Here is a 72,089-nt window from a genome sequence, read left to right as displayed (position 1 = left end):
TGTGAGTGATCAGGTGATCAGCAGTGTGATGCGCCGGGAGCCGGGCGGGCGCACAGTGAAGAAACAGCGGCGGCCGGGCACCTCTCTCACACTTTTCTCCGCTGACTAGATTTTCAAATCTAGTCAGCGGGAGCGGCGCCCTGCAGGTCCCGGCACCCTAGGCACCTGCCTAAGGTTGCCTAATGGGAGCGCCGGGCCTGTAACCAACAGATTCTCCACCTCATCCAGAACTCCTCCTCCTGTTGTGGATCGGGATCAAGTCGAATACGAGATTAAAACTATCCTAGATTCTCGTAAAGTTCAAGGTGCCATACAGTTCTTGGTGGATTGGAAGGGTTACGGCCCTGAGGAGCGCTCATGGGTAAGAGCCATTGATCTGCATGCTCCCCGTCTGCTTAAATTCTTCCATAAAAAAATTTCCTTTGAAACCCTATTAGGTGTTCGGAGTCCACCTTTATGGCAGGGGGTACTGTAACGGACTTACCTGATCCCCCGCCTCTCCGTCCGGAAGCCGCACTTCCGCATTCAGGACCAGGTGACCGCACCCGGAGGCGGTCACATGACCACATCTCAGAGGCGGGGATTTTGAATCTCGTTCAGCATAAAAACCTCACTCTGGCACTCGCTGAGTGTCAGAGCAACACTTACCTGTTCCTGGCTCCTGTTCTTCGTGGATTGCAGTGTCTTTCAGTTTCCATTGTCTACCTGTGTGCTGATCTCTGCCTGTTTGACTTCCCTGGTTCTCCTATCCCTGTGTACCGACCCAGCTTGCTGACCATTCTCCTATTCTTGTGACCCGTGTACCGAACCTGGCTTGTTGACTCCGTATTGCCTTCTGATTCTGCCTGACTCCATTCCTGTGTATCGAACTGGCTTGTTTGACTCCGCTACCTCCGCTTCACTCCGCTGTACTACATCTTGGGGCAAACCTGGGGAACGCGACCTGCGACTCCTGGCAGCGAAGCCCACCCCGCCTTGCGGCGGTTCTTGGTGAACACCGGGGAGATCGTTAGACTCCGCACCTCAGGTAAGCCAGCGCTAATCAAGATTAGTAATATCGTATCCAGAATCTGTTACACATAGGTCCCACCATCCGTGCTATCAAAGGCATTTACCGAGGCCCAGTTACCATCCTCCTCCTTCATCCTCCTGCTCTCTCCTCTATTTTTCCTCCACGTTGTTGTTCTTCCTTCTCCTTCATCCTCCTCCTCTCTCTACCCTTCCTCCTCCTCATTCTTCATTCTCTAGATGGGCTGGCTGACACTTCTTGGATTCCTGCACCTCTGCTGTGCGACGGACGAGGGCTCCTCTGCTCCCTCCCCCTTATCTTTTGCACCGTGCTCTGAAATGTGGACACAGTTTTTATTTTTTTTTCTGACTAGGGAGGGGATCGCGGGAGGGGGGTGTGCAAATTTTCGCACGGGAGTCGCAGGGGTGCCGTGACTTTCACAGGGGGTATGTGGATTTTTGCACGTGGTGTGGGGGGGGGCAGGGTTTTCACCAGTGTGGGAGAGCCAGGGGGGGAGATGGTGCTGGAAGAGGGTGAGAACCATGAAGGAAGTGGGTGCTGGAAGAGGGTGAGAGCAAGGGGGGAAGGAAGAGGGTGAGAACCATGGAGGAAGGGGTGCTGGAAGAGGGTGAGAGCAAGGGGGGGAAGGAAGAGGGTGAGAACCATGGAGGAAGAGGGTGCTGGAAGAGGGTGAGAGCTAGGGGGGAAGGTAGAGGGTGAGAACCATGGAGGAAGGGGTGCTGGAAGAGGATGAGAGCAAGGGGGGAAGGAAGAGGGTGAGAACCATGGAGGAAGGGGTGCTGGAAGAGGGTGAGAGCAAGGGGGGAAGGAAGAGGGTGAGAACCATGGAGGAAGGGGGTGCTGGAAGAGGGTGAGAGCAAGGGGGGAAGGAAGAGGGTGAGAACCATGGAGGAAGGGGGTGCTGGAAGAGGGTGAGAGCAAGGGGGGAAGGAAGAGGGTGAGAACCATGGAGGAAGGGGGTGCTGGAAGAGGGTGAGAGCCAGGGAGGAAGGTAGAGGGTGAGAACCATGGAGGAAGGGGTGCTGGAAGAGGGTGAGAGCAAGGGGGGAAGGAAGAGGGTGAGAACAATGGAGGAAGGGGGTGCTGGAAGAGGGTGAGAGCAAGGGGGAAGGAAGAGGGTGAGAACCATGGAGGAAGGGGGTGCTGGAAGACTGGAAGAGGGTGAGAGCAAGGGGGGAAGGAAGAGGGTGAGAACCATGGAGGAAGGGGGTGCTGGAAGAGGGTGAGAGCCAGGGAGGAAGGTAGAGGGTGAAAACCATGGAGGAAGGGGATGCTGGAAGAGGGTGAGAGCAAGGGGGGAAGGAAGAGGGTGAGAACCATGTTGGAAGGGGGTGCTGGAAGAGGTTGAGAGAGCAAGTGGGGGAAGGAAGAGGGTGAGAACCATGGAGGAAGGGGATGTTGGAAGAGGGTGAGAGCCAGGGGGGGAGCGGGTGCTGTAAGAGGGTGAGAACCATGGAGGAAGGGGATGCTGGAAGAGGGTGAGAGCCAGGGGGGAAGGAAGAGGGTGAGAACCATGGAGGAAGGGGTGCTGGAAGAGGGTGAGAGCAAGGGGGGAAGGAAGAGGGTGAGAACCATGGAGGAAGGGGGTGCTGGAAGAAGGTGAGAACCGGGGGGAAGGAAGAGGGTGAGTACCATGGAGGAAGGGGGTGCTGGAAGAGGGTGAGAGCCAGGGGGGAAGGAAGAGGGTGAGAACCATGGAGGAAGGGGGTGCTGGAAGAGAGTGAGAGCCAGGGGGGAAGGGAGTGTTGGAAGAGGGATGAGAGCTAGAAGGGAAGGGGGTGCTGGAAGAGGGGTGAGAGAGCCAGGGGGGAAGGGGTTGCTGGAAGAGGGGTGAGAGAGCCAGGGGGGATGGGGGTGCTGGAATAGGGGTGAGAGAGCCAGAGGTAAAGGGGGTGCTGGAAGAGGGGTGAGAGAGCCAGGAGGGAAGGGGGTACTGGAATAGGGGTTAGAGAGCCAGGGGGGAAGGGGGTGCAGTAAGAGGGGTGATAGCCAGGGGGGAAGGGGGTGCAGGGAGTAAAGTGAGAGGGACAAAGAAGAAGATGGTGCAGGGGCATAGGTAAAAGAAAGTGTAAAGGGAGAGACATCTTAAGAATGGGAATGTCAGGCAAGCAGCCATCATAAAACACAAGTAGTAATGAAGAATGGGAATGCACAGAGGGGACAAGTGTTAAAAGAAAATAAAAAATCAAGCCTTCATACTACATTCACTTATATTTTCCATACCCCCACTTCTAAATTTCCACTTTGACCACTGCCCTCGGTCCCTGCTCCCGACTGGCTGTGTGAGCTGACAGCTGCAGATCCCTCATTGTCCAGCGTGCCCAGTAGGAATACAGAACACAGGATGCCATAATCAGGTAAGTTCATATATTTTCTCATGTGCAATGTGTTTTTAATCATCCTTTGTTGAACTGGGGGCACTACTGTGTATCCAATGATGTTTAAAACACTATGCATTGCTCACTATTGCGCTGTAATTTTCTTGCATATTTATCTGTACAGAGACTTTTAATTAAGAGGAAAAAACACTGCTTGTCATAAATTTTATCTGTGATTGTGTCAATATATCTATTTTTGCTTGCATTGTAAATGGTGTATTAAGCTGCTCCTGGGATTCACACTCTAGTATCTGATATGCTGTACCAATTTTTATTTGTGAATGAGTTTTTTGTCTGGGCAATACTGTATGGCATAATGTTATTTGGGGGCACTACTGTATGGCATAATGTTATTTGGGGGCACTATTGTGGCATAATACTGTATGGTATATGATTTGTGGGCACTACTGCATGGCTAAATATGAATTGAGGGTAATATTATGTGGCATAATATGACCTAGGGGCACTACGGTGTGGCATAATATGAACTTCTGCCAAAGGCAAGTCTCTCATTGTTGAATATGATGGGGGCCCAAAGAAGTTGCTGTACTGGGTCCCAAAATTCCTCTTTTCAGCCCTGCCTGTGAGTCAAGGGGGTAGATGTCTCCAGGTAAATAATCTAAATGTTTCCTATCTAATCAAACTGATGGATCACATCCAATTATCTCTTACCCACCTCCTCTATCCCCCTTAATTAATATACTGTGTTATTTAAAATGAATAGAAATGACGCATAACCAGTTACAGTAGTATAAAAAAATATTTTTCTCTGACTTTTTTCTCTAGTTGGAAATACATTTAATGCGGCCGCGTGGGTTCAAATGATCATTCAATAGTTATGTTTTTTCTGATATATTTGTTAGAGATTTATTTCATGTGGAATGATTCATGAAAATTCTGCCATTACTATTTAATTGAGGGAAAAGGATACCTGTTACCTATATGTGTGTAAGTACTCTGTTGTTGCTATTTTGTGGGAGATTTGAAAAAAGCAAAACATTGTTTTCCTACAGTGGCGCCTGTATAATTGGTGGTATTGCTGTAGTATGGGGTGGCGTGGTGGTGGCAATGTTGTAGTGTGTTTGGGGCTTAGTATTGCTAATAAGTATGATAGGGTATTGCTGTAATGTGAGGATGATGTCAGTTGCTGTAATGTGGTGGGTGATGCTGGTTGCTGGAATGTGGGGGTGATGCTGGTTGCTGTAATGTGTGTGTGTGTGGGGGGGAAGGGGGTGATGCCGGTTGCTGTAATGTGGGGGGTGATGCTGGTTGCTGGAATGGGGGTGATGCTGGATACTGTAATGTGGGGGATGATGCTGATTGCTGTAATGTGGGGGTGATGCTGGTTGCTGTAATGTGGGGAAGGGGGAGTAATGCTGGTTGCTGTGATGTGGGTGGGTATTGATGTAGTAGGAGTGTGTGTTGGGGGTTATTTATTACTGTAATTTGGGTACTAATAATGTAATGTTATGGTATTTATTGATGTAATATGGGTGCTAACAATGTAATGTTGAGGGTCATTAGGAGAAATAAATACCCCCCCCACACACACACTCATACTACATCATGTTGTACTGCACCAGCAACGCACACTGCGCCAGCATCAGTGTGCAACAATATAGTGCATGGAGCCCACAAGAGGTGGGCCTGTGTGCTTTAAATGCCAGGGCTGATTTTTAGTCCCAGTCCGGCCCTGGTCTTCACACAGTTGTGTGTCCCTTGAAGACATACAATATCTAGCTTTCAATTAACGTCTAGGACTAGTGACCTTTCAACCCAATTGTTTAATCCCTTAGCATTTCAGCTAGATGATGTAAGCATTTTATCAGCCACAGTCAGTATTTAATTTAACTAGGTATAGGAAGGATATTTTGGATGTGGTAAATATAGGAAGTAGTTGCATAAGAAACATCAAATACAGTTTGACATGTACATTGAACTATAAACAGATAACACCCCATACTCCAAGGGCTAGATTTTCTAAGCTGCGGGTTTGAAAAAGTGGGGATGTTGCCTATAGCAACCAATTCTAGCTGTCATTTTTTAAAAGGTGCTAAATAAATGAAAGCTAGAATTTGATTGGTTGCTATAGGCAACATCTCCACTTTTTCAAACCCGCAGCTTAGTAAATCTAGCCCCTAAACTCTCATGTGAAAAAGAATACATAGGTCATTTATGAAAAGTAATATGGCGTCTCTACAGAGAAAAAGCCCCTTTGGACCCACTGTGTGTCTCGATTTGTGCAAGTCACTTAGATTTCAGCTGAGGAGTATAGGTTCCCAGAACAAAATGGCCGCATTTGCAGAAGAGGTGCAGTTTGCACCAGTTCAAGGGTGGGTTTGGGCAGACTGAAGCCCCTCTTGCAGATGTTTGTGTATGGCGAAAGTTTTATTATTGCTATCAACTTGTTACAGGAAGTGTTGTGTTACACAGGAAGTGGTTTGTTATACAAGAAATGCCCCTGCAGCCATGTTTCTTCAGCATGACTGCAGCTTGTAATGATACACTTCTGCAGCTCTCCAGAGTTTTGTGGTGATTTGCACACAGGCCACTTTACATGGTGTCAGAAGTCTGGCTGTGATGGCACAAGGTCTCCAACACATAGATCCACTGGTTTTCAATGACTCCATCGCAAACATATGGCTCAAATTCCAAATTCAAGAAGAAATGGTGTGTATACTGCTGTGCTGGGCTCTCAGACAAACCAAAAAAGTACAGGCATATACCCTACTCAAACTAGCTGGTGCAGAAGCAGTTGATAAACACACACATTTGCCTATTTGGAGGGAGAGGATCAGGAAGATCAAGACACACAAATAAAAAAAAAGTTTGATGACATACGCTTACCAGTGAAAATTGTTTTCATGGACAGACATGCTTTTAACATTGCTATGCAGAGCCCCTCTTACAGTATCTAGTCATATGCTGCCATATTGAAACTACTAACAAAGAAATGCTGCTTGTGCACATCTACTATATGGTAAGGCATTAACACTGGACACTGCTGTACACCAATGCATGCTAAATGAGCAGTCCCACAAAAGTGCAATGGAGTTAAAAAACGAGTCTGATATATGCGACATCTGGCAACACGTACAGCAACAAACACGCTATGTGAATTGTGGCAGTCGCCATTCCCATGAATGCCACAAATGTCCTGCTTTCAATAAACGCTGCAATGTTTGTGACAAACAAAATAATTTTGCTGGTGCAGGTCCAAGCATAAAGCTAATGACTGACAACCATACACTGCACGTTCCAGCAGCTCACCGCACCAAATTCACACTGGATACACCACCATAAAAAATCCCAGACACCGGTCTCCGCTACGAGACTATTGACCTCATAACCAAAAAGGGTGAACAAGTACCACTGTAATAGACAAGGAGAAAAATAATGGTATCAAAATAAAAATTTAAACTGGCGCCAAATGTAACATCATTTCATGTGAACTCCGCCACCGCACTAACCCCAAAACACCTATTGACTGTTCTTACACTGTGAATCTAATTGATTACATTGATTACAGTGGCTGAACTATCATTGGTGCTGCAGGTGCCGTGCATTGGGGCCCATGGAGATAATGGGCCCTGGTGAATGGTAGATGCAGGGGATCGGGGCCCTGGTTCCGTCCTCCAAGCCTCCCTGCAATGGGGCCCACAGCTCATTAGTACCATCTCTGGGTGGACAGGTAATCAAGGCCATGGGTGTAGCCACGCTGCACTCTGCAAATGTCCAGCTGCAGTTTCAAATAGTGGACAGCAATGTCAAACCGCTCCACGTTTGCTGGACAGCATAAATCACATGCGTTTAGACAAGACTTTCTCCCAAAATATGAGCTCCCAGACAGGTGCCTTTGTCCATGAAGGATAAAGTGATAGTGGAATTAAATCGTATGACAGCATTGGGCGTCATTGCTTCAGTTGTAAAAGCCACACCATTGGTTTTCGGCTATGGTTGCTGCAGTAACAAATGGTGGTCTGCAATGACCCTATACATCTGAAAGCTATGATGAAGCCACATCACCCCCTTCGGACTGTGGAGCAAATCATAGCTGACATGCCAAATGCAAAGATATTTACCACTCTGGATGCCAAATGTAGATTCTGGCAGATCACACTGGACAAGAATTTATCCATGCTCACTGCGTTCATGACACCTGTGGGCAGTTATGCCTTAGTCTAAATGCACTATGGCATATTCACTGGCAGTGAAGTTTTTCAACACTGTATTGATATCCTTGTTTGGGCTTGCACAATGGAAGAACACGATATGCACCTCCGCAAAGTCCTCCAAAGTATCTGTGAAGTCAGCATACAGTTAAACCATGACAAGTGTCATTTCAGAGTCAGTGAGAGGTCCCGTTTGATGACTATCTCCTAACTTCAGGGGTATTAAGCTGGATCCTGCCAAGACACAGATTATCCAACACATACCGGCGCCCACAGATAGCTGAATTTACAGTATTTTTTGGGTACGACCAACTACCTTTCAAAATGTCTGCCTCACTGTTGATCCTGTTGTGATGTCTGCCCGATGCCTCTCAGTACGATCTTGGCCAAATCATCAGTTTTAGTTCCAGGGCCCTTACTGAAACTGAGTCACATTATGCTCCGATTGAAAAGGAACTGTTGGCTCTAGTATTTGCTTGTCAAAAGTGTCACAGGTTTATTTATGGGCTTCCAGTGTTGAAAGAGACAGACCACCAACCCCTGTTTACTATTCTTCTCAAACCCATGTATATTGCCTCAGCACAAATTCAATGTTTCATGCTTAAGCTCCAAAGGTACTATCTGGATATGGTGTAGTATTTTGAAATGACCTCCATGTAGCTAACACCTTATAACATGTTCACTTCCTGGACTCAAATATTCCTGATGCTGATGGTGACATGGATGTCATGGACTTTAATGTCCTCTCTTTCCGTTGCATGAAGGAGCTACATGAAGCGACACTCAGAGCTGATCTCTGCCAACGGTTGTCTCGTGTTGTCCTGAGTGGCTGGCCTTCCTCCTCCAGGGAACTATCTTGTGACCTCAAGTTTTTCTTGAATTAAACCTTTCAGATGGCATCCTCTTGCATGTTCAGTGTTTTGTGATACCCTATGCCCTTCAAGGATTTTATGCTCAACAGGCTCACCAGGGGAATCCTGGGCCTAAAGCCACCATATGACGGCTAAGTATGCCCTAACTTGGCCCTCTATTGCTGCTGATATTGAGCGGGTTGTCTTGCTAAAAAAACATTTCAGCCATGTATCTATAGCATCAGACATGTGTGCTTGTATTGCCCTTTGGTGTCACACTTGGTCCCTACACAGAAGGTACAGCAATGGAAATAAACTGTCCAATGATTTGAACACAGGTATGAAAAGCTAAGAAAGGAAGCCAGGTAGTGAAAGTATCATATTTAGCAAAATCTGCCGGAGGGCGCATATCGCCAATAAAAGGTTTAAATAAATGGCTTGCATTCATACTGAAAATCAAGATCAAGCGAGCTTTTGCCCTTCTGGTCCACGGCAGGTTTCTGTCCTCCCTGCGCTCACTTTAGGACACCTGCGTTACGGTTTGACATGTATACCGCCCCAGTCAAACTCCCCACCAGCCATTTTGTGTCCCCTGCAATGCTTTACAGGTCCATCATGCCAAGGAGCCACTGACTCTCCATGATGTTCCTGACCTCCAGTGGTCCATCGTTGCTACACACAGCTTTGAATGGAGGGGTAAAAAGGACCTGGTGTTAGTGAATTCCTATTCCAGTTGGTTCAAGATTATCTTCCCAAACTGACAAGTTCCACAGTCAAGACATGCAGTTCCAGAGTGATGAGTTTCAGACTTTCACAAATGAATGAGACATCTCACATGTCACCAGCAGTCCTTCTTACCCACAGTCCAATGGATTATTAGAACGGACATGATATAGCGATGGTTCTGACATGTTTATGGAGCGCCTCAATTTGAGAAATACTCAGAGAGATGAACTTCCCCCTCCTGCTCAATTCCTTGTCCAGACACAGCCGCACCATCATTCCCAACACCAAGTTCAAAATTAGATCAAAAGTTGAGAACAATGTGCTCTGCAGTATTCCAGTTTGCACTTCAAAATCCATTCGTAATAAAAATATCCCAACATTTTAGTCTGCTGTTCCCTTGGAATACCGTCCACATCCAGACCCCTGTTGGGTTTGACAGTTAGGACTGTGCAGGGATTTTCCAACAGGCTCAAGAGCAATGCGCTGCAATCTTTGTATGAGTGCATCAGTATTCACCTCCTAGGGGCGTGTGAGGCAACACCACCTCACCCGACACCGACTGAGGGTGTCAGGACACCCCTCATAATGGACAATGGGTCCCCTGAAGTAACATCTACTGAAGAGTTCCATGCCCCTGCCCAATAGTGAGTCTGTTCAGTACCTGACACCCCACTAGCCCCTTTCTTTGTCACCAGGTCTGGGAGAAATTCCAGACCTAATCCAAAATTCCAGAACTAATTCCAGCACTATGTTACTTTTTCCCATTTTCTCAGTTCCTATTTGTTACTTGTTGCACATTGTTCCCACTTTCAACACCTGTCCCAGTCTCTTACACCCAAACACTTCTTTATAGTTCTTTATTTTGAAAAAATAACCAGTGTAGATGTTTGTGTATGGTGAAAATATTATTGTTGCTATCCACTTGTTACAGGAAGTGCTGTGCTACACAGGAAGTTGTTTGTTATACAGGAAATGTCCCTGCAGCCAAGTTCTTGTCTGCATGACTGCAGCTAGTAATGACACTTCTACTGCTCTCCAGAGTTTTGTGGTGATTTGCACACAGAACTTCTGTAATGGATGCTTCAAAATCTCTATTCAGCTATTACTCTTAGGAATGGATCCCAATGGCTGGTGTCAATGCAGGAGTCACAAACAGGAGTGGACCAACAGAGAGATTACTACATTAGCTGAACCTAAGGCCTGTGTATCCAGAGTATTGAATGTCCATAATATAAATATTGTCAGCAACTTGGCAGCAGAAATCAGGATAACACTCTACAGCAAGCAGTGTGCTATGAGTTATGAAGAGGTGTTGGATATTAATGTTTGAAAGTAAATTGTACTCATAGTCAATTCACAAGCCAAGGGTCTGGGGAACTGGGTTGTCAGGATAGCAGATAGAGCTGGATATAGTGTTAGTAAATGCTGGAAGTGATGTCTCTAGATTTAGCATACACAGTTAATGACATAGGTGCAATAATAGTGAGTGATCATAGTTCTTGTCCCTTTGATAAACCTTGTGGGAAGTAGTAGTTACACAGTAAGTGGTACCATTAGGTATCCAAAAGGTAAAATTACTATTGTATTAAAGTAATTCTATCATTTTCAAATAAGCATTGCATAGGTGATTGTATTTTGTTTCCAACGCACAAAGTGATTTATTTTTTTTCAGATGTCGGTTTCGCAACACAGAGTGAACCACAGGTCTTGAACACATTGCGTTCTTTCCCGTATGAGACGCCCTTTGTTGAGGAACCGAAAACCGTAAGCGTTGCATACCTGCCGATAACGTAACCTCCAAACTCAGAGCCCCCAAATTATTAAAGTAATTATATCGTTTTCAAATAAGCATTGCATAGGCGATTGTATTGTGTTTCCAATGCACAAAGTGATTTATTTTAGCAGATGTAAAAAGTTAACAGTTCAATACAAGATTATAATATAATACATTACAGTACAGCCAATACCAAAAGATACATACATACTGCTGCGCTTGCATGCACTTCGCTGCGCCCCCATGGGTACCTGTGAACAGTAATTCACCCTTGAATACTGTGGTCAGAGTAGACTAAAGACTGGGAGCACAGCTATGATTTTATATACATTCAGTGTTACAGAGAGAACAATGCAGATGACGTGGCCAGGGTAAACAGGTCATAGGCTAGTTCAAACAACCCCCTCAAAGGCTGAGGTCAACATTCCAGATGAATCTCCCGCCCAGAAACCAGTTACAACTAGTACATTAATATTTTACAGTCTGATATCAATCTGACAAGATATTGCCTAACATCAATAACTAGAGTATGCAATATGCGATCTCTTCGGTGATGGAACAGCTGCTGATGAATAGGGGATTAGAATGATATCAGACATGACACATTTCCTATAACCTGAACCTTAAATAACACTGAAGTGTACATATAATCACAATATATAAACTAATAGTAAACTAAATACTATCTGCTCATAAATTACTGTGTAACGGAACCAATATGAATATGAATTATATAAATAACTAAATGTTGTAATGCGAGTGTGTACGTGCGTATTTTACCGTGCGATCGCCGTATGTCACGTGTAGCAATATTAACCAATATACTTTCGTTCATCCAATTATATGACTTTGACAATTGTCCTTAAAAGGAGAAGTTGAAGAAAGTGTCATGGAGTACTCATGGTGTCACGATTTCCCCCCGGCTGCACTGCACCATCTTCCATGAGGATGCTGCTCACCTCCTACAGCTCCTGTCTGCTTAAAACTATGCTTGAATTTTGCCTTTATGCAAATCTGGCTTGCAGTACCTTCCTACCATCAGAGGTGCTGCTGTGCTACCATTGTACATTCCACCTTACTAGCAGGAGCTAACCTCCCTCCAATCAGCACCCACACCTGTTCACTGCCTTTATAAGACTGCCTCTCCCAGTAATCTGTGGCAGTTCATTGTTGTCTTGCCTGCTGATGGTGATTCTCCCGTGTTCTGTTCCAGTCTGATTTCCTGGTATTGAGCTCTGCTTGTTCCTCGGTTTCACTGTTTATCTTCTGACCCAGGCCAAGGCTCTGTTCTTGACTATGTTCCAGCCCATCCCCTGGTATCTTCGTGGCTCTCCTGCCTTTAGACCCTTTGGCCTGTTTGATTCTCCTCTATCCTGACACCCATTGATCGATCCAGTGCTTCATGCCTCCTGGCAAGACCTCAAGTCCTGTCTATCATGGTTCATCCGGTGTCTCCTGAGTAAACCATGTGCCTCATGGGTCTACCAGGTATCCGGACACCGTCATACATCCTGTGTCTTCAGTCTTCTCTGATTCTTCAGCCTCTGAGCTAGGTCTGCTATCCAGTAACTCAGTACTGCCTCTATGAACTGTTTTACCAATTGGGACTTCCTGACTTATTCAGCTAAATTGCCAGTCCTGCTATTGTATCTGCTGCCTTGAACTGTGTTTCCATTATCATTTACTGTTCATGCTAGGAATCCTGACACATTGCTCCAGAATCAATGTAACCCTCATTTGTATATTGTGAAGCACTGAGATTCCTTGAGCAATTGTTCCAATGCAGAATGAGAAATATTCTTCCTAAGACTTGGTAGAAGCCCACATAACAAAGGGGGCAATAATGACAGTAATTACTTGCCTTATGTAGGCAAGTCATCACCATTTGATAGTAAAAGTTTAGCAATCTTACGATGTTCTTCATAGAGACCCACAAGGAGATGGTTTGGGGGAGACCCTAAATGCCCTTTATGCCACAAAGGTAGAAATATACTTCCCTCACACTGTAAGATCAGTCTTTGCTCCGGAAAATTATATAGCCTTTGTCCCTCTGTTTGTTCTGAACAAATAGTGCTTCTCCTGATCATGAGAGACCTGGTTTTACAGCTGGTCATTGTGTCCTCCATTAGACCTATGCACATTTCTGCCTCTGTAGCACACCCTTGCATGTTTTAGTGCGACAGTGAGACATAACCTAACTACATTTTAGCTGTTGGATGGGCAGATGAGGCCTCAAGTTTACTGGTAAGTTCACATAGATACCAGTGGGGTCGTATTCTCGCTTTCCATAGTTGTAACCATCTCAGGTGACTGGTGCAAACTACCATCTTAGCCCACCCACCAGAACTTTAGCTTCTCAAGTTTGCCAGTAAGCCTCATCGATGGTATCATTATTTCAAGGTAACTTGTTAGTGGCACAGCAGTGGTGAATGGTTGCCTTGTAATGGTACACACGGAAATGGAAGTGTTTGGAGCGAGGGGAGTGCCGGCCAGGCTAGCACTTTAAAAGTGCTAGGCACGCCCCGCGAATACATGGCCACAGCCCCATTGTGGTGTGTCTATGCCCCCTGTCTTGATGCCAGAAACCCAAATGGGATTATGGGAGGCATGGCAGTCCCAGGCTGTAAAACTTTGTCACTGCAATTCATTTTTGTCAATATTAACATTGTATATCTCTGGGCACTGTAAAGTAAAATTTAGATATCATGTGGCTGCAATTCTCCATGTTAACTTTATGAAACGGGATTAAATACACATAACCATTAGCAAAATATTGAGGGAAAATACGTTAAAATGTTATCATGGTAGAACAGTGGTGAACAGGTGCGCACCACAATCGACGTGTTTGGAGGGGAGGGGAGAAGAGTACATCGCAGCCTAGCACTTCAAAAGCACTAGGTCTTGACGACGGATATGTTGGGCGATATGCCATACGTTGTCAGGTTGTGTGCAGGGTCCTCTGTCATTTTGTTAGTACCCAGGTTGTGTGCAGGGTCCTCTGTCATTTTGTTAGTACCCAGGTTTGTCTTATTGTCATGTTTATTCCCATTTGTAAAGTTCTGGTATTATAGAAATAAATAATAATAATATGCTGTACAATTATGTCTGCTGTGCACACTGTTTACTTATTTGCCACACTACACACTTTCTTTTCAGTGCTTTTCATGGCAAAAAGTTACAACTGTTATTGCTTTATTATGCTAGCTTTGATTAATGAAATGCAGTGTGAAATAAAATCAAATTTACAGATCTGTATGGTACAGATAGCTCTGCCATAAGCTGAAACTGCTGCATAACTAGTGACATGTTTTATGAACCAATGCTCACACCACCACCTAGTGGTAAAAGTGAAGAATACAATCACAACTGCATTAAATAAATTAATTGGGCTAAGATTACTTCTTCAACATATACTTAATGATACCACAATTTTGGAGGGGCTCAGTTGTGAAATAATTCAGATACTCAGCATCCAGGTCTCATACACAAAGCACTGCTTAGGAGACAAAGTAATTACTTCATGTTTCTTTTTTTGCTTATTCTTTTCTTCCTGCTTTCTTGTTTTGTAAATTGAACCTTTTTGAGCAAATGTTTGTCCAGTCAAACCACTGAACAGGGTGCAATGTGAGGTGCACAGTTGCTTAGTTATTATATCATCTACAGTAGTCTATGGCATTGGGGCACATACATTCCAAATGCCCCAATTTCAGGTCGACAGTGCCAATCCTAGGGGACTGACATGCTATACTGACAGGCTGTTTTCCTGATTGCCGAGACTATTGGGAGACATGGACTTGAATAAACAGGGTGCTACGTGGGTGGTGGTGCTAAGGGCAAACGGTTACCTGAGTCTGATTTTTGGGTCCGTTGATTGTCATATTTGCAATATATTGTAATGGGTCCCAAAATAATGGCATATTGACAACTGGGGTCTGAGAAGAATAGCACAGTAAAACTTTAAATCTCTAATGGAAAAGTTTAAGCCCCTCTGGCTCAGTTTGCCAAATATGATCCTGGCCTTTAAGACTAAGGGCCTGTTTCCACATGATTAAGGCAAATATTAGCAACAGGGCTATTTATCAATAGGCTAAAACAAGAGATATTGAATATATTTGTCATTTTAACCAAACTAATGCTCAATACCACAGTCACTATAATTTCACATGGGGACTGAGAACTGGAGTTAATTTGCAAAGCTCCAAAAAGCATAGCTGAAGATGATGTTAGCAGCTGAAATTTATGGGCATTTTAATGAAAATGCAATGGGTAGAGTATCTTTCCAGATCTCTTCCCAGTCAAATTATTGGTGCATGCACAGTTACGTGAGCCAGGGGGCAGACTGAGAAAGCTTACAGTTTCTCAATGAAATTGTCTCCACTAGGACAGCCTTTTTTTTGTGAGGCTGTCCCAGCATTATTAGGATCATAAATTGATCCAAAAATCCATCTCTTATTGCTGCAAACAGCAATGCTACTTTATAAAAATTGGCTCCCACATGTTATGAATCCCAGTGCATTCACGAAGAGCAACGGAAGTATAAAGCAATGTGTCTTTATTCAGGTAAATACACAAACAAAGATAACTCAGATCCATTGATTAGAACAGGTTCCTACGGAGACTGTATAGTAAAAATGGCAGGAACAGGCATTATACGTTTTACCCCAGTCCAGAAGGCACAAGGCTGCCTAGGAAAGCAGACAGAGTCCACGGGTCAAGCAGAGATCAGACAAATAAATCCAAATAGCCAGGCAGAGATCAAGCTAATAAGCGAGGTCCAGAAGTCAGGCCAAAAGGTCAGGGCAACAGGCAAAACAGTGTGGTCCAAGGTACAGGCAAATGAATCAGGGTCTCAGGCAAGCAGGCAAGGTCCAAGGTACAGGCAAATGAATCAGGGTCTCAGGCAAGCAGGCAAGGTCCAAGGTACAGGCAGGGGTCATACACAGAAGTTCAATCCAGAAGGTATATACCAAACAGGAACAGGTTAGCAGCAGCCAGGAACAAACGGATGAACTGCACAGAGCACAGCTAGAGGCAGGTGTTTAAAGCAGTGTGACAGGTGCAGTTCTAATTAGGCATAATGCAAGATTAACTCCTTCAGGCATGTAGAAGAGTTGAGGAACAGAACAGCAGCACCTCTGGTGGATTTGAGGTACTGGTGCCACATACAAATAGCAGGTATTGTTGTAACATAGCCCCCCCTTTAAGGAGCGGATTCCAGATGCTCCATACAAGCACCCTTCATGTCTTCCTACTCTTCTTTTTCTTTTTATGGGATCTTCCTGAAGACCCAATTGGCCTCTTCTCCAAAGGAGTACAGAGAGACCCAATTCCTCAAAAGCAAAAGAAGAATTGGCAAGTTCGTACACTAAGTCCTTGTATCTTCAACGAATTCACTTTCAGAGTCTGAGTCCCAGCCAAGGATCGGGATAGGACCTTTTATTCTATTAGAAGATGGCTGTATGCCCAAAAACCCAGTCACCAAGGTTGATGCTTGTTGAGACTGAGGTGGCATAGAGAGACCCCGATCAGGTAACTTGACTGGAGGTGGAAGATATTTCTGACAGACTGCATTTACAAAGTCCATGGTGTTGTGGGTAATGGGATCATCAGCTTTAAGAAGGGAAAAAGCCCAAGTCTGCGGCTCCCCTCTGAAATTCATGATAATCATACCAACTTGGTTAAATTGGTCAGGGAAATATACTGGAAATTCTTCAAATTGCTTTATATAAACTTGAAGGACTAAAGAAAATTGTTTCAGGTCTCCGTCAAAGAAGGCTGGAGGAGGGTCTGAAGATTCTGAAGAAGCTTCTGAGCGTTCAGGCTCAATAGCAGACTCTGGAGAGTCCCCGGCTGGGGTGGCAGAGCAGGAGTTCCCGGCTGGGACGGCAAGTTGGGCACCCTTGACGGGAAGCCCGGACTGGGCACAGCACTCCGACTGGATAGCACTGTGAGATGCCTCAGAGCAGACAGCACTGTGAGATGCCTCAGAGCAGACAGCACCAAGTGGTAACTCGGGCTGAACCGCATAGAGTGGCAACTCGGGCTGAACTGCATAGAGTGGTAACTCGGGCTGAACCGCATAGAGTGGCAACTCGGGCTGAACTGCATAGAGTGGCAACTCGGGCTGAACCGCATGGACAGGCAACTCGGGCTGAACCGCATGGACAGGCAACTCTGGAGTGGACTGGAGGGACAGGGCCCTCTCTGGAGCAGACTATAAGGGCAGTATCCCCTCTGGAGCAGACTGTAAGGGCAGCGCCCCCTCTGGAGCAGACTGTAAGGGCAGCGCCCCCTCTGGAGCAGACTGTAAGGGCAGCGCCCCCTCTGGAGCTAAAGACTCAGGAGTAGAGGCAGCGGACTCAGGACCGGACACAGCGGCAGGAGACTTAGGACTGGACACAGCGGCAGGAGACTCAGGACTGAAGGCAGAAGCTGGCACCTCGGAACTGGAGGCAATGGCAGGAGACTCAGTTCTGGCGGCATCTAGAACTGGCACAGCAGGACAGACGACAACTGGAACTGGCACCGCAGGACAGGCGGCAACTGGAACTGGCACTGCAGGACAGGCGGCAACTGGAACTGGTACTGCAGGACAGGCGGTAGCTGGAACTGGAACCGCAGGACAGGCGGCAACTGGAACTGGCAGATTAGGCCCCATCCCAGGGAACGGATTAGGTTGAAGTAAAGCAACAGGAAGTGACGTGAAGAACAATCCAGGGTCTGGAGAGGAGCACACTGAAGGCTGCTCCATAGGATGTTGTGGTCTGCGGAGCGGACAGCTTTGTAAGAAATGTTCGCCACTGGCGCAGTAGAGGCATAGTTTACCAATCCTTCTGCGCCATCGTTCCTCCTCAGTGAGAGGGGGACGCAGCTTGGTCGTTTAGAATCCCTAATGGAAGGGACCGCTGACATTACCATAGATGCAGCACCAATGTCAGAAAAAGTTCTGGGAGGATTCTCTATGGCCTGCATGCTTTCATTAGAGGAGTTTGTTGCTGTAAAATCAGAATTAGTGTTGAAACTACTTAACACAGCAGCAGGAAGGGTTTTAAGCAGTTCTTGGAGTAAAGTGGATACTTGTATGATTTGGTAACGGAGCTGAACAATGTCCTTTTGCAGCATTTGTAATTGTGGATTTACTGACATGTCTAATAGCCAAACACAGAGTTCAATGCAAAAACACTAGGAATTCCAGGACTAAGGCAGAGGGCGTGCAATCAGCAGGCTCAGATTGTAAGGGAGTTCATTATGTTATGAATCCCAGTGCATTCACGAAGAGCAACGGAAGTGTAAAGCAATGTGTCTTTATTCAGGTAAATACACAAACAAAGATAACTCAGATCAACAAAGACTTTTGCATTTTTATCTACAGTAGAAATGGCAGATCTGTTGCTGGCTATAGCAGTGTGCTGGGGGAAAAAATGTTGTGTGTATGTTCCTTGCAGGATAACCCCACCCTTTCAGCACCTGATATGGCCTATAAATTGATTTGAGCAACTTCCACTTTTGTATTTGTCTGAGAGGCATGTTGGTGTCAGTAGCTGAGGGGGAGTGCTGACATTGGATTGCTATTTGGAGGCTTCTGGGGTACCTCTTTGGTAAGTTAGCTCTCAATTTAAAAACACATATGTATGGCCCAAATATAGGGACTCTCATTGTTTAGAGTAGGACCATCCTATTAGCAAAAGCGCCTTGGCGTGGCAGGATGGCTTAAACATACATTTGCAAATGTGTGCAACAAAGACTTTTGCATTTTTATCTACAGTAGAAATGGCAGATCTGTTGCTGGCTATAGCAGTGTGCTGGGGGAAAAAATGTTGTGTGTATGTTCCTTGCAGGATAACCCCACCCTTTCAGCACCTGATATGGCCTATAAATTGATTTGAGCAACTTCCACTTTTGTATTTGTCTGAGAGGCATGTTGGTGTCAGTAGCTGAGGGGGAGTGCTGACATTGGATTGCTATTTGGAGGCTTCTGGGGTACCTCTTTGGTAAGTTAGCTCTCAATTTAAAAACACATATGTATGGCCCAAATATAGGGACTCTCATTGTTTAGAGTAGGACCATCCTATTAGCAAAAGCGCCTTGGCGTGGCAGGATGGCTTAAACATACATTTGCAAATGTGTGCAACAAAGACTTTTGCATTTTTATCTACAGTAGAAATGGCAGATCTGTTGCTGGCTATAGCAGTGTGCTGGGGGAAAAAATGTTGTGTGTATGTTCCTTGCAGGATAACCCCACCCTTTCAGCACCTGATATGGCCTATAAATTGATTTGAGCAACTTCCACTTTTGTATTTACTTGTATGATTTGGTAACGGAGCTGAACAATGTCCTTTTGCAGCATTTGTAATTGTGGATTTACTGACATGTCTAATAGCCAAACACAGAGTTCAATGCAAAAACACTAGGAATTCCAGGACTAAGGCAGAGGGCGTGCAATCAGCAGGCTCAGATTGTAAGGGAGTTCATTATGTTATGAATCCCAGTGCATTCACGAAGAGCAACGGAAGTGTAAAGCAATGTGTCTTTATTCAGGTAAATACACAAACAAAGATAACTCAGATCCACTGATTAGAACAGGTTGCTAAGGAGACTGTATAGTAAAAAAGGCAGGAACAGGCATTATAAGTTTTACCCCAGTCCAGAAGGCACAAGGCTGTCCAGGAAAGCAGACAGAATCCACGGATCAAGCAGAGATCAGACAGACAAATCCAAATAGCCAGGCAGAGATCAAGCGAATAAGCGAGGTCCAGAAGCCAGGCCAAAAGGTCAGGGCAACAGGCAAAACAGCGTGGTCCAAGGTACAGGCAAACAAATCAGGGTCTCAGGCAAGCAGGCAAGGTCCAAGGTACAGGCAGGGGTCATACACAGAAGTTCAATCCAGAAGGTATATACCAAACAGAACAGGAGCAGGTTAGTAACAGCCAGGAACAAACGGATGAACTGCACAGAGCACAGCTAGAGGCAGGTGTTTAAAGCAGTGCGACAGGTGCAGTTCTAATTAGGCATAATGCAAGATTAACTCCTTCAGGCATGTAGAAGAGTTGAAGAACAGAACAGCAGCACCTCTGGTGTATTTGAGGTACTGGTGCCACATACAAATAACAGGCATTGTTGTAACACCACATAAATTGGCCCCTGAATGAAATGATTTACTAACATTACATACTGTAAGTACAAAAGTATTTGTGCAATGACTCATAGCAATAAAACTACAATTAGCTCTTAATTATATTGGTCTAGGGCAAGTTACTAATGAAATAAATGTCTGATTGGTTTCTATGGGTTACTGAATATCTGTTCTCTTGTACCTCTGTCATACCTCCCCGATTTAAGCCTGGCAGTTCAGATTTGAGGACGCTGTCCCGCCATCCCGATTGGAACAGCTTTATCCTGATCAGTTTTGAAGGGTGGGGGAGATTCTGTACACTGCTGTTCTGCATGCGTCTATGAAGGGGCTTCAAAAGCGCTAGGCATGCCCCAGAGCGTGTCCAGGACCACATCGGACGTGACCACTACCCCATCCCACTGCTGGAGAAATCAATATTGGATGGTATGCTCTGTTATTAAATTGTTGGCAGTAGTGATAAGACAGTACTCTGAGAATATTTATAAAAATCATAGGTGTAATGAGAAAAGTTGCAGAACTAGATGTAGAGTATTCACTGGTGCTGGATAGAAATGTGACAGTATCATAACCATTGTCTTTTCATTTGTGTTTTTCAGAGATGAGCCTATAGTTGGCACCTTTGTCCTGACTGCCGGGAAGTGCCGGGAAGTTGGGAGGTATGAGTATGCGCACCTGTCACTGTTGTTCATGGGAAATTAAAGTTTCAACTTTTTAGGGGAGGGGATAAGGGTGGCCTGACTTGGCTGGGGTCAATGTTCGGAAGTATGCATTTCTATGGCTTACATATGTTCTATTCTTTTGAAATTGAAAATGTTTAGCTTCCAATGCCTATTTTCCCAGAACTGACTACTGGTAGTGCAATTGAGCTAAAAGGATGAAGGGAAGGCCACAAAGGGGAGAATATATAGTGACTGACCATCTTTAAGGTAAGTGAGGAGTTGATTCCAATTGCGGTGTTGTTAGCGATTATGTCTAATGACTATGCTGATGGGGGTAATTATGCTGAAGGGGGTTAATGATTATGCTGCATAATCATTAACTCACCCATCACCATAATCAACAACCCTCTCCAACCCTCTTGCACTCTGATGAAGAGTACATAAATAATCTATTATTTATGTTTCATTTTATAATATACGAACAGTTTCAGCCACAATGAAATTAGATAAGTGACTGTGCACATGGAAATCCTCCCCCATTGCAAACATTTGGGTTGTAAATACTTGAACAGGTTTTGAACAGTTGGTCAAATTAACATATGAAAGACAGTAGCCAGGTTCTAGTCTCCGCCCACAAAAAAGGGTTTTTACTGTACGCAGAGGAATAAGCCTTCTCTCCATGCTTGATCCCCAGACTGAGAGGACATGCTGCTTTTTGCTCCTAGGTGAACAGGCCTTAGGCCCTGACTTGTGTGAAGTATGGAGTTTGAATGGAATGAAATGTGAGTGAGTGAGTAAGTGAGTCTGAATACATGAGAATGAATGATTATTTGTTGTAAGTTATATGAAAGTTTGAATACAGATGTAAATGTATTTGGAAAGATTTTGGTTTGGTATGGACAGTTTTACATAAATGCATGTCTTGTTGGGATAGATTGTTGGTTTAAATTAAAGCATCTATGTTATACATAGTTCTGTGGTTCAGTATTGGTTCCATGACTTGTAATAATGTTGCAGTGCTGTGACTCCTGTTGTGTTTGGGATAAATTGTTGATATAAATGGAGACGTTTGTGTTATACATGGTTCTGTATTGGTTAAGTTTGGTCATGGAAGCATTGGTGTTATACAAAGTCCTGTGTGGTTTTGTATTGGTTTATTGCTGTAATGGAGTTTTTGAAAGGAAATAGTTTGCTTTATGCAGTTTAATGTAAATGCATAGAAAGTGATGAATTATTCTGGAAGTGATCAGATTGTTAAATAAAATGTTTTGTTGGATTGTTGGTTTAAGGGAAAAGTAGAGCAGATAGATCTGGTTGAAATACCATGTGTTTAAAAATGGCCGTTGGACTTGAGTGAGATGTGTGCATGCTGTATGGATTCATCCCCTCCCCCTTCACTACACAATGCATTCCCATACACATAGCTTAAAACATACACACACACACACACTACACCTTTTGACAAGAGTTAGTCAAAACACACACACACACACAATTACATATATATGTATATAACAGGCAATAAGTGTGATATATGACACTAAAAACTATATTTTGTGTAAAATATTGTTACGCTGTTTATTGTTCTATAATATTATACAATACACTTTAAATGAAGTTATATCTTGCTGTGGTTATTCTTGAAGTCTGTCGATTTAAGGGCATATAAGCATGATGTTTCTTGGGTTAATTTAGAAATACCTTTGCGAGGAGTTGGTTGACGGTAATAGTCATATATATAACGGTATTAAATGGTCATTCATACATACATTTGCCAGAATATTAGGGAGATTGAAACCCATAAGGAGGTAAAAATCCTTTAACACACTCTAACCCCCTCTTGATATCAGCAACTGTGAAGGTGCAGATTACATTTATAAAACTTTCATGCATTCAAAAATGCCTTATTCAGAGAAACAAACATCTGTTTAATGATAGTAATCTGTTCCTGTCATTCTACACTGTCGGTAACAGAACAGGTATTGCGGCATTACCAATAATAATACTATTGCAATACTTGTTAAACAGGCTTCTACATGCAAGCATTTGGAAACACCCCTATAGAAATTCTACATTTGCCCCTGACAGGGGTGGCCCAAGTTTCTTTGCAAAATGTTTTACTTAGTTTGTTTACTACAGTATTATGCTTATAGTCATATGTTTAGTGACTGTAGAGCTAACTACTCCTCCTGATATCTCCTCAGAAATGGGCAACAAAGGACCAGATACATCCATTGTTAGTAAAGAGTTGCTGAAATGATGCATCCAGGCAAATATATTTTAAAACTGGTATTTTCACCATAAACATTTATTTATCTTCAACATTCATTTATATAATGCCATCATATTCCGTAGCCCTTTACAATTGGGAACAAACGCAGTAGTTACTATACTGGGTAATACAGACAGAGGTAAGAAGGCCCTGCTCACAAGCTTACAATCTATAGGAATCTTCAACTTGGGGTAAATTTATCAAGCTGCAGGTTTGAAAAAGTGGAGATGTTGCCTATAGCAACCAATCAGATTATAGTTATCATTTATTTAGTACATTCTACAAAATGACAGTTAGGGCTAGATTTACTAAGCTGCGGGTTGGAAAAAGTGGGGATGTTGCCTATAGCAACCAATCAGATTCTAGCTGTCATTTTGTAGAAGGTATTAAATAAATGAAAGCTAGAATCTGATTGGTTGCTATAGGCAACATCTCCACTTTTTCAAACCCACAGCTTAGTAAATCTAGCCCTTAGAATCTGATTGATTGCTATAGGCAACATCTCCACTTTTTGAAACTCGCAGCTTGATAGATTTACCCCAAAGTCTTTTATAGTAGTATATAGACGTGTAGTTTATGAACCATTTCGCAAACAGTTATTAGGCCCAAGTCACTTTTTCAACAAACGGACAAATATTGTTGCTATGGTTGTTATTTAAAATCATTTGCTTCCTTCTTTAGAAGAAATAAAACTTAGCAAATATTACAGCAAGATGTCAGAGAAAAAGGCGCAGTCATAGTGTAGTATATAAAGGCTGTACTTTTCCAACCAGAAGTTGCATAAGAGCTGAATTTTGTTATTAGCTGTTATAAACATGCTTTTTTAGCTGGAAAGTATAATGATAAATTGCTCCAAAACTGTATCTCTTATCACTGCAAAATGTGTTAATTAGAGATGCTCCTTAGCGGGAAAAATTGTGATTATTTATAAATAGGGGCCTTAATCAATTATGCTCTAGGTTTTTATTGCAGATGCTGCCAGATGATTAAAAAAATTGAAAATTTACAGGACAATAATAAAAATTATGCAGTATGCTTAACTTATAAAAAGCCATGTCTGTGATGGCTATGTAACAAATCTATATATTTGATATTTAATAAAATTTGATGAAAATGCATTTTTCCACTAGCAATCTATCCATTAACCCCACTGAGCAGTAACAATTATATTTGTAGGACCCTTTTAGGCTGAATGCTTGGAACCTAAACACATTCAAAATATACCTAGGCCTTTCCGTATGCTGCCACCAGCATCCTGTAGCAGAGCTCCTCACAGTGACTGTAGGAGAAAATATTGAACAGGGATCATGCTTATGTGTACGACATCACTATGACATGTATATACACAATAATTACTTATGTGGCTGCAATTACTTCTCAACCAATATAATTATAGCACCTGATATTTACTCTTGATAAACAAAGTGAACTCTATTTTTAATTATGATACTGATTCATTTAGTATATAGATATGTGAGGAGATATTTATAGATTTGTAAAAATAAATGATTTATCATATAATGGTCAAAAAGTAAATGACCTTTTACTTGGCAATCTTGCAGTTGTCTGCATGTTCTTCTTCCATTCCTAACATCACACAGTCTCTCTTCAACCCAAGTAACTCATAATGGACTCTGTACTCTGATTCTGGTAAGGAGTATTTATAGTCCATAAGTGGGGATGAAATTATTTGACATAAGCATGGTGCCATCCGCAAGAAAATCTCTTGTTGATAAGACTCTTCTGTTTACTAATAGAAACATCTGTCCTATCCCCAGTGTCATATGGAACAGATTGTTACTCCCTCTGCGCTCTTCAAACATGGTAAAACCGCACAGTGTCTGTTAAGGTCTTCACAGGTACAGGGAAATAAACATAACAAAAACACCTTTGTTAACGGCTATAACTTATCAACTTGAGAATCCATAAACAATGTCACATTTTAGCAAGTGAGGTCCAAAGTTCATCGAAATTAGATACACTCATTGCAGATGTGAAATAATAATTTGAAAAGAAAATGTTCCTCACAAATTAGACACAAATTATCTGACCAAACAAGATATAAATAAACATACTTTGTGCTTATTGCTCACTACAATCATATAATTTCTTCTGTATGCAAATGTTACTGTGCATAACATATAATATAATGACTTATGATAATACAATAGCAGGCATGGTTAGTAGCTGCGGCAGCACAAATACTGTGGTGGTCAAGCAACCACAGAACTGCCTCCTATGATCTGACCGATCAGACCATCTACTCCCATTGGCTTTTGCACCCATACAGACACCATCTTTTCCTGGGAACCCATGCTCTTCCATGTACAACTAGGTGCAAATATTAGAGCATGTAATCCAGTAATGGGTAACCCAATACCCTGCATTGGTGTGGCCCTCTAAGCTTGGAAAGGGCCGCACATTACCATTAATCTCAGTAATAAGTTAAAACATATCTACCTTACCCGGACACTCAATTCCAGGCACTCCATCAACCCGCAACTCTTCAGGGCTGAAAGGAGTGCAACCACAAGCCAACCCACAGGGGTGGTACTTCCAATGAGATTATAGACGACTCATCGAAGGGAGGCGGGTTCAGCATGCCCATTACCATAATGTGCGACCCAGCCACTGGCCATTGACAGCATTGCATTTTCCGGCATGCCATCCAGGACCTCCACAATTAAATGACAGACACAGCAGGAACTGGCAGCAGGCAACCAGACAAGCCATAGCAGGCACAGTGGTCCATCCAAACCAATGAGGGTGGGCGGGCAACGTCCTGAAACTCCAGAATGGTTTATTCTCTGCCCATCACTTTTATAGTCTATTCCTTAGCCCTCCTATATGACATCAGATGGGCATACACATCCCCAGTTAAACTTTTAACCTTAGAGGAATACATTTTGTTACATGACACAGCCTCAGCTTTTAATTTCCTTCATGCTTGCTTCAGCCCTCAGTTCTTAATACTTTTGTGTTTTTTAAATGATCCCTATTGTCTGTACAAGCAGCGCAATTTAATATATATTTCTATATTATATACTGTATGTAATAAACACTTTGTCATCCTACAAACATTCCAGTGGAGGATCTTGGTGTGAACAGAAGACCCGATGGACAATATTTCTTAGCTGGTGATTATAGTAATTTGTACTACACGTTATACACGATATTGCCTTCACAGCACCCACTCATGTTTCCTTCTCCAGTGCCAATTGTAGAAAGTGAACAGGTATGTGTTTGTGTGCCCATGGGCATGCATTCTATAGAGACACAGTGCTTCCTGAGAAAACACTGAGATTTCTCCACCAGCATTTTACTCATACGTTTCTGTCCCTCTAGCTTGCTCTTCTCCAGCAGTCTGTGATACAGGCTCTTTGCACACTTCCGTAATTCTCCAATAGTCTTCTTTCAATTATCCTCCACATGTTCAAACCCAGATCCACAATATACTCCTCCCATAACCTATATTCATCTTAATATAATCTGCTCTCAGTGATCCTTCACTTCCTCAAACTGGACACATTGCAATTTTACAGTGCTTGAGCTGCCATTCCAGCTGAAACTCACCTGCAAATCTTTGCCTATTTCTCAATTTAGCCAAAACTCCCCAGCAAATAAATTTCTCTGCAACTCAACGACACTGACCCCCTAACAGTAATTTTACTTCCATGTGATTCCATTTGATGGGAAACTTCACTTGAAAACTCACTACAGTGTTAGTGTGAGTTATTACGTCGTTCATTTGCAAAGCAGATGTTGTCTTTGCAAAGTGCTTGCCAATGGGAACTGGGATAAGTAAATGTGACTCAAGATGGGGTGTGCATAGTGGGGTGTGTTAAATTGGGTTTGTCTGTAGTTGGGGATCAGGTCACTTTTGCTAATTTACCTTCTTCCTCACAGCACTGGGGTCATGAGTTTGATTCCCGACCATGGCCTTAGCTGTGTGGAGTTTGTCTGTTCTTCCCGTGTTTGCATGGGTTTTCTCCGGTTTCCTCCCACACTCCAAAAACATACTGATAGGTTAATTGGCTGCTATCAAATTGTCCCTAGTCTCTCTCTCTCTGTCTGTGTGTATGTGTATGTTAGGGAATTTAGACTGTAAGCTCCAATAGGGCAGGGACTGATGTGAGTGTGTTCTCTGTACAGCGTTGTGAAATTAGTGGCGCTATACAAAATGGTTGATGACGATGATTTATAATCAGCACTCCACTCCAAATGTACTAGCAACAGTCTCCACTTGCACTCTGACAGCTGCTGTTTACATATCTGACCTTCTCATACACTTCTACTCTCATACTATAGTGTCACAAGGACATTAAGGGGCTACTACAAAATGTTTTCACATGCCCTAATACTGTCACTTTTGGAGGTTGTAGTAGGAAATACAGCACAAATATTGTAAAACATTTGACCACTCTCACAATACTAACCAGGCGCAGGCTGACAGACGTCAGCCCGGGGGGCACACGCCGCACAGGCGGCCACATCACATGCCCCCCTGCCCCCCGGCCCAGCCCGCCCCTGATACTAACATGTAATATATGGGTTCTGATTACCATGTTCAGCAGCTATCAGTGTCTGCAATGTAATCTGGGATATGGTACAGCTAAAGTACAGCCCCATGCTTAGAATATCATACCAATGTGGCCTACCAACAGGAAAACAACCTGCAGAGTAGGGCCGGGATAGCAGAAGCAGGATCTGCTGTAGCCCAGAGTGAGTTCAGTTTATAAGGTCACAGTCAGCGTCGGACTGGCCCAGCGGGCTACCGGTAAAATCACCGGTAGGCCCGGCTACCTTACGGCCACACACCCTTTTACAGGTGGGCGGAGCTTGCCTGGAGGCCCGTTCTTACCTGTAAAAGCACAACAAACAATTAATCACGGATAGGCGTTTTTACGACCCTGGTAAGAGTGTGATGTCCTTTGTGAGATAAGGCAGGCCGTCGTGTCGGCAGATCTATGGTGCAGCCCCAGGCGGTGTGAGGACACACAGATCAACAGCACTTTTTGTCATCAGGGACAATAGGAAAAAGGTGTAAGTTCAGCTGCATTGATCTCTCTGTTGTGTCTCAGTGTTGTAGGAGCCTGCACTGCATTGTTTTGCTTCTCTGTGTTTGTTTTAGAGGCAAGTGTGACGTTTCTCCCCTCCTCCTCCCCCTAGAGCCGATGTAGCTGGAAACTAACTGTGCTGGGAGCTTTTCTCCCAGCACGAACTATACGATTCTGTGTAACCATCTCTATGAAGCACTAGTGATTATCACATGTTGTCTATTATGGTTGCACCAACTACTAGCATGAACGCCTAATTAATTAGTTAGGGTTTTTTAGTACTTACATGTGATTGTATCATTGCACTGTTGCCCAGGTATTTGTATGGGTTGTTATATATGTGTATTATTAAAGTATTTTATAAATTTTTCCACAAATTTATAATCTGAGTGTTTGTCAGTTCCAGCGCTGTATATTTCTCTTATAGTTGTACTTTTTAGGATCTTACAGCTGCAGTCCTGACCTTCACTATAACCTTTTAATCCTATCTTTCAGCGCCACTATTTTCTGATTTTTTTTGTGCTGGGAGCTTTGCTCGTTTACCGTTTTGCGCTGTCGTGACTTGCACGCCGCGATTTACCTGGAGGCCGGAGAGGTCCTCACCAGATAACTGGCTGTCACTGACAGCCAGTCATCTTTCAATTGCGATCGCCGCTGCGATCATGTGACCCGCCCCCTCCCCCTGTCAGCTGATGTTACCGCCGCCGCTAAAGGAAGAAGGAGCAGAGAGGCTGTATCAACATATGGTAAGTAGACTCTCTAACCACTTGTTTATATTGTTTGTGCTGTCACTAATATATATATATATATATATATATATATATATATATATATATATATATATATATATATATATATATATATATATATATATATATATATATGTGTGTGAATTGGGGACACTTGCGTGGCATAACATTGGAGGCACTACTGTGTGGCATAACATTGGGGCACTACTGTGTGGCATAACATTGGGGCACTACTCTGTGGCATAACATTGTTTTGGGTGCACTACTGTGTGGCATAACATTGTTTTGGGGGCACTACTATGTGGCATAGGGGGGCTGCCTATCTATACTAAACTATAGGGGGGCTGACTATACTAAACTATAGTGAGGGAGGGCTGCCTATGCTAAACTATAGTGAGGGGGGCTGCACAGAGAACACTATAGGGAGGGGATCATGGGACCTTTAATGCTGAGGTGGTTTGGGTCTATAATTGAATGTGGGGCTGAGTGTGGGGAGGAGGGCTATCTATTAAATGTGAATATTAATTATTTAATGCTAGGAATGGTCGTGGAAAATAGATATATTAAACGTAAATGCTATTAATTTATTGCTGGGGCTGTTTAGAGGGAGGGTAATAGGTTTATTTATTAAATGGGAATACTATTAATTTAATGTTGGGGTTGGTTGGAGGGAAATAGATCTATTTATCAAATGTGAGCACTATTACTTTAATGTTGAGGCTGGAGAGAGGCCTAATTATTAAATGTGGGTGCTGTTGATTTAATGGCAGGGATGGTTGGCGTTTCTAAATGTGCCTATTATTTTTTCCAAATAGGGCCCTCAACATTCCAGGATCCAGACAAGCCGCAACTAAAGAAACCAGCAGCCACAGGTGGTAAAAGTGACAACAACAGGTAGGACAGTTTGTCAAATGTTCTGAGTCTAGTGCAGGCTTGGCTAACTTGTGGTACTCCAGGTGTTGTGAAACTACAAGTCCCAGCATACCCTTACAGCAATAAGCTGCTATATATTGGCAAAGCATGCTGGGGCGTGTAGTTTCACAACAACTGGAGTGCCACAGGTTAGCCAAGCCTGGTCTAGTGGGACAATCCTGATTTTTGGTGACTGTTCTGCCCAGTCAAAGGGGCAGGTCAAGGCTATGTATTCTTTATACACACACTGCATTCTTTATATACTACACTAAGGTGCTAGCTGTCCTTCGTGGACTGACCACTCTCCCTCTAGTGTCAGGTCTCGCCTCTATGATGGCTGACCACACCCCCTCTGGTGGGCCCCTAGTGTTGCAGTCCCCCGGTGGGCCCTTCATGCCCCAGTCCAACACTGGTCACAGTAGTTCCACCACTGCATTGCACACACTTTCCCATACAACAGCATATTTGCATATTCTACTTCCCTACACTCCCGGAATGTTAGGGACACAATTCTTTGTGAATCAGGTAATTTTGGCTCTGCCCCCGCGGTGTTGTGCCGCTATCTTGGCATTTTGCTGTGGGGGCAGGGCCAAAATTACTTGATTTGCGGCTTCAAACTAACTGAAATGCCTGCAAACTCATATTTTTTTAAATGAATGAGATGCAATTAGGACATGGTTCTATAGATGTAGAATGTAATAGATTTATTTTTAATAGTGAAATATCAGGGTTATATGGAAAAATTTATTTTTTCCCTTATTGTTCATGCCTGAAAATTTAAGTGTTTGGGTTTGGTGCTCCTTTAGGGTGTAATGGAATTCTCCTCTCCCTTTAAGGGCCTTATGGTCCTGGAACTGGGCTATTTGCACAGTCTAGCTTATTCCCAACTCTTATGTATTATCAATAATAAACTACTGTCACTCTTGGAAAAATTAGATGTCAAACAATACATTATTTCCCTGCTCAGTAATCAATCAATACATTTTCTCTCTAACAGTAAGCCTATGTCTCCTGTAAGTGGTATTGTTTTTTTTTGCCTATCTTGTCTTAAAAATCCACCATAAAAAGGTTATTTTTTAAGTAGGGTCTCATATGCTTTTTTATGAGAACTCATTTATACATTGGCGCTTAAGAAACAAGTAAAGCTATTATTTGAAATTAATATATATCAAAGGCTGTGCATTACTGAGCTGAATAATATACACATTATAACCACTGTATCCATTAAACAGATCCATCATGCTCTCTATCACAGTGCAGCATGTTGTCCTGTTAGGTGGGAGGTGCTGCTCTAAATAATGAAGCAGAGATTGAGTGGCAGGTTTGCAGTATTGCAGAAATGCACTGTGTGGTTTGGTGGATTCATATAGTGTGTTGTACTGGTAGCGTGTGTTACTGCATCAGAAATAGGTCATGTCGCATTCTAAAATGTTACAATTTTAGAACGCAATGGTGGGAACAACGGTTTTCAGGCCCTAGTGGCCAAAAAATGCATTACCGGCGCATAGTTGTGATAAAGCCATAAAACATGCTTGGCGCATCACTTCAACCGAATATATTAGGGAGAATTAAAACTGTTGCTTGGTGAATTTTTTTTTTATAAAATAAGAAATTACATTTATATTAAGTCCTGCTCAGCATCTTTGTATTGTTGCTCTCTTCATGAGAAGAAATGACCAGTGTTTCAAGCCATGGCTTACCTTAGTCTTTGCAAATACGGCTTAACAAGAGGCTATTTATAGATCTGTAATCTAAAGCTGGATCTGTGTATGTACTTGCAGGCATGCTGTTGATTTTGTGATGATGTAATGCATGAATAAACCTGAAACCCAATGTTTATGGGGAGGCATCTTTCTTTACTGTATACAGAATTTATTTACAAATCGAAATTGATAATATTCTAATTTTCAAATTCTGCATGTGAGTTACTATTTCACTTTACATGTCTGATTGGTATTAAATAATAATACTTTTCTATGGTAATCCTTTACTACGTAAAATGTCACAAACTTACAGAAATGGAATATTTGCATTCAGATTTGTGAGTGCACCACAATACCTTTACATACGCACACGCCTACTGAGCGCAACCTGCGTTTCCTTTAAAACAGAGGGAATTTGGGCAAACGCACGCCCGAATTCAACAAGGAGCGGCTCTGAAGATATGAGCACTGATGAATTCTGGTGTAGGTCTTCTCGGCTCCATTACACAAGACACTGCAGGATATGTCCAATACCTATGTGGAATATAAATTCACATATGAATACAATATAATATAATAATATAGGCATTAGTGATAAAACATTTAAAATAAAAAAAAGAGTTAATATATTTTTTCATATGAAATACATTTATTAGGGTGTGCTTAATGTCTACTGAACATAATACATTTTTCAGTTGTTCCTGATTACAACCACATTATAGGATGCATATGCGACTGTCATCACTAGTAATCCTTACTGTACATTGACTGCAGGTGAACGCCCCTTTCCTGTTCTGTTCCCTCCCTGAAATTGTTATTTGTAGTAAGAATCCTTTGCATACGAAGATGAATTAAATGCTGCTGCATTTAGTTGCATATGGTCCGGTTCTGGACAGGCACAAATCAAAATTGCAGATTATACGCACAAAACTGACATTTACATTCCTTGATGAATCAGACCCATTGAGCCCACTTGTACATAGGTTTAGTAGTCTATTAGTGTATATATACTGTATATATTGATGTGTATTGATAGTACAAGTAAAAGTAAGAAAAAACTCAAATACAACAGACAAACAAGCACACTAGAGACATATCCCTTTAGTGAGTCTTTTAGTTCCCAAGAGTCTAGTGATTGTGTGGTACACCAAAGCCCTGTTGAACAGCACAGAGGAAGTGCATAAACACTTTTAAAATGCAGGGCTACAAGGGGTTAATTGTGCTCCTGAAAACTTGTGCCCAGGAGTGATTGACAGGAGGAGGATGAAGGCCCTGATTGGCTGGGGGAGTAACAGGAAGAGGATGTGCAGGAAGGAGGAGAGAGAGAGAGCAGCATGGTAGAAGGAACAAGGGGGGGAACGTGCAGCTGAGCAGAGACAAGAGTGAGCTGCTGCCAGAACTGTGACATTGCCAGCAAAGAGGACGGAGAACAGCTGGGGACACGCAGTGGGCGTCAAAGACAGTCTCCACTAACTGCAGAACCGTCTCAAGGTAAAACCCTAGCCTGCAGTGTACTGCACACACCCCAGTGTCAGAGGGAAGAGTGATGAGAGAATCTATCCAAAACTGACATTGTATTCTTGTACAAGGAAGGATTGTGAGAGCTTTTCCCCCAGATCATACCTTTACACAGGCTGCAGGGAACAATTAAGACGGTCATTTTAGCTATATCCTGTGTGTGTGCTGATATTTGGACACCATACCCTGTTGCAGAGCACATGTGCTGATAGAGATTCATTGACTGTTGAGATAACAGCGCCATCTTGTGGCTGAAATGAGCAACAGCCCTGCTTTCTACTATAATACTTAACCCTTGATGGAAACCTCTGCAGGACATTGGAACACTACCAAATTCCTGTGCACAGGTCAGCCCAGGACTGAGTGGAAAATATGGTAACATTAACAGGGATAATATTGGTGCACCAAATGTTTTAGATGGATGTTAATGTTATGTGATTTACCTAAGAATTGATTTATTAATATTGAAGGTGTGACATTCAGTGTTAGTGGTACCGCTGCAATTCAAGTTAACTCAGCAGTAGATGCTAAAAGTGGGGCGCCTGACCCATAGGGTATAGCACGGTACCCCCAAACACCTGAATAAGAAGTAGCCCTCTAGTGGGCGCGGTAGTGACCGTAAGAGTCTTGATGGGTTATTATTGATGGTTTTTGCATCATCACCAGTCAGATATTGTTAACGTGAAAGTAGTAACTGTGATTACCAGTGTGCCTTATTAGACAATGTGCATTGAAGATGTTATCGTTATTCTGCCTTATACTCACCAGGTGTACGTCATATGTTAAATGCTATTGTGCTCTATGCTGATCAGACGCATTATTTTGTCATTACTATTGAGCTGAAGGGGTCAGTGGCGCGGTGTCTTACCGAAACTATCCTTACCGCATTCTCAATAAACCCAAGTTGTTTGACCAATCCTTGTCCCTTTCATTGAAATATTTATCTCCTGACCACCGGATATCCAAAAGTGAAAAGAACCTGACTCGTATCTGGGAGACAAGGTAAGGGAAGGATTTCCCATCAGTAATCGACCACCACAATTGCGTGGAAGAAGAATTCTTTCCAGCAACTCTCAAACATTTTTCTCGTCGGGTCAAATACAATATCAAAGTCACTCATGAAGGGCAACTCTGAGCGCTTCACACTCTCAACATGCTTTTTAAATACAGGTCAAGGTAGTGACATCTTGCTCTGTCCTCACAATCCATCTTAATTCCCTCAAAACTGCAACCTCTGCCTTTAAATTGTCAACAGCTTCCATCCAAGAGCACATCTTTTATGACTCACTTGGGCTTAGTCCGATTGGCTCATACAATCAGTTTGGTTTTAACTCAGAAGCTAAGAGGCAGAATGTTAAGAATGGTTTAAAATTAAGCTCCTGACTCTCAGGACTGACATTATCAATAAGTGTCATATGCAAGTTAATTACTAGTCATATAAATCTACAAATATGTGTTTGTGAATTAATTTATAGTAACAGCTTGATGTGGCTTAGAGGACCTATGTGTCCAGCAAGGGTTAAAACCTGAATCTAAATTAATGTATCTCTTTGATTGCTTCGAAGCTCTTTTGTTCTCATCATCAACATTTATTTATATAGTGCCAGCAAATTCTGTAGCGCTTTACAATTGGGGACAAACACAATAATAAATAAACTGGGTAAAACAGACAAAGAGGTGAGAAGGTGCTGCTCGTAATACTCAAGGAGGTGTTTATGGATACCACATGGAGAGAACCCAACACGTGATTACAGACGAGTGTCCTGTACCAATTTATGACCTGGATCATAAAAGTTGAGGTCTTTGAATTTACACTTTAAGTTTACATCAAAAAATGTTTAAATGTCTCCAAACACCTCCACAGGGGAAGGGGGGAGTGGGGGCAGAGCAGCTGGTGTAAGTGTGAACAAAATTTACATAAGGACACAGGAAAATGACATATCATATTTTTTTAAATGTCATACTTATAGGAGTCAGGCTTGGTATGCAAATGAAGTGAAACTGATCACCTGTTGTGTGGAGGTAAAATCATCTTTGTAAGACATTCTGGTGAGAAATTACACCTGGGTAAAGAAACCTGACTTGAACTGGTTTAGACAGAGATCATAAACAACTAATTTGCATTTACACAGACTTTCAAGTTCTGCATCACAGTGGAAGAGGGACTGATACCTACAGTGTGTTTAAAAATGTCTGGTAACTTTAATGATCTGACAAGTTTTCTACCAGCAAAACAGATAACAGATTATTCATAAGCTTATCATTTCTGATGTTTTATTCATTTCTATTTTACAAGAAACTAATGTATTGTACCTTTTTATGACATAGTGTTAATTGTTTTTATCTTAAGTCTTGTGGATTTATTTTCCATATTAAATTACACTAAATAAGTTCAAGTCTCTGTGTTCTTATGAATTCACATGTCAGACAGCTTGGTTTTACAACGCTACATTGTTGAAACAGAGGAGGTCATTTGGTTTATGATAACTCTGATGAAAGTAAATTATGATAGACTAATTTTAAGGATGAACCGAAGGCTTCCTGAGTAAGGATGTCAGCTCCTCACGAAAAACCTTGGTGGAGGCATAATTGGTAAGGCAAAGGTAGTGTGTGGGATAGACAGGATGAGTTTTAAAAATTTTAACCAGACCAGGTGGTTGTTTTTGATTAACCCTTTGTCACATACACGTCATGAAGGCTCAGGTGAGTGTTGGATTGTAACAAGCAACAACAAAATTTAATTTTTTTCTTTATGGTGTTTGGAACTTTCAGGATAATGGTTTTCTTCATATTATATATAAACACATATTATATGTATGTATATATATATATATATATATATATATATATATATAATATATATACACATACATATATACATATACATACATACATACTGTTATGCACATCTAGTCGCTATCCAATGACGATTGTCGATTGCCGATGTGTGGTTCCAAAGCACAAAGTAATTTAATAGCCAAAAGTAGCAGAATAACAATGCAAAAAAACAGCCGTTACTTATCGCAGGTGCCCTGGATCCAGTGTACAGTCATTCAGGTCTGAAGGCTGTGGTCAAGAAGACTGGCCACTGAATCCAAAGCCCCTGCTTATATGCAGTCAGTGTATACAGTAAAACAATGCAGATTATGTGGCTTGCTTCTATTGGTCCGGGCTTCAGGAAGGTCCAGTGTACTGCAGGTCATAGGCCAGTTCAAACCAAAATATCCAAAGGTGGGGGTCAGCTCTCCAGGGGATGCAATCCGATTTTCCCCACCAAGAATCCAGTTTAAACTAGTCTATTTACATTATACAGTCAGCACCATTTTATACATTTATTCCCTAACATCGCTAACTAGAGTATGCAATGTGCGATTCCTTCGGTGAATGAACCGGACAACTGCGGATGAATAGGGGATTAAAATGATACAAAACATGACATATTTTCTGCAACCTTAACCCTTGATTTCATTAACTTGTATATAACTTATAAAATAAATATAAATACTGCTACATTTCGACATTAATAACTATGTGTTGCAACTACGATTAATGTGTACTAATTACAAATGTGTATGTTCGTGTGAATGTATGTAAAAGTGTAAAACCTGTTATTGCCACGTGTCTTGGCTGGATACGCCTCTCCACGCCGTAGCGTGCTCTACGCATAATTTCAGACAAAGACAACCAAGTTTGCTCGATATTAATTGAAATGACTTTATCCAATTTGCTGACTTCGACAGCTCCACCTTTTGATAGTGTAGTGAACTATCACTAAATCACATTCTCGAGGTCAGGATTGTACTGTACTTCATCACAGACCATGAACTCAGTATCCCTCACCACCATTTCAGTCTTGTTTTCAGTGTTTACCTCAATAGACTATTTTGCACACTTCCACACAGTAGGAACACATCTGACACATAAGCCAATTACTAAAATGACACCAAGTATAAGGAGAAGGAGCTTACCTATGCTAGCAAACATTTCCTGTACCCACTCCCCTAGACCAGAAAACCATTTTACAGGGTTCAACCGTGAGAACCAACCTGCCACCTTTTCTCCAACCTCATAAAACGAAGAATTATGGTTCCTTCGAAATTCCCATTTAAGTTGCAGAATTTCATCCATCTTCCGGTCTATAACTTCCTTGGGGTCATCTGTATTATTGGTGATGTACGTGCAACATTTGACACCAAATTGGGTGGCCAATGTCACACAATATCCACCAGTAATAGATGTTAGATAATTCAATACCAGTCTATGTTGCACTAACGCTTTTTTATACGCTTGTAGCTCTCTTCCCGTATACCTGAAAGTGTCATCATACATCTCAGTGATATTGTCTATCAATTTAGCTAGATTTTGAATATACTTAAAATTTAAAGTTCCCCGAGCGGTCCTGGTGAGATCTAGAGCAACCATAACCTGAACGCCAGAGGTTTCACTAATCAATTTTGTGGCTATGGGTTCTTCACCAGGAATCATATTTCTTTTGCCACGATGTTCATACTGTGTGTGTATGTATGGTGGGGATGTAGTCTTGTGAATACCAACCATTTCTTCATGTGTAATAGTCATGATTTCAGGAACTAGTTTACCTAAGAAACACAAACCCTTGGAACTCGGAATAACCCAGGAATAAGCTTTTCTCCCACAAAGTACACGTCATCTGGGAGAACATAAGGTACAGTATGCCCATTGATAATATCACATAAAGTTTTGACAAAACTACCTATGCATAGTGTCTCCATTTGTTCAAGACATGTGTCAGCATGGATAACATTCTTACAATTACCTATAGAGACTCTCCCAAGGGAAACCTTCTTTTGTCTGTTTACACGTCCTAGTTTATGGTGTCCATCAACATTTCTGCCTATTGGTGACCTTGCAAGTCTCCCTCCAAAATCAGTGTGGTGAGCCATTGTCTGATCTGATAGGTCAGCTTCCTAATTCTCCAGTCGTTTTACATGTGAGATATTTAGACACAGTAAAGACTGGTCTAAGGTGTATTGCCGAAGCTTCAGACTAGGGGACCTAGGGGTAAATGTATTAACCTCCGGATTGTTGAACTCCCGCGAGTTCGCCGTCTTCAGCGCTTAAATTGAAAGCGGCGCTGCCTTGTAATGGGAAGTTTCCCTTTACAAGGCAGCGCCGCTTTAAATTTAAGAATTTAAGATTTCTTCAGAAGTGTGGGCTTTACACTTTATGACGGCTACTGTCTTGGGTAACTGTATTGCTGTCAAAAGTCCTTTTATGTGTTGTGAGTGTGCCACTGGCGTGCCTGCTGCTGTCGTAAAGTTTCTAAGACGCCAAAGGGTCCCAAAATAGTGCACTACCCCAAAGGCGTACCTAGAGTCAGTATATATATTAGCTGACTTACCCTTTGCCAACTCACAAGCTCTCCTTAATGCTACTAGTTCGGCCACTTGAGCTGAGTGAGATGGGCCAAGGGGTCCAGCTTCTACAACATCTTGATCATCTACAACAGCATAATCAGTACATAGTTCTCCCATCTCCGTCAGTTTATGACAACTCCCGTCTGTATAAAACGTAAAATCTACATTTTCTAAGGGGGTGTCACGTATGTTGGGCCTTGCAGTTAAGGTCTGGTTCAGATATTCCATACAATCATGCGTATCAGTATTCCTGAAAAACTCATCCCCAACCAGGGTCTCCTCACCTTCCACCCTTTGCGCATCTCGAGGCACATATGGAAGGTATGTAGCTGGATTTAAAGTGCTACATCGTTTGATGGTGATGTTTGAGGGTGCCATCAGAACTAGGTCCCATTTTGTGAACCTAGCTGAAGAGACATGTCTGGTTTGAGCTGAATTCAACAGAGCTGATACAGCATGAGGTGTATAGACAGTTGAATCATGTACTAATACTACATCCTCGCTTTTACTTAAAAGAAGAGCAGTTGCTACTACACTTCTTAGACATGTTGGGAGTGATCTGACCACAGTGTCCAATTGTGCACTGTAGTATGCTACCGGTCTGTTAGCGTCACCATGTTTCTGAGTGAGGACACCTGCTCCACAACCATCGGCTTCCGTACAGTATAGCTCAAAGAACTTTTCATAATCAGGTATTCCCAATGCAGGGGCTCTAGTCAGATTATCTTTAAGATTAAAGAAGGCTTGCTCTGACTCCTCTGTGTGTACAATACATTCTGGTTTTGAGGAAGAGACTAGCTCCTGCAATGGTAATGCAGAATAGAAAAACCTGGGATCCAGGATCTACAGTATCCACACATCCCCAAGAAGGTACGGATTTGCTTCTGGCTCTGCGGCAGAGTCATGTGTTGTATGGCCTCAATTCTGTCGGTTGTCAAGTGTCTTAGCCCCTGGGTGAGACAGTGTGGTAAGTATTTAACCTTAGTCTGACATGGCTGTAACTTGTCCTTTGCCACCTTGTGCCCTGTTTGCGAGAGATGAAGTAACAACAATTTAGTATCATGTAAACATGACATAAACGAATCAGAGCACAATAACAAATCGTCCACATATTGATCAGAATAGACCCATTGCTTGGTTGAAAGGATTGTAAACAGTCATGTAAGGCTTGGGAGAAAATACTGGGGCTGTCAATGAACCCCTGGGGTAGTCAGGTCCATGTGTATTGCACTCCCCTATAGGAGAATGCAAAAAGGTACTTCCCTATGATGTGGATTTTCTCTTATATCTGATATCTCAGTAAACTGTGTCATTGCTGCAAGAGCTCTAGAAAAATAATCAGCTGCCGTTTCACTCTCTTTTTGCTTAATGGTGAAAATCTTGCTCCAATTTACTAATACTGGAAAATAGATGGCCAAATGTGAGACAATTTTCAGAATATTTTCTTGATTATCCTCATCTGTTAAGGTTCTGTCTTCCTCTAGCAAACAATCTTTAATAAATTTTTGTATGTCAGTATTGTGATGAAGACATGCCCTCAACACCACTCGCCACTCCTTATTGGTTGGTTCGTGCGCATTTCCTAAGTCTTTGACAAACTTCTGACATCTGGCCAACTCTTTTCTAGGATCTGGGAACTCAGTCATAATTGAACGTAATTCTGATCTAGTCCAAGGGCAATGCATTGAAAAGTTTTTTACAGGAACTATACCATCCTTGTCCGCTTTCCCACTTGGAACTGCTATGGTGCGGACAGGATAAACACCCACCGGTTCACTACCTTCAGGATTAATCACAGGAATTGCTGTTTCAGTACCATGGATGTTCTCCTTTCTAGTGGTTACCCCACTACTCTCACCTATCTCAGCCGCTGCCCCTGCTGGTGGGACCGCTCCCTTTCCATACTTTCGTTGTACCTCTAACATGTTTATAGCATGGGCAATGGCTGATATCACGCTGAGTTCATCCTCTTCCTCAGAAACACTTGTTTTAAATTGATTCAAAACAGGATATAACTTATTAATTTCATTTTTATTTTTGGTAACGGCTGTACTTATGCCCCCTATCACATACGGCGGCGCGCTTGCGCACAGTTCCCCACACTTCTCAGCGGCTACTTCCGCCATGTGCGCACTTTTCGCCCGCCCTACTTCCGTTGTGCGCGCGCTGCCTTGCCACGTGTTCCCCTCCATTAGCCACAATTTCAAACAGTCTTCATGTTCAATTCTTACTTTTGTTGATTTAATCAACCGCACTTTATTTCTTTCTTTCTACATTATTTAGTACCTCTGAATCGAAAGTACCAATCTTTGGGAAAGGTTTCACACACTCCTTGGTCATCACACCGTTGCGTATGCACTATACTTCTTAAACATAAGGAACCTTGCCGAACCAATTAGTCCTTCCTTAGGCAGCACACCATCAACCATCTCTAGTGTTTGCATCGCACCCGTTGTGAAAACAACCTATTTCTCAATGCTACGCAAAAAGGGCCTCTTTAACTGTTCTCTTTTCAAACAGAGCCTACTAGAGATTATAACCGTGGACGATTTAACAGGCTACGCCACCACCTCCTAACACAGAAATATCACTATGAACCACAGGAATATCAGCTCCTCGATACCCTGTCTCTCCACAAAATCTGTTGAGTATATTACTTAACTGGTAGCATCAGAGTTTACCAGCCTTGCCAGCGTAATTCCTCCCGCAGCTCCACCCAAGTCACAATCACGGTTACACAATAAACCGTGCGGTCAGATTGCACAGCTTAGCGATACTAGCTATCGCTAAGCTTTGCGATTACTCTTGGGGACTACGATTCAAAAGCCTCTTTAACTGTTCTCTTTTCAAACAGAGCTTTTGCTGCCAGTATACCTGCCATGTATACCTAACCTCGGTTGTCCAGCCTGCCTCGTCAGGCGGCAACCGAACCCTGTATTTTCAACAGTAAATCAACTTTATCTGCAAAATCATACAATTCACAAACACATACACCTTAGTTTTCTGCGCAGAAAATAAATTTCCCAAACAATAGTAATATATTTTCAGAGGTTTTACCAAGTGATTATACTATGCATATATAACAGAGTATGAACATGACTGTTTAAACACGTGGCAACGATAACGGAAGTTCACGTACGCAATGCAGGAAGTACACATACGATATGCAATACAATATATTAAAAACACAAAATGACAATAAAAAGAAACAGTTTTCTCTCTTGTCCCTAGATTCAAGTTAGCGCTCCTTGGATAATGCAAAAACGGACATTCGGTTTCACAACACAGAATGATAGACAGGTTTTGAACACATTGCGCTCTTACCCGTATATGACGCGTCTCCACCCTTTGTTGCGGAACCGAAATCCGTAAGCCTTGCGTATCGTCTGGTAGCGTAACTCCCGCCGGGAGCACCTAAATTGTTATGCACCTCTAGTCGCTATCCAATAAGGATTGTCGATTGCCGATGTGTGGTTCCAAAGCACAAAGTAATTTAATAGCCAAAAGTAGCAGAATAACAATGCAAAATAAAACAAGTACAGCTGTTACTTATCGCAGGCGCCCTGGATCCAGTGAACAGTCATTCAGGTCTGAAGGCTGTGGTCAAGAAGACTGGCCACTGGATCCAAAGCCCCTGCTTATATGCAGTCAGTGAATACAGTAAAACAATGCAGATTTTGTGGCTTGCTTCTATTGTTCCGGGCTTCAGGAAGGAGAGAGGAACAGAGGAGAAAAAAAGGTGGGAAAGAGGAACACTGGAGGAAAAAAAGGAGAGAGGAACAGAGGAGAAAAAAAGGAGAGAGGAACAGAGGAGAAAAAAAAGGAGAGAGGAACAGAGGAGAAAAAAAAAGAAGCGAAGGACCAGAGGAGAAAAAAAAGGAGAGAGGAACAGAGGAGAAAAAAAAGGTGGGAAAGAGGAACACTGGAGGAAAAAAAGGAGAGAGGAACAGAGGAGAAAAAAAGGTGGGAAAGAGGAACAGAGGAGAAAAAAAGGTGGGAAAGAGGAACAGTGGAGAAAAAAAAGGAGAGAGGAACAGAGGAGAAAAAAAGTGGGAAAGAGGAACAGTGGAGGAAAAAAAAGTGGGAAAGAGGAACAGAGGAGGGAAAAAAAGTGGGAGAGAGGAACAGAGGAGGAAAAAAAAAAGTGGGAAAGAGGAACAGAGGAGGAAAAAAAGTGGGAAAGAGGAACAGAGGAGGAAAAAAGGTGGGAAAGAGTAACAGTGGAGGAAAAAAAAGTGGGAAAGAGGAACAGAGGAGAAAAAAAAGTGGGAAAGAGGAACAGAGGAGGAAAAAAGGTGGGAAAGGATAACAGTGGAGGAAAAAAAAGTGGGAAAGAGGAACAGAGGAGGAAAAAAAAAGTGGGAAAGAGGAACAGAGGAGGAAAAAAAAGTGGGAGAGAGGAACAGAGGAGGAAAAAAAAGTGGGAGAGAGGAACAGAGGAGGAAAAAAAGGAGAGAGGGACAGAGGAGGAAAAAAAGGAGACAGGCACAGAGGAATAAAAAAAAAAGTGTGAGAGAGGCACAAAGGGAAAAAGAAGGGAAGGCAACATGGAGGGCGCAGTGTGAGCATAAGGGGCACAGTGTAGTTGTGAAGAAGGGGCACAGTGTTGTGTGTGTGATGGCACAGGGGGCTTGTTGCAATGTAGTGAGTGTGAGGTAGGTGGTGGCTAATTAATGGGTGCTATTTTGTTTGTAGGGTGATGGTGGGGACTATTAATTTAAGATGGGGTGGTTTGGGGGCTATGGGATGTTGGGGTGTGTTTATGGAGAATGAGATCTATTTATTAAATGTGACTATGAATTATTTAATGGCAGTGATGGTTGCAAGAAATAGGTACTGCTGGGGCTGTTTGCAGGAAGGGAAATAGGTTTATTTATTAAATGTGAATAGTATTATTTTAATGTTGTGGGCTTGAGGAAGGCCTAATTATTAATCGTGAGTGCTATTGATTTAACGCCGGGGCTGGCTGTAATTTTCTAAATGTAGCCATTTTTTTTCAAAATAGGTCCTTCAACATTCCTGGATCCGGACAAGCCACAACTAAAGAAACCAGCAGCCACAGGTGGAGAAAGTGAGAAGAACAGGTAGGAGAGAGCAGCACAGTGTGTGAAATGTTGTGATTCTAGTAGGGACAATGGCAATTTTTGGTGAATGTTGTGCCCAATGTAAGGTGTAGGCCAAGACTGAACTGTTTGTGTACACACTGCATTCTTTGTATACTACTCTGTGGTGGTAGATGTCCTGAAAGTCAGGAGTGCTTGAACATATGTAACGCTCCGGCGAATTGAGAGTCTAGTGATTTTGATGCTAGCCACGCCCCAATGTCGCATTTGCCATGCCTCCAAATGCATGACCACACCTCCGAAAAATTTTGCACCGCCGTTAGGCTAGCCACGCCCCAATGGCGCATTGCCACACCCCTAAATGTATTACTACACACTTAAAAAAATTTGCGCCGCCGTAAGGAGAAAATCTAGAACAGTAAGATAGCAAGGCGCCTCATAGTCTAGTGTTGTGAGGAAAATGTTATCAATAAAACTAATAAATGCGCGTACCAGATAAAATCTTGCCATTAGATGTATTAAGGTGTGAGTCCTTGCATGTAGCAGATTGTTCCTCCAGGTCTCATCATATAGAAAACAATTATGCAAAAAGCCAGTAATAGTGTAGTAATTTGATAAAATCAATATCACACCCGGTGACATAAAAAGGACAAGTGAGGGAATTATTACCAAAAGAGAATCAAACCAGTGAGGCAGTATTTCACAGATAGATGTGCACCTTCTCTTCACTGTAGACTTTATTTAACACTGCTACTGCTTCCTCTTTCTATTCTATCTATGTTGTTGCCCAACTGCTCTAAAGTCTGTGCTACCCCTTCTGCGTCCCTCTGTGAAATGGCGCTAGATCGCCGTGGAGGGTGGTACTTATAGACTTCAAAACTTGCGAGATCCGACGACGTAATGAAGATGCTTTGCCTCGTTTTCAATTCCAAAAAAGTGCGAAAGTACCGAGCCAGCTCAGCTCGGTACTCGGATATGCTAAATTTGGGTGTGTTTGTTTCTCGGGGAACCGAGCCTAAGCATCTCTAGTAATAGCGGTAATAATGCGCAGGCCACGTTACTTTTACCAGTAACACGGCCAATTGAATTCCCCCCTAATAATAATGTAGGAACAAACAACTAGCAAAATTATAATAATATAATTTTAGCATATTTTAGCTATTATTCTAAAAAATACAGATCCAAAACCAAAACACACAAGTACGGTTTTGCCAAAACCAAAACCAAAACTAAAACATGAAGTTAATCCAGACCCAAAACCAAAACCAAAACCAGAACACGGGGGTCAGTGAACATCTCTAATCTCTAAGCTTTATACCAAGAGTTAGGTGTTACAAATAAACATTAGACCAAATAGTAAACTACACACTACCACACACACACATCAGGCCTCATTTACAGTTTGGAACAATGCTAAAAATTTAATAAATTAGCACCTTATCAAAACCATGTTGCCTGCAGAGGGGCAAGTTTCAGATTTACCAACATAGAGTTGGGATAGGACATGTCCTAGCTCAACTCCAAATTGCAGTGTAAAAATGTAGCTTTCTGTTATTTGTGTGCTACAAGCAAAATCCGTCAGTATTTCCTGTATACAAAAAACTAAATGCATTTCCACGACTTGCATTACAACATGGTTTGTCCAGGTGCAAATTTGCTTGTTTTTTCTTTGCTTCTGAATCTAAATGAGGCCCACTATGTCATCCATCAACATAGAAATACTACCACACATCATAAACACATGCTGACATAATACATACTTCTAAACATCTTATTAACATCAGTACAACAAACAGATGTGGAAACCATGCATTTCACAAAAAACAATCCTTTTAATATCTATTCATCCTGTCACTGTCTGTAGCATATTATATTGAAGATAATTCTGACCCTTTCCTTTCTTCAAATGCCAGTATTACTCACAGTTCAAGCTTCCAAAAGAGCTGTCTTTTGCAGGCTTGAACTGTGTTCAAGCTGGTTGAAATAGGGGCTTGGAATATCTGACATTTCTTGGATATTCCACTTTTAGAAAAGTTATGGCCAAGAGAGCAGGGTGCAATCATATTCAATGAATTTGGACTAGGTAAATAATCTACATTTGAATATTTTGCTGGAAAATGTTTCTTAATTTCTCTAATCTATATGTTATTTCTGGCATATATTGATCTAAAACCTTTTACCAGTCACTGATATGATTCACTTTCTGGATAGCACTGGTTATCCCAAAACAAAATAAGAGCTGTTTGTTCTTGGGGATTCTGCATTGAATTGATCCCAAAAACAACAAATTCCATGCCCAATTGATATCTCTAAATCAAAAACAACTAATTTCCCAACTAACAAGGACCAATTTTAATGTCTCCATTCATTCATACACTGGACCCTATCATGATGCCCTAGCTACTGCTCTGGCACTCTGACGTTTTCTAGTGGTCATGAAGTAGTGTATTGTGTGCATAAGATCAAACTCTAAAGTCCTGTACACAAGTACATTCAAACATTTTAGCCTTAAGCATTTTCCTGTAGACTTAACTATCTCTTCTTGATATTCATGCTCCATTTCACAGAGCACCACATTACATCTGATCTTATTGACTAATAACATTTCATAGATGTCTTGTGGAAGAGATGGAAGCAGGTAAGAAAAATTATTACTCTGACAATTTTTATTGAAACACTTAAAATCCTGTAAAATTCTGGAAGGTCATTAATAATTTATTTGATCTCTCTGGTTGTCAGGAATCCAGCAGTTTCAATGGTGTCTGACAACAGCTATTGCTCATTCAGTGAATAATAGGGTGTGGTACTTCAAAGCATTTCTTTCATATCCATACACAAGTTAATCACTGCCATTACCTATTATATTAGGGAAATAAGAGCCTATGACTTTGTTAGTTACTCAAATGCACAAGCTGGTACACACAATGCTCTTTGTTCGCAAAAGGGGTTAACACATACTTTAGCATTTAAAGGGCTAGCACAACAAACTCAATTACATAAAAGTAAATGCTGGTACACACTACACTCTCTAGTAACCAAAGGGTTTACACTTTACGTTTTATACAATAGCATTCAAAGGGTTTACACTTTACACTTTACACAATAGCATTCAAAGGGTTTACACTTTACACTTTATACAATAGCATTCAAAGGGTTTACACTTTACACTTTATACAATAGCATTCAAAGGGTTTGCACTTTACACTCTATACCTTAGCATTCAAAGGGTTTGCACTTTACACTTCATACCATAGCATTCAAAGGGTTTGCACTTTATACCATAGTGTTACTCATGCAAGTAACGCGGCCCGCGCACTATTACCGTTAGTATGGTACTTTTAACGCAGATTTCTACTTGCAGCTCTCAGAGCTACGAGCAAAAATCAGTGTTGAAATTACCGTACTAACGGTAATAATGCGCACTATTACCGTAGTAACAGTAATAATGCGCAGGCCGCGTTACTTTCACGAGAAACGTGGTCAATTGAATTCCCCCCAAAGAGTTAACACAGTCAAACAATACTTTCCTTCTAAAATAAGCTTATGGATTCATTGAGTAACAAGCAAACTTATTCCATTTTATATTTAGCAAAAAAGGTACAGCGCTTTGGATAGAATAAACAAATACAATGAATGACATGAAATAAATGTAATAACCATTATAAAATACTAGGGATGTGCACCGGCGACTTTTGAGGTCTCGTGTTTTGTGTTTTGGATCCGGATTTTCGTTATTTTTGAGGTTCGGATTTGTCTCGCAAAACACTTGACGAAAGGTCTCGGTTCGGATTTAAGGTATTGGATTCGGATTTTTTTTGAAAAAAACATAAAAAGTTTAAAAATCAAGTTTTTGGGCTTATTTTCACTCCTAGGCTATTATTAACCTCAATAACATTCAATAACAAGCATTTCCACTAATTTACAGTGTATTCTGAACACCTCACAATATAGTTATTAGTCCAAAACGTTGCAACAAGGTATCTTTCTGGACTGCGTAGAGGAGTGGGTCACCACAATATATATTAAAAACCCTGAACTTTTATGAATCGCACCAATAAATGTACCTGGACTGCGTAGAGGAGTGGGTCACCACAATATCTTAAAAACCCTGAACTTTTATGATTCGCACCAATAAATGTACCTGGACTGCGTAGAGGAGTGGGTCACCACAATATCTTAAAAACCCTGAACTTTTATGATTCGCACCAATAATTGTACCTGGACTGCGTAGAGGAGTGGGTCACCACAATATCTTAAAAACCCTGAACTTTTATGATTCGCACCAATAATTGTACCTGGACTGCGTAGAGGAGTGGGTCACCACAATATATTAAAAACCCTGAACTTTTATGATTCGCACCAATAATTGTACCTGGACTGCGTAGAGGAGTGGGTCACCACAATATATTAAAAACCCTGAACTTTTATGATTCGCACCAATAATTGTACCTGGACTGCGTAGAGGAGTGGGTCACCACAATATCTTAAAAACCCTGAACTTTTATGATTCGCACCAATAATTGTACCTGGACTGCGTAGAGGAGTGGGTCACCACAATATCTTAAAAACCCTGAACTTTTATGATTCGCACCAATAATTGTACCTGGACTGCGTAGAGGAGTGGGTCACCACAATATCTTAAAAACCCTGAACTTTTATGATTCGCACCAATAATTGTACCTGGACTGCGTAGAGGAGTGGGTCACCACAATATATTAAAAACCCTGAACTTTTATGATTCGCACCAATAATTGTACCTGGACTGCGTAGAGGAGTGGGTCACCACAATATATTAAAAACCCTGAACTTTTATGATTCGCACCAATAATTGTACCTGGACTGCGTAGAGGAGTGGGTCACCACAATATCTTAAAAACCCTGAACTTTTATGATTCGCACCAATAATTGTACCTGGACTGCGTAGAGGAGTGGGTCACCACAATATCTTAAAAACCCTGAACTTTTATGATTCGCACCAATAATTGTACCTGGACTGCGTAGAGGAGTGGGTCACCACAATATATTAAAAACCCTGAACTTTTATGATTCGCACCAATAATTGTACCTGGACTGCGTAGAGGAGTGGGTCACCACAATATCTTAAAAACCCTGAACTTTTATGATTCGCACCAATAATTGTACCTGAACTGCGTAGAGGAGTGGGTCACCACAATATATTAAAAACCCTGAACTTTTATGATTCGCACCAATAATTGTACCTGGACTGCGTAGAGGAGTGGGTCACCACAATATCTTAAAAACCCTGAACTTTTATGATTCGCACCAATAATTGTACCTGGACTGCGTAGAGGAGTGGGTCACCACAATATCTTAAAAACCCTGAACTTTTATGATTCGCACCAATAATTGTACCTGGACTGCGTAGAGGAGTGGGTCACCACAATATCTTAAAAACCCTGAACTTTTATGATTCGCACCAATAATTGTACCTGGACTGCGTAGAGGAGTGGGTCACCACAATATATTAAAAACCCTGAACTTTTATGAATCGCACCAATAAATGTACCTGGACTGCGTATAGGAGTGGGTCACCACAAGATATCTTAAAAACCCTAAACTTTTATGAATCGCACCAATAAATGTACCTGGACTGCGTAGAGGAGTGGGTCACCACAATATCTTAAAAACCCTGAACTTTTATGAATCGCACCAATAAATGTACCTGGACTGCGTAGAGGAGTGGGTCACCACAATATATATAATAAGAAAACCATCAACTTGTTTGATTCGCACCAATAAATGTACCTGGACTGCGTAGAGGAGTGGGTCACCACAATATATATAATAAGAAAACCATCAACTTGTTTGATTCGCACCAATAAATGTACCTGGACTGCGTAGAGGAGTGGGCACTGGGCACCACAATAAAATATATAAAAAACCTTCAACAGGTCTGCATTACACTACACATACGGCTGCTCCTCCATCCTCTCCATCATATACATGTTGGAGTTTTAGCGTGTGACAACCTCTTGTTTTTGATAATGTCAGTGCATTTTGAATATTTTTCAATTTGCCCCACACCACTGAATGTACTTTATCTATGATACGCATCTATCTATCTTGACTGCGTAGTGTGGTGGCCCCGGTACACAATTTGGTACCGGGGCCACAATAAAATAAATACACCCTCCACGTGTCAGAATTCCACCAAACAAGTATCTGGACTGCGTAGTGGGGTGGCCCCGGTACCCAACTTGATACCGGGGCCACAATAAAATAAATACACCCTCCACGTGTCAGAATTCCACCAAACAAGTATCTGGACTGCGTAGTGGGGTGGCCCCGGTACCCAACTTGATACCGGGGCCACAATAAAATAAATACACCCTCCACGTGTCAGAATTCCACCAAACAAGTATCTGGACTGCGTAGTGGGGTGGCCCCGGTACCCAACTTGATACCGGGGCCACAATAAAATAAATACACCCTCCACGTGTCAGAATTCCACCAAACAAGTATCTGGACTGCGTAGTGGGGTGGCCCCGGTACCCAACTTGATACCGGGGCCACAATAAAATAAATACACCCTCCACGTGTCAGAATTCCACCAAACAAGTATCTGGACTGCGTAGTGGGATCTCAATGGGATCTCAATGACGAATTGTCTGTAGCATGTTTGGAGGAGGTATTGTGGCCCCGGTATCAAGTTGGGTACCGGGGCCACAATACCTCCTCCAAACATGCTACAGACAATTCGTCATTGAGATCCCATTAAGTATGTTAAAGACAGACAGGGTCCAAGTGTTATTAGTTGACTTTGTAAAGAAAAAAACTGTCCCTGTTGCACATAGTCGTGCAATGAAGACTTACTTTTTCATTTAAAGGCACGATCTTTCAAGTGTAGTGTTTGTAAGTCTAAGTCATATTATACTTTTGGTAAAATTGGTTTTTTTGGTTCCTCTTTATGTTAATTAATTAGTAATAGAATTAAAGTAGGAAATAGAATTAAATAGAATTAAAGTAGGAAATAGAGTGGTATAGAGTTGTAGTGTGGTATAGATAGAGTGGTCCACACAATATAATAATAAAACCCTCAACTGGTCTGAATTCCACCAAACAAGTATCTTGACTGCGTAGTGTGGTGGCCCCGGTACACAATTTGGTACCGAGGCCACAATATAATTAAAAAACCCTCCACGTGTCGGAATTCCACCAAACAAGTATCTGGACTGCATAGTGGGGTGGCCCCGGTACCCAATTTGATACCGGGGCCACAATACCTCCTCAAAACATTCTCCAGACAATTCGTCATTGACAGACCCCAGACAGACAGGGTCGTAGTGTTACTGTTTGACTTTGTAAACCCAAAAAAATGTCCCTGTTGCACTTGCACATAGTCGTGCAATCAAGACTGACTTTTTCATTTAAAGGCACGATCTTTCAAGTGTCAGAAAGAGAGAGAAGACACAGGAGAGGAGAGTTGTAGCTGGGGACCTGGGGTGGAAGCTCCCAGGCTCCCCCAGCATTGCCTGGAAGTCTGAGCGTGGTGACTGAGCCAGGGCAAGGAATGTGTGCCCTGGATGAGGGGGAGAACTCCATGCCACTATAGTGAACCCAAGAGAGAGGGGGACACTGCACATGGAAGAGGCCCTGGAGTGAGGGCTGCTACAAGAGGCATGGTAGCTGTAGTGTCAGATCCTGAGGCTGAGAGTACACAGAGTGACGTGTCAGAGCACAGGAGACATTATCCCCGCAGAGGAGGGATGAGCTGCAGTTGAGAGGTCTGCTGTTGAAATAGGACATGCACACTTTAACAAACCAATCATTTCAGCGACAGGGCCTACCAAACAACTTTGACTGAAATGATTGGTTTGTTTGGGCCCCCACACCAAAAAAGCTATTCATCTCTCCCTGTACAGACTAAACAGGCTCTACTGAGGCAAGATGTCGTCCTCATCCTCAACCTCTGATTCCTCTCCCCCTACAGTGTCTACTTCCTCCTCATCACACATTATCAATTCGTCCCCGCTGGACTCCACAACCACAGGTCCCTCTGTAGTATCTGGAGGGCAGTGCTGTACTTCATTGAGGAATTGATTATTCATTTTTATAAACATCATTTTTTCAACGTTGTGAGGAAGCAACCTCCTTCGCCGCTCACTGACCAGGTTCCCCGCTGCACTAAAAACTCTTTCCGAGTACACACTGGAGAGGGGACAACTCAGTTAAAAAATAGAGCCAGTTTGTACAGGGGCTTCCAAACTGCCTTTTGGAGTTCTACCACGTCACTACCTCTAGTTAATTTAGATTGCAAGGCTTGTAAATATAAATACTTTGAAGATAAAAAAAAGCAGGCTGCACAGACTGTGGAGCTAGAAAGTGAAATTAAATGGACCACGTTACTTTGGTGGCTATCTATGCCCCCCCCCCCCCCCCCCCCGCCCTACACTTGTAGTTGAATATAAATAAAGCAGCCTGCATAGACTGTAGAACTAGCAATTCAAATATACAAAGAAATGGACAAAGGCAGTTTGGTATCTGTCTGCATCAGATCCCCTCTCCACTAGGAGTAAAACAGAAAACTTTTCAGCCGTTATATAATCTAGAATATAAATAGAAATTGAGAAATGCAATTTGGTATCTGTCTGCATCATAATCATCAACATCCTCCTCAGCGCCAGCTACATCAATATCCTCCTCCCAGTGCACAACATTCACACCTTCATTAGCCAAATCTGTAACTGGACTGTGGGTGATCCTTCCAGCATATGCAGAGGGCGTGCTGCAAATGCTGGATGGAGTCACCTCTTCCCGTACAGTGATGGGAAGGTCAGGGTTCACAACCAACAACACCCTTGGACTCGCCTTGGGGATTTGTGATGTCATCTGTTTAGAAGGCAGAGTTCTTTGCTGTTTTGTTGTTGTTGCTGACAGCATAACTCTCTTAAATTTTTTGTAGGGGGGGGGAGGAGGGCTTTGATCCTTGGGTGAAGTTGGACCACTAGTCATGAACACGGGACAGGGCCTAAGCCGTTCCTTGCCACTACTTGTCGTAATTGGCATATTGCCAACTTTACGTTTCTCCTCAGATGATTTTAAGTTTCTTTTTTTGCTGTTTTTTGAGAACTTGGGCTTTTTGGATTTTACATGCCCTGTACTAGGAGATTGGGCATCGTGCTTGCCAGACGACGTTGATGGCATTTCATCGTCTATGTCATGACTAGTGGCAGCAGCTTCAGCATTAGGAGGAAGTGGGTCTTGATCTTTCCCTACTTTATCCTCCAAATTTTTGGTCTCCATTATATGTAGCACAAGATACTGCAGAATGTGTGAACTTGGTAATATTGCAGTACCAATGGACTTATAATGCTGGATTGGTTTTGCAAATTTGGTTATAATTATTATATATTTTTTTTTTTTTTTAATTTTTTATTTTTTTTTACTTTTTTTTTTATTTTTTACAAACTTGGGAATAATGGGGAAATAACTATGCCCTTAGAAGCACAGAGCACAGGACACAGCACCACTGGACTGAACAGGACACGGCACAGGACCCAGCAGCACTACGGAACTCAGCAGGACAGAGCACAGGACACAGCACCACTGGACTGATACTGCAGAATGTGTAAACTTTGTAATATTGCAGTACCACTGGACTTTTACTGCTGAATGTGTGAACTTGGTAATATTGCAGTACCAATGGACTTATAATGCTGGATTGGTTTTGCAAATTTGGTTATAATTATTATATTTTATTTATTTTTTTTAATTTTTTATTTTTTTTTACTTTTTTTTTATTTTTTACAAACTTGGGAATAATGGGGAAATAACTATGCCCTTAGAAGCACAGAGCACAGGACACAGCACCACTGGACTGAACAGGACACGGCACAGGACCCAGCAGCACTACGGAACTCAGCAGGACAGAGCACAGGACACAGCACCACTGGACTGATACTGCAGAATGTGTAAACTTTGTAATATTGCAGTACCACTGGACTTTTACTGCTGAATGTGTGAACTTGGTAATATTGCAGTACCAATGGGCTTATACTGCAGGATTGGTTGTGAAAATTTTGTGGTAATTAAAAAATATTAAAGTAGTTTTTGGTATTTTTTAAAAAAACTTTTTTTTTTTTTTTTTAAACACAGGGGAATATTGGGGAAATAACTATGCCCTTAGAAGCACAGAGCACAGGACACAGCACCACTGGACTGAACAGGACACAGCACAGGACCCAGCAGCACCACTGACCTCAGAAGGACAGAGCACAGCACACAGCACCACTGGACTGATACTGCAGAACACAGCACAGCACAGCACAGCACAGCACTAAACAGCACAGCACAGCACAGCACTAAACAGCACAGAACTAAACAGCACAGAACTAAACAGCACAGAACTAAACAGCACAGAGGACCACCTAACACACCCTTCCTCTACCCTGATCAATGCCCGAGTGAAGATGGCGGCGACTAGCGGGGAATTTATAGGATCCGAGTATCGCGAGATCCGACAACGGGATTATGAGTCACAGCCTCAGTTTCACTTTTGAATTTGGCGCCAATACCCGGATCTGTCTCGGATCCGACTCGGATCCGCAACGTTCGGGTGGGCTCGGATTTCAGAAATCCGAGTGCGCTCATCCCTATAAAATACAGGGATAAAACTATAGAAAATAGAGCACTTATGTAAAGTCATATATGATCTACTTATATAGTGTCATACGGCATATATAGTGTATGCCATATGACAAGGCTACTATTTGTTAGAGTATTGGAACAGGGCAGAACACAATATCGTCAGCCCCTGAACTAAATTTGGTGCAAGACCCAGTGGTGCAGGTCTACCCTCCTGATGCCCTTTCTTTATTCTTCTGAGAACGCATGGGGTCCAGAATGTGTGCAATGCAGCCCCTGATTGGAGCTTAAGTGCATTCACTAGCCCCATGTATGTTCAGAGGAGGAGCTCGCCTGACGTTCACAAAAAGCAGAGTGGGGGCCTCAGGAAGGGTGGACCAGTGTGGCGGGCCCCCATCACCTGCAGGCCACATAGCAGCTGCATCCTTTGCAGTGGCAGTAGTTTAGACCATGGTATTGGAATAAATATTGTATATTTTAGGAGCAATATACAGGGGAACACACGAAGAAGCCAAAAAATATGTGTTTTCAAGATTGCCACTTATAGCCCAGTTCAAAATGTGGGGTTGTGTCTGTCTGTCTACAATGTGAGTAGACCAAAAGTAGCTGAGAAAGTGTTTAGGGATTAAGAAATTTCCAAACACACAACAAATTATACTTACGGAAAGGGTCTTTTGACTGCTGGTAAGTCTATGTTTGTTGTGGATGGGGGTGATTTTGCAAACACATTTCTTATAATGAATGATATTTAGATGCAAAAAAAAGTTTGCTCCTATAAACTTTAGTTATTTTGCAAATAAAGTTCAGAATATAAAGATAGCATGACAGCCAAACTTAAACGTGCAATTACACACAGTAACAAACATACTCACACAGAGAAATAGCATAAGCATTACTCATACAAAAGATATCCAAACCCCTTTGGAAAGATGTTCACTTTTAAAAGGACTTTTCTCCAGTCATGCATGAAGGCAAAATAGAAAGGCAAGACCTAAAGACATGAAGTTGAGATTGTTCTTAGAATTGGAAGGAGGCAGACACGTTTATATAGTGATGTCCATTGTTATAGGAATGTTCATATTAAATATATTGTTTTATTTGGCTTCTTACTGTGCTCTCATTTAAGTATTTATGTTACCAGAGGGTAAATATATCAAGCTGAGAGTTTTCCGGTGGGTTTGTTGCATATAGCAACCAATCAGATTCTAGCTGCCATTTTGTAGAATATACTAAATAAATGATAGCTACAATCTGATTGGTTTTCAAACCCGCCGGAAAACTGTCAGCTTGATAAATTTACCCCCAGATGTTTAAATGCAGGGGCCCAGTAGTGCTGGCAAAAATAAAAGTTCTGCTTGATGGTATAACTAACTACATGGCTAACAGCAGGGTCAACAGACCAGAAACATACAGAGATATATTTATAAATGTTTGTGCAGCAGCCTCCAAAGACACATGCAGTTTCTAAAAATTGCACCCACTTTCATATAATTAATTTCTGTATCGGTCCCAAACTTTGAGACTCCTGTTGGATACACAGATCTACAGATCTGGTTTAATCTATGCTATAAAGTCAGTGATCATGGATGCACAGTTGTTAGTCAAAAGGGACATATATACAATATTGCCACCTACAAACCTTAAAGTAAGAATTTAGGACCTTATTTTATTGGTATTGTAAAATAATGTTCCTTTAATAGCAAAGAGCTCATTTATACCTTCCAATTTCTAAAGTATTTGGGGCTATTAATGAATTCATGAATAATGAAAAATGCGTAAGAAAAAATAAAAGAAACTTCTTTGTGTTCTGAGCAGTCATGGTCCTGCTTTTGCCCAGTGGCACCTGTTATAATAGACAAATGCTTGAATAATCACCCCAAAAAAATGATCTAGAAAAGAACACATTTTTAACACTTCATGTCCAGTGGGCTTCTGCTCCTTTATGAGCAGGCCAGTCTTTTCTTCAAGTTTCACCAGGAATGGAATATTATTATTTTCTTCAGGACCGATAGACTTGATCTTTAAAGGTGTATCTACTATATAAATGCCTAGTGGTGTGTGTGGGGAAAAAAAAACCAAGCTGCAGCGCCACCTGCTGGGCAGAGTTATACACTGAACTATATATTTCTTGAAGGAGAAGTGACAGTTGGGAGTGGTTGGTGGTTGCCGGGGGGGACAGTGGGGAGTTTTTAACAGCTTAAGTAGCTTGATGAAGGATGTGGCGATGAAGATGAAGATGAAGGATGAGGTGATGGAGAAAAATGATGAGGTAGTGACATGTGGACAAAACCACGTTAAAAAAGGGCGCTTGCGACAGGAAGTAACGCTCTTCCCCTGAGGAGGCCTGGGCTAGGCCCAAATGCATGACAAGAACCTTTTTAACACCTTAAGTAGCTTGATTTGACTAGAATGCATGAGTATTATGCACGGGTTAACTTGTATGTATATATGTGTGTATATATATGTACATATATATATATATATATATATATATTGTGGCAATTGGGACACTATGCCTCCATCTAATAGAGGAAAGAGTGGTGGTTTTCCTGGGAAACCACAGCCTAAAGGTGCAGAGATGGTTAGATCTCCACGCGCGCACACACACAGAGCAGGAGACCCAGTAGAGCAATTAAAGAGTCAGCCAGAGCAATGCATAGACAGGAAGCTTAAAAAGCTTTGTTTGATCTGTGTGTGGGAGAGACTGGTGCCAAAAAGTGGCCAGTGATCAGTTAGGGACCTAACTGTTATAGCCAGAGTTGAGGGCTATTGGATTATGTTTATTGCTGTGAAAGTTTTATTTTCTTTGCTGGAGACACTGCCAAGACTGTTTATCCATCCTGACAAGTATAATAAAAGTGCTTCATAAAACCTGTGTGAGGAGCCATCTGTTTGCACACTTTTCACATTCACACTATATATATATATATATATATATATATATAAAAGAAAACATGATCAAATGCTATGCTATTTTATCTGGGCTTAAGGCTTACCTGCACACAGCTTTTAAAGGCAAGTCTTTCCCTAGCACTAGCAGCCATGGGACACCTGGGACTCACCTGACACAAGTTGGAATTAATTAATGTAGAGAATGGGGTGCAAGAGTCATGGGACTTACATTGTATAAACAAAAACAGACATAGGTCCTCTGCACTCACCATGTACAGACTGGGGTGCAAGAGGGAAGGTTGTACATGGTGAGTGCAGAGGACCTATGTCTATTTTTGTTTATACAATGTAAGTCCCATGACTCTTGCACCCCATTCTTTACATTAATTAATTCCAACTTGTGTCAGGTGAGTCCCAGGTCTCCCATGGCTGCTAGTGCTAGGGAAAGACTTGCCTTTAAAAGCTGTGTGCAGGTAAGCCTTAAGCCCAGATAAAATAGCATAGCATTTGATCATGTTAGGACTGACCAGAATGGGAAGACTTTGGTGAGAGTTGGTCAGCTTAAACACATATTGCAATATGTGGAACTAACATTCCCTGTTTTTAATATAGAACAGTACTTGATAAAGCATTAATTATGTGTTTGGAGAGTGCAGAGTATCCCTGTTTTCTTGTCTATACAATGTGGGCAACCCCCTCTTGCACCCCAGTCTGTACATGGTGAGTGCAGAGGACCTATGTCTGTTTTTGTTTATATATATATATATATATATATATATATTGTAACAAAAGGAGGCATTTAGCTGGCAATATGCAGAGAAAGTAGGGAAGTAGAGTAAAACATTGGCACAGTTATGTACCTAGGTGGAAATTAAACCAGGTAAAAACATATGTGTAGTTTAAAATTGGTTTACTTACATGATTTAAAAGCTGCTTCCTCTCAGCAAACAGACAGGGTGGGTCTGATAGTCTAAACAGAGCCAGGGATGGGCGTTTCCTTTTGAAGAGAAGGTGGGTGTGTCACCTGTCCATCAAACTAGGCCTGTGGGAGGAGTGTCAGGTATAAAACCCTGCTTGCTTCATTGTTCAGGAAGATCAACGCTGGGCTAGCTGGCTGATCTGGACAGAGAGCTGGACTATGTATAGTAAGTGTTGAGGGTCTCCATAATTGCTGTGCAAGTATACAGTGTCAAAACATTATTACCATCCTGAGAATAAAGAACCATAAAAAGAAAGAAGTTGTACGCGTGTGCTTCTGTAGTAGCGGGCTCTTGCCACAAGTGGTGTCAGGAGTGGGATGCTCCGGGAAGCAAGTTTCCGCTACCCAACCCGCGCAGACGTCAATATGGAGGAAGTACTGAGAACCCTCGTGAATGTGCCCGCTGCGCAGCAACAGCAGCAAGCTCAGATGCTACAAGTCGCCGAGGCACAGGTGGAAAACACAAGGCTCTTAAGAGAAGAGTTAAGCCAGGTGAGGCATGACAGAAATGAACCACCTGGTCCTGTTCTCCAGAAAATGTCACCAGCTGATGATGTAGAAGCATATCTGGTGTCTTTCGAGAGACTTGCAAAAAGGGCAAAAAGGCCTCCTAAAGATTGGGCTGAGAGACTGGCGCCTTATCTGACTGGTGAAGCTCAGCGAGCTTATATGGATCTAGATGAGGAACGGGCCTCTGATTATCTGTGTCTAAAGTCTGAGATATTGGCTCGCATTGGAGTTTCCGGGCCAGGCAGATCCCAGCGCTATCACCAATGGCGCTATGATAAAGAAAAACCGGTCAGAGCGCAAGTGGCTGAGCTTTCTAAAATTTTAAAGAAGTGGCTGCAGCCTGAGGAGAATTCGCCTTCTCGGATTATTGAAGTTCTGGCGATAGATCACTGCATCCGGGGGCTGAACCGCGATTTGCAAAGGTGGGTTCTGCAATCAGACCCACAAACTTATGAAGAGCTTGCCACCGTGGTAGAAAGGTTTTGTGCGCTACAGCAAATGACTAAAGAACCTGCATTTGTGCCAAAGCCGCTGCCACGCCAAAAGCCAGGTTTGACAATCCTTTCCACAGGGCCCAATGGCAAAACTGCTACGGACAGAGGGCCAGGTGCAAAGCTGTCTAATCTGAAGTGTTTTGAATGTGGTGAGCCAGGCCACTTTAAGGCAGAGTGTCCTAAACTACAGGAACCTATGGACTGTTCTGTAGCACATATTGGGCCTGCATTTCCAAGCTGTTTTACCATGAGTCCCACATCAGGAAGTCCTTGTTTGTTCCGGGTGACTGTGCTAATCAACCAAAACCTTGTTCTGGCCTTGGTTGACTCGGGGAGTGAACTCTCATTGGTTTCCAGCTCTGCTTTACCCGAAACCATAACTTCTCGGTTGCCCAAAGTGAAAGTTCTTTGCGTACATGGCACAAAAGAGGAGTATGAGAGAACAATACTACCAGTCACACTCAAAGACAAAACTGTTATGGTGGTAGCTGCCATAGCACCTAAACTCCCATATCCACTCATTTTGGGGCGAGACTTCCCACTGTTAAATGATGTCCTCGGTGAGCGGATCCGGCCGGACATGCCGGCAACTGATGCAACGGTCGGAAGCCCGGTCTTAAAGGAACCGCCTAAGAATCCACAACATCTGGACATCGATCTTTGGGTACCGCCAAACCGGAATGCCATCCTGGGAGTCACAGCAGGAGTTCCACAAAAGCATCCACCTGTGGGGAAACATGGACAGTCCAAACTAGCATTGGTTGGTGATGTCGCAGATGAGCCCACCCCGCCTGTTAGTGAGGATACGGACTGGTCCGCAATACCAATTTTGTTTCCTTTGCAGGACTTTGCTCGAGACCAACTTAATGATGCCACTTTGGAACATGCCTTTAAAAGTGTGACTGAGGTAAATGGGGTAGCGAAAGCCGCCCAGCCTGCAGAAGGTATACCATATTTTATTGTTAAAAATAATTTCCTGTATAGAGTTGCTAATGTACAGGGGGAAAAAGTAGAACAATTAATGGTTCCTCAGGTCCATGTAACCCTAGTGTTAAAAGCAGCACATACACATGTCTGTGGGGGACACCTAGGGGAGGATAAAACACGGGAACAAGTTCTGCTTAGATTTTACTGGCAGTGAAAAGGTATTGCCGGTCCTGTCCCATTTGTCAGAGAACCTGTCCCAAACCTATGTACAGGGCACCTCTCATTCCAATACCAATAGTACAAGTCCCCTTTGAACGGATAGCTATGGACCTTGTGGGGCCCATGGAAAAATCCGTACGTGGGCACCAATATATACTAGTGGTGCTTGACTATGCAACCAGGTATCCAGAGGCAATTCCCCTACGAAACATAAAGTCCAGCACCATAGCTAAAGAACTTGTATTGATGTTTACACGCTTGGGAATACCCAAAGAAATTCTCACAGACCAGGGTACTCCATTCATGTCTAAACTGATGAAGGACATGTGCCAGTTGCTAGGGGTTACAGCGCTTCACACCTCTGTATACCATCCACAAACAGATGGCTTTGTGGAACGCTTTAACCGCACATTAAAGCACATGCTCAGGAAAGCAGTGGCTCAAGAGAAAAAAGATTGGGACACTCTTATTCCCTATTTGATGTTTGCCATCCGTGAGGTACCTCAAGCTTCAACAGGGTTTAGTCCCTTTGAGTTATTGTTTGGGAGACAGCCCAGGGGTATCTTGAATATGTTAAAAGAAGGGTGGGAGCAGCAAGGTCCCAGAGAGCCAAATCTGGTACAATTTGTGTCCCAAATGTATGAGAGGCTAGGAAAGATAGAGCCCATTGTGCAGCAACATGTAAAAGAGGCTCAGGAACGACAGAAGAAAAGTTGTGACAGAAGTGCTGTTGTTCGATCTTTCAAGCCTGGGGACAAGGTCCTAGTCCTGGTTCCTACCCAGGAAAGCAAACTTTTCGCCCATTGGCAGGGTCCATATGAAGTTCTAGAGGCTGTCGGTCCTGTCAATTACAGAGTCCACCAGTTAGGTAGGAGAAGGGAGGAGCAAATATATCATGTGAACCTCCTTTAACCGTGGCATGATGAGGAAACCTCTCCTCAGGTAGTGAGTACTGCCATTGAAAAGTCTGAAGTGCCCATAGAGCCAGCCTTGTCCATTCAGCAGAGACAACAGACTGAAGAAATGATTCGCCGGAACAGGGATGTCTTCTCTTCCATTCCTGGGCGCACTACCTTAATCGAACACGACATTGTCACTGCGCCAGGAGTCATTGTCAAGCAGAAGCCATATCGTATTCCAGAAGCCAGACGGGTGGACGTGAGAAAGGAGGTCGAGAAGATGCTCCAGTTAGATGTAATTGAAGAGTCCACCAGTGAATGGAATAGTCCCATTGTGCTTGTCCCGAAACCCAATGGGACAATTAGGTTCTGCAATGACTTTAGGTGCCTAAACAGTATGTCGCAGTTTGATGCCTATCCGATGCCACGTGTGGATGAACTCGTGGAAAATCTTGCTGGTAGCAATTATTTAACAACCCTTGATCTAACAAAGGGTTATTGGCAAGTTCCCCTGACTTCCACGGCCAAGCCAAAGACTGCATTTTCCACCCCTGATGGTCTCTATCAATATAAAGTCCTACCCTTTGGGTTGCATGGGGCACCTGCCACCTTCCAAAGGGCTATGAATAAATTGCTACGACCTCACACAGCTTATGCAGCTGCTTATTTGGACGATATAGTGATTTATACCCCAGACTGGGGATCACATTTAGCCAAAGTTGAGGAGGTCTTAGCTTCATTACGGTCCGCAGGGTTAACAGCTAACCCAGAGAAATGTGCCATAGCCATGAGAGAAGCCAAATATTTGGGGTACATTGTTGGTCGAGGGCATGTAAAACCCCAGCTAGACAAAGTGGAGGCAGTCAAAAATTGGACAAGACCAGAGAAAAAGTCACAGTTAAGAACTTTTTTAGGCTTAGTAGGTTACTACAGGCGGTTTGTAAGCCACTTCGCCACTAGAGCTGCTCCACTTACGGACATGTTAAAAAAAAAGTTGTCCAGATAGATTAACCTGGTCTGATTCTGCAGAAACCGCATGGTCTAATCTTCGGTTAGCTCTTTGTTCCTTCCCAGTTCTACAAGTACCGGATTGTACCCGGAGGTTCTTCCTCCAAACTGATGCTTCTGGTGTTGGCTTAGGTGCAGTCTTGTCACAGGAGAAGAATGGAGTAGAAAATCCTGTCCTGTACTTAAGTCGGAAGTTGCTTCCACGGGAACAAAAATATGCCACTGTGGAAAAAGAATGTCTCGCCATAAAATGGGCTACAGAAGCTCTGCGCTATTATCTCCTAGGCAGAGAGTTCACCTTAATAACAGATCATGCACCATTGCGATGGATGGAGAACAACCGGGAGGTAAATGCCAAGGTAACCCGCTGGTTCTTGGCACTACAACCTTTCAAATTCTCAGTAGAACATAGACCTGGGATTCTACACAAAAATGCAGATGCGTTGTCACGAAAATATGCGCTCCTCGTGAAGTCCGCATCCCCCTACTTGGAGACGACGCTAGGGGGAGGGATATGTAACAAAGGGAGGCATTTAGTTGGCAATATGCAGAGAAAGCATGGAAGTAGAGTAAAACATTTGTGCAGTAATGCACCTAGATTGATAACTTATGTGTAACAAACAATAGTTTAAGTTTGGTTAACTTACATGATAGAGAAAGCCTTCCTCTCAGCAAACAGACAGGGTGTGTCTGATTAGTGCAAACAGAGCCAGTGATGGGGTGTTTCCTTTTAAAGAGAAGGTGGGTGTGTCACCTGTCCATCAAGCTAAGGCTGGGGGAGGAGTATCAGGTATAAAAGCTTGTTTGTATCATTTGTGCACTGAGACCAACGCTGGGTAAGCGGGCTGGTCCTGAGAGAGAGCTGGTCTATGTATAGCTAGCGTTTAGGGTCTCCATAACTGCTGTGAAAGTATACGGTGTAAAAACATTTACCATCCTGACAATAAAGCTACATAAAAAGGAAGAAGTTGTTCGCGTGTGCTTCTGCAGTAATGGGCTCTTGCCACAATATATATATATATATATATATATATATATATATATTTGCTCTTTATTGACAGAATGGCAAAGTCATTGGCAAAATAAAGTTTCACATACTTTCTCGTGTTCTTGTGACCCTAATGCTAGATTAACATTGCATGTTTTATAATCAATCATATTTAGTCAATTAAAGTTATTTAGTCAATTAAAACTATTAGTGCGAATTACACAAATTATACTATATCAGAATCCTATTGTTTCAATTTACAAATAATTTGGAAGAACTCTTAAGATATTTTCTTATGATTAAAGGTTAACTTAACATAATATTAATTTTAAATCTGTTTTCAAATCATTTCAAATTGCATTTTTTGTAATGGACTTGTTTTTTTTCTTTTATATATGGAATATGCACATTTCTCCAAGCCCAAGTTACTAATTAGTAACACAAGCGGTGAGCTGTTGGCATTCTGTTAGCGTTCCACACTGATTTATCTCTCTCTGCTCTCTAAAACAATTTTAATTGCTAGTTATCCTGTAATTATTCCCTGACCTATCACTAGTACAAAATTAAAGTATATCTCTGATTCAAGTTCGGACGCAACCTGCACGCAATTTGCATTTATGAAAGTGAACATGGAACTTGAAAGTAGTTCCGACCATATTCAAACCCAAGAGGATCTCAAGATACGTTTCAATTTTAATTTGGGTATAAGTACGCTCTGCCTAAACGTTACTTGCCATATGTTAACAGACAGAACATAGTGCAGGATACAGTGCATCCGGAAAGTATTCACAGCGTTTAACTTTTTCCACATTTTGTTACGTTACAAATGGAATAAATTCCTTTTTTCCCTCAAAATTCTACATACAACACCTCATAATGACAACGTGAAAAAAGTTTTTTTGAGATTTTTGCAAATTTATTAAAAATAAAAAACTAAGAAATCACATGTACATAAGTATTCACAGCCTTTGCTCAATTCTTTATTGATGCACCTTTGGGAGCAATTACAGCCTCAAGTCTTTTTGAATATGATGTCACAAGCTTGGCACAGCTATCTTTGGGCAGTTTCGCCCATTCCTCTTTGCAGCACCTCTCAAGCTCCATCAGGGTGGATGGGAAGCTTCGGTGCACAGCCATTTTCAGATCTCTCCAGAGATGCTCAATTAGATTCAAGTCTGGGCTCTGGCTGGGCCACTCAAGGACATTCACAGAGTTGTCCTGAAGCCACTCCTTTGATATCTTGGCTGTGTACTTAGGGTCGTTGTTCTGCTGAAAGATGAACCGTTGACCCAGTCTGAAGTCAAGAGCGCTCTGGAGCAGGTTTTCATCCAGGATGTCTCTGTTCATTGCTGCATTCATCTTTCCCTCTATCCTGGCTAGTTTCCCAGTTCCTGCCACTGAAAAACATCCCCACAGCATGATGTTTCCACCACCATGCTTCATTGTAGGGATGGTATTGGCCTGGTGATGAGCGGTGCCTGTTTTCATGCAAACATGACGCCTGGCATTCATGCCAAAGAGTTCAATCTTTGTCTCATCAGACCAAAGAATTTTGTCTCTCATGGTCTGAGAGTCCTTCAGGTGCATTTTGGCAAACTTCAGGCGGCCTGCCATGTGTTTTATTACATTTTCTCCTACTTGCATACAAATGTTCTGTGCTATCTAGTGGCACACATACATGTAGTTTTTAATACAAATACAATGCATTGACAGTAATCACTTACACCAGCCCTATACCTGGTGCAAATGATACAGCATACATAAAAAGAAAAAAAGTACTTTAGAGAAACCCAGGACTTGAATCAGCCGCATCTGCTTTGGTGCTTTGGCACGTCCTAGGCATGACCTTACTGTACATTGCATTCGTCCATCTGCCCCTTTCCTCGCCCATTCCGCCACCCTTCAAGTCGTAGACAGTCAGTGTAATTTGTGTTCTGACATGAATTGCATGAAGTTGCATTCATTGACATAAGGTCCGTTTCTGAGCATGATCAGAGAGCTCTTTCAGGAAAGATATGGCACGCAAATGGATTTAATCCAAACATGAATTAGGCCCACAATGACATGAAAAAGATGGGAATTGTTAACAATCATTTATTATATGTGACACATAATCCTAATCCATGTATGTGAAACACATTAAACTACCAATTTTCTGCTAGTCTAAAATATAAATGTGGTGCAGGCAAACTAGAAGCATTCATATGGGTATGCAGAGCTTATATACAAGTTCCAGTCACAATACAAAAAGGTAAGGGATGGTGTGCACGAAACACAACAACCTCTGGTCCATGCCTACTGTCTGTCTGTATTTATGAATAACTGACTGTTAGCTGTGTAACAAGTTCACCCACAACACCAGATATGTGAACTGCCAGAACTGTACAAGTTCACCCACAACACCAGCAGGGAAGAGCTGGCAAATGTCAGCCTGGGGGGCAAGACTCGACTCTAACAGCCTATTTTAAAGGAAAAAAAATGCAGGTGGCCCAGTGATCCAGCCCATGGTAGCCCATTATGGGACCGGCCCGGGGGCACACATGCACCCTGCCCCCCAGCCCAGCCTGCCCCTGAACATCAGATATGTGGACTGCCAGAACTGTACAAGCTCACCCATAACACCAGATATGTGGACTGCCAGAACTGTACAAGCTCACCCATAACACCAGATATGTGGACTGCCAGAACTGTACAAGCTCACCCACAACACCAGATATGTGGACTGCCAGAACTGTACAACTTAACCCACAACACCAGATATGTGGACTGCCAGAACTGTACAAGTTCACCAACAACACCGGATATGTGGACTGCCAGAACTGTACAAGTTCACCAACAACACCGGATATGTGGACTGCCAGAACTGTACAAGTTCACCAACAACACCGGATATGTGGACTGCCAGAACTGTACAAGTTCACCAACAACACCGGATATGTGGACTGCCAGAACTGTACAAGTTCACCAACAACACCGGATATGTGGACTGCCAGAACTGTACAAGCTCACCCACAACACCATATATGTATACTACCAGAATTGTAAAAGTTCAACAACAACACTGGATATGTGAACTGTCAGAACTGTTTTATTGCTGCTAACTGTGTGCTGAAGGATTTGAAGTTATTCAACAAAATGTATCTGCAACCATTATGCTTAGAGGCAGGGCCGTAACTAGGGCTGTGCGACAGGGGCGACTGCCCAGGGCGCAACGCTGAAAGGGGGCGCAATTTAGGAATATTTTAGGTTAATTTGGTTATAATTGAGGGCTAGGGGGGCGGCATTTGTCTTTCTCGCCCAGGGCACTAGAATTCTAAGTTACGGCTCTGCTTAGAGGTAAAGGTGTTTGTAATACGTTTTGCTATTTGAATTGAGATGACCAAGCGCCCAATATTTCTTTAGATTTGCACTGCACTGCCACTAGTGGCCACTCCATTGTATCTTAGCTTAAATCTCTGAGTATTCAGGGGACCCCCGGCGGGTTTGAAAAAAACAATCAGATTGTAGCTATCATTTATTTAGTACATTCTACAAAATGATAGCTAGAATCTGATTGGTTGCTATAGACAACATCTCCACTTTTCAAACTCTCAGCTTAATACATTTACCCCCTGAGGCGATTCCAACGTTGGAGGGTTCACCAGCGCTTGTCTGGACCTTTCCTTTCCTTTCCTTTCCTACCTCTCCTCTACCTTTTACTAACATTCCTTCTTCTCCTCCACTTTCCCTCATTTCCCCCCCCCCTAGTTCATTTACCGTCCTACTGTTCTCTGTCACTTTCTCATTAAGGTTGTATATCATAATCTTGTTTTTCTTCTGTATGCTATTGGTAAAAACCCTAATAAAATTTATTTAAAAAAAAAAAAAAAGAAACTCAGCTTACTCAGCTTTTTAAAAGGGTCACAGCAATCTTTGTCATTCACATAATTTTCTAGGGATGTGCACCGGCGACTTTTGAGGTCTCGTGTTTTGTGTTTTGGATCCGGATTTTCGTTATTTTTGAGGTTCGGATTTGTCTCGCAAAACACTTGACGAAAGGTCTCGGTTCGGATTTAAGGTTTTGGATTCGGATTTTTTTTGAAAAAAACATAAAAAGTTTAAAAATCAAGTTTTTGGGCTTATTTTCACTCCTACGCTATTATTAACCTCAATAACATACAATAACAAGCATTTCCACTAATTTACAGTGTATTCTGAACACCTCACAATATAGTTATTAGTCCAAAATGTTGCAACAAGGTATCTTTCTGGACTGCGTAGAGGAGTGGGTCACCACAATATATATTAAAAACCCTGAACTTTTATGATTCGCACCAATAAATGTACCTGGACTGCGTAGAGGAGTGGGTCACCACAATATATATTAAAAACCCTGAACTTTTATGATTCGCACCAATAAATGTATCTGGACTGCGTAGAGGAGTGGGTCACCACAATATATATTAAAAACCCTGAACTTTTATGATTCGCACCAATAAATGTATCTGGACTGCGTAGAGGAGTGGGTCACCACAATATATATTAAAAACCCTGAACTTTTATGATTCGCACCAATAAATGTATCTGGACTGCGTAGAGGAGTGGGTCACCACAATATATATTAAAACCCCTGAACTTTTATGATTCGCACCAATAAATGTATCTGGACTGCGTAGAGGAGTGGGTCACCACAATATATATAATAAGAAAACCATCAACTTGTATGATTCGCACCAATAAATGTACTTGGACTGCGTAGAGGAGTGGGTCACCACAATATATATTAAAAACCCTGAACTTTTATGATTCGCACCAATAAATGTATCTGGACTGCGTAGAGGAGTGGGTCACCACAATATATGTTAAAAAACCCTGAACTTTTATGATTCGCACCAATAAATGTATCTGGACTGCGTAGAGGAGTGGGTCACCACAATATATATAATAAGAAAACCATCAACTTGTATGATTCGCACCAATAAATGTATCTGGACTGCGTAGAGGAGTGGGTCACCACAATATATATTAAAAACCCTGAACTTTTATGATTCGCACCAATAAATGTACCTGGACTGCGTAGAGGAGTGGGTCACCACAATATATATTAAAAACCCTGAACTTTTATGATTCGCACCAATAAATGTATCTGGACTGCGTAGAGGAGTGGGCACTGGGCACCACAATAAAATATATAAAAAACCTTCAACAGGTCTGCATTACACTACACATACGGCTGCTCCTCCATCCTCTCCATCATATACATGTTGGAGTTTTAGCGTGTGACAACCTCTTGTTTTTGATAATGTCAGTGCATTTTGAATATTTTTCAATTTGCCCCACACCACTGAATGTACTTTATCTATGATACGCATCTATCTATCTTGACTGCGTAGTGTGGTGGCCCCGGTACACAATTTGGTACCGAGGCCACAATATAATTAAAAAACCCTCCACGGGTCAGAATTCCACCAAAAAAGGGTATGGACTGCGTAGTGTGGTGGCCCCGGTACACAATTTGGTACCGAGGCCACAATATAATTAAAAAATTGGGCATCAACTGTCACCGTTGTTTAATATCTGATACACCTAAATATGGACTGCACAGTGGAGTGGCCCCGGTAGTAAATTTGGTGCCGGGGCCACAATACCTCCTCCAACTTCCAAGTGTAGTGTTTATAAAGACAGACAGCGTCGAAGTGTTATTAGTTGACTTTCTTAACCCTAAAATTGTCCCTGTTGCAAATATTCGTGCAATGGACAGTTACTTTTTTATTGAAAGACTCAAGCTTTCAAGTGTAGTGTTTATAAAATATAAACAACAATACAGTAGTTTTAGAGCACGTCAATACCTCTTGTTTTAAATTATGACAGGGCATTTTACTTTTGGTTTAATTTCTTGAATTTTTTTAAATTTGGTTTTACTTTTTGAACATGGCAAACGACTGTTGATTGGTCATATAATGCAAAAAAAAAAGGTCCAAGATGGAATTGTCCTTGGGCCCTCACACCCACCCTTATGTTGTTGAAATAGGACATGCACACTTTAACAAACTAATCATTTCAGCGACAGGGCCTACCAAACAACTTTGGCTGAAATGATTGGTTTGTTTGGGCCCCCACACCAAAAAAGCTATTCATCTCTCCCTGTACAGACTAAACAGGCTCTACTGAGGCAAGATGTCGTCCTCCTGACTTTGTAAACCCAAAAAAATGTCCCTGTTGCACTTGCACATAGTCGTGCAATCAAGACTGACTTTTTCATTTAAAGGCACGATCTTTCAAGTGTCAGAAAGAGAGAGAAGACACAGGAGAGGAGAGTTGTAGCTGGGGACCTGGGGTGGAAGCTCCCAGGCTCCCCCAGCATTGCCTGGAAGTCTGAGCGTGGTGACTGAGCCAGGGCAAGGAATGTGTGCCCTGGATGAGGGGGAGAACTCCATGCCACTATAGTGAACCCAAGAGAGAGGGGGACACTGCACATGGAAGAGGCCCTGGAGTGAGGGCTGCTACAAGAGGCATGGTAGCTGTAGTGTCAGATCCTGAGGCTGAGAGTACACAGAGTGACGTGTCAGAGCACAGGAGACATTATCCCCGCAGAGGAGGGATGAGCTGCAGTTGAGAGGTCTGCTGTTGAAATAGGACATGCACACTTTAACAAACCAATCATTTCAGCGACAGGGCCTACCAAACAACTTTGACTGAAATGATTGGTTTGTTTGGGCCCCCACACCAAAAAAGCTATTCATCTCTCCCTGTACAGACTAAACAGGCTCTACTGAGGCAAGATGTCGTCCTCATCCTCAACCTCTGATTCCTCTCCCCTTACAGTGTGTACTTCCTCCTCATCACACATTATCAATTCGTCCCCGCTGGACTCCACAACCACAGGTCCCTCTGTAGTATCTGGAGGGCAGTGCTGTACTTCATTGAGGAATTGATTATTCATTTTTATAAACATCATTTTTTCAACGTTCTGAGGAAGCAACCTCCTTCGCCGCTCACTGACCAGGTTCCCCGCTGCACTAAAAACTCTTTCCGAGTACACACTGGAGGGGGGACAACTCAGGTAAAATAGAGCCAGTTTGTACAGGGGCTTCCAAACTGCCTTTTTTTCCTGCCAGTAACAATATGGACTGTCTGACATGTCTACTTGGATGGTGTCAGCAAAGTAATCATCCACAATTTTTTCTATTGTGACAGAATCCAATGCAGCGAGAGTAGACATGTCTGCAATGGTTGGCAGGTCCTTCAGTCCGAACCAGATGTTATCAGCATCCCCGCCAGTGCCTCTTTTGGGAAAACTGAGCTTTTTCCTCGCAGCCATAGATGTGGAAGAAAATGAGGGTGGAGCTGTTGGCATGTCACGGTCCTCTTCAGAGGACAATCTCCTGACCAGCAGGTCTTTGCACCGCTGTAGACTTGTGTCCGCCGGAAACAGAGACACAACATACGCTTTAAACCGAGGATCGAGCACGGTGGCCAGAATGTATTCCTCTGACTTTAAAAGAGTGACCACCCTCGGATCCTGGCAAAGCGTACGAAGGGCTACATCCACAAGAGCTACATGCTTGGTGTAATCGCAATGGCTTACCAGCTCCTCCCTCACTTTCTCCAGCTGCTTCTGCAACAGCCTGATCAGGGGAATGACCTGACTCAAGCTGGCAGTGTCGGAACTGACTTCTCGTGTGGCAAGTTCAAATGGCTGCAGAACCTTGCACAACACGGAAATCAGTCTCCACTGCGCTTGACTGAGGCGCATCCCCACTCCTTTGCCTATGTCGTAGGTGGCTGTGTAGGCCTGAATGGCCTTTTGCTGCTCCTCCATCCTCTGCAGCATATAGAGGGTGGAGTTCCAGCGCATCACAACCTCTTGTTTGAGGTGATGGCAGGGCAGGTTCATGCTTTTTTGATGTGCCTCTAGTCTGCGGTAGGCACTGGCTGAATGCCGAAAGTGTCCAGCAATTTTGCGCGCCACCGCAAGCATCTCCTGCACACCCCTGTCACTCTTGAGGTAATGCTGCACCACCAAATTAATGGTGTGGGCAAAACATGGGACGTGCTGGAAATTGCCCATATTTAATGCCCGCACAATGTTACTGGCATTGTCAGACTCTCATGGGGATTTGTGGTGTCAAAGTGGGGTAAGCCACTGGGAGATAATTTCCCTCAGTTTCTCTAATATGTTGTCAGCGTTGTGCCTCTTATTAAAGCCTGTAATACACAATGTTGCCTGCCTTTGCACGAGCAGCCATTTTGTAGTTGCTGCTACTGATGCAGCTGTAGCTGTTGCTGCGGAAGGGGATGCATCTACCCAGTGGGCTGTCACAGTCATATAGTCCTTCGTTTGCCCAGAACCACTTGTCCACATGTCCGTGGTTAAGTGGACAGTGGGTACAACCGCATTTTTTAGAGCACTGAGGACACTTGATCGTACTTCTCTGTACATTTTTGGTATCGCCTGCCTAGTGAAGTGGAATCTCGACGGGATTTGGTACCGGGGACACAATACCTCCATCAACCCTCTAAATCCCACTCCACTGATGGCGGACACCGGGCGCACGTCTAACACCAACATTGCAGTTACAGCCGCAGTTATACGCTTTGCAATAGGGTGACTACTATCGTATTTTGTGGTCATGGCAAACGACTGTTGGACGGTCAATTGTTTTGTGAAAGACTTAGCGATCTTACGACTTCCCCTCTGGGAAGATGACCGACTAACAGCAGCAACAGCAGCAGTGGCAGTAGTAGGCGTACCGCTGCAGGATTCCTCGGATGAATCCCGTATTGAGGAGGACTCAGTCTGGCTGCTGACTTGGGCTGCAGGACTGAATCTGATGGAGATTGTGGAGGAAGTTGACGAGGAGGGTGTTGCTGGTGTGTATCCAACTGGACCACGGGATTTAGGTGTCCCTGTACCGATGAGGGTCCTAGCCCCAGTTCCTGAACTAACCACTGAACTATGAAGGTTATTCAGGTGACGTATAAGGGAGGATGTTCCTAGGTGGGCAAGATCCTTACCCCTGCTTATTTGAGCTTTACATAAGCTACATATGGCCATACATTGGTTGTCTGGATTTGGATAAAAATAACTCCAGACCGAAGAGGTGCATTTTTTGGTCTTCTGACCAGGCATGACGATGGGCTTTTTCATCCCATGGACATCAGCTGTTTCCCCCCCTGGTGCCTCATTTACAAT

This window comes from Mixophyes fleayi, chromosome 2 (genome assembly GCF_038048845.1).
Source record: "Mixophyes fleayi isolate aMixFle1 chromosome 2, aMixFle1.hap1, whole genome shotgun sequence".
Taxonomy (NCBI): Eukaryota; Metazoa; Chordata; class Amphibia; order Anura; family Limnodynastidae; genus Mixophyes; species Mixophyes fleayi.
This window is presented reverse-complemented; position numbering follows the sequence as displayed.